At 34.2% G+C, this 72,089-nt stretch overlaps 1 pseudogene; it reads left to right on the top strand.

Annotated features, from left to right (window-relative positions):
• The first annotated feature begins 24,948 nt into the window (after positions 1–24,948).
• LOC149248517 (cytochrome P450 85A1 pseudogene) lies at positions 24,949–34,203 on the top strand (annotated as a pseudogene).
• Positions 34,204–72,089: the final 37,886 nt, after the last annotated feature.

Below are 72,089 nucleotides of genomic sequence, written 5' to 3'. Positions count from 1 at the left end.
GGTTCCCAACTAAGAAGGAAATCGATAAGTGGATAGATCAGAAGCTGCACGAATTTGAAACATAGGAAAACAAGAATATTCGCCTAACAAAGGAAGAGTGGTTGAATAGATACCTATATATAGATGAGCAGGAGAACTTCTTCTACTCTTTTTCGTGTGAATTATAATAGTGGTAATCAAAACTAGTAGATAGTTAAGGCACGTGGAAGCTGGACAACCTTATCTTATGGACTCCAGAGTTGGTAAGGCATCTAGAAGATTCAGAAAACAAGATCATGAGGGTTGTCGATTATGGGATCAATAACATTTTGGGTAGATTCATCACTAAGTTTGTGATTGATACATCTGTCATGTATAGAGAAGCTGAATGTCAATTCTTCAAAGGACCTGGAGGTAAGTATCTAAAATCTGTGAAGACTTGGATTAAAATTATATTGTGTGAGAAAAGGGTTATTTCATTGAATTAATGTTTAGAAGAGACCTGACAAGAGCTATGCGAAGTGGAAAAATATTCAGAAGAGATCTAGATTCAGGCATTGAATACAATCTTCTATTAGGAGTGTTTGATAGTGAAGAAGAAACTAGTGTTCTGAGGTGACCTCAAAGTGCACTACAGACGGTAAAGCAGGACATCATGGGGATACCAAATCCATCCACTCAGCCTCCACCATCACCTCCACCTCACACAGCTACACCTACACCTACACCTCCACCTCCACCTCCACTTTCCAATATGGCCAACGTAGCAAGTTATAGTGAAGAAAGCGCAGTTGGTTACTGCACTGCAAGATTGAGCACTAAGCTAGTACATTAAGTATTATTCGGCGCATCAAAATGTAACACGAGACGAGACGAAGAAGGCACTCAATGGTGATTTAAGAAGCCTAACTCACAAACTCAGCTAGTAAATGAGGTCAAAGAAATCCAGTAGAAGGCAAATGATTCTGCATGGGACTTTGATTAGAGCTTAAAGTGTCTGCTCCAGCAGGCTAATATGCATATCGTGATTTATCAACATAGGGATTGGTAAATTGCTTCATTGTTACTCCATCTAAGATTGTCACTATCACAGTAGAAAATTGGCATGCAGGTTGAAGCATTAGAAATTGCTACGAGATTGGAAGCTTCGTCCATTCTGGATATGAATATGGGAGTGCAGCAGATTCAGTCGCAGTTGGATAGCCTAGATATGGAGTTGCAGAGCCTAAAGAAAGGAACGGAAGTCCAAAATGAGGTTTGGGTAGAAGTTTTGTGCTTCAAATGAAAAGGGCATCATCACGATAAGGACCATTGTTCGATCTATCAGAATTATTCTATTAGGGGAGGCCCTATCATGCTAATACCATTGGGCCGAGCGCGGGAGTAGCACCCTGGTGTGTTGTTTGTCAGGTTACATGAAAATGTGCAACATATAATTGTCATCTTCTACAGAAGTTTGTAAAAACCCCCCAATAGTTGTTTTGCAATTTCTACAAATTTGTAGGTCATCATGAGTGCCATTGTCGAAGTTACGAATTAATGATGTATAGAACCCCTATGTATGGAATGCAGGCAGAGACTCCTCCTCAATAAGATCAGGGCGCAAATGCAGTGCATGGAGGATTACAAGGCCAATGAAGAGGGCAAGTAGGAGGATTTGGAAGGGGACATGGTTAGATCATCTGTTACAATTATGGAGAAGCAGGTCATTTTTCACGATATTGCCATAATCCAACACACCCTCCTATCAATATTTTCGATAGTTTGACCATGTTGTAGAAGGTTTCCCAACGATTATCAGGAAGATGCAATAAAAGAAGACTCAATCCCAGGAGCCTACGCAGAACGCCCAAATGATGCGTTTGTAGCCTCGCAAAGATGGGACCAATGTCAATATTGTTATGAAAAGTGGTATAGCTACTCGAAAATATAAGGGGAAACAACCAGAACTCGATGTGTTGGTTCGCAAGGCTACTCGTAGGGAGACATGATTCGATATAAATAAGGTAAAGGCAATGTTTATGGAAGCGAAAAGGATCTTCACAGATGAGGGAGCTTCTATGTCAAGGGCTCAAAGTACGGGAAAGCCTGAAGATACCAATGCTGCACAAGAGGCATACCCCTCCTTATTAGCATCATTCATGAAAACCTATATGAAACTCCTAAGGTATAAGAAGCTAGTAGAAGGACTACAAGAATTCATTTATAATTGCATTGGTAAGCATAAGCCTATACCCAAACAACGAACAATCCATAAGGTGGGAAATAGTAAGAAAAGGAGTGGTCGCAAAATGAGATTAACTACCTAGATCAGAGAATACGAAATCGACCAAGTAATTATGGATTTGGGGTCTAATGCAAATATTCTACTGAAAAAAAACTTGCGAATGAATGGGAAGACCAGCACTATATTGCTCCCTAATCTAGCTGAGAATGGACAGTTAGAAAAATCTTATTCCCATGGGGCACCTACCTAGAGTGACTATAGATATTGAGGGGGCCCGCGGCATAGCCGATTTTAAAGTAATTGAAATAGTGGACGATAGTAACCCATATGTAGCCCTGCCTACAATCGATTAGGAATTTGATATGAACACAGTCATCAACCTAAATATGCACATATCACATTAGAAAATAAAGAACTAAGGGTCATCGTACTATTAGACTGAGTTGAAGGTGCATGATATATTAAAACAGTTTGTGATTATGGGGAGGATGATGAAATTGAGTAGATCTATAAGCTGACTGTGTAGGATGAAGATTGGATCAATAGTACGGTGGATGGCCGAATAACATGGGAGAAGGAAAGCTCATGTAATTTAGATTCAGATGAGGAGATTGAATAGTGGAAAAACCAATTGCATGAAGTATCATCGTTGCACCACAATAGACTTACCAAATCGCTACGATGTATATCCACTGAGGTACGCAATTTACCGTATTATGATGGTTTAGAGGATGTCAATTTATTTCTGAATAAAATTGAAAGGGATGTACTAGAGGAACATCAGTTCCAAGAACTAGACATTTTTCTGTGAGCTACGCCTGCCCATTAGTGGGGCATGCATAAAAACAATTTTGTATATTGGAAGGAATATCGAAGAATGATGAAGTTTTGGGTACGCTAATACCCACATTACAGAGAAATACAGAGGGAATGACAATCCGCGCAAGCACATAGCTCATTGGACAAAGGCATGGGGATAAGAACCGAGGCAAGAGTGGGTTCATATATTCTGCCACATTTTGGATATGATCCCAATGAAGTCGTATCTAGAAATGGAGCTGCACCGTGGGACCGCAGAATGGGATGTGTTGAAAGAAATTTTTCTACTAACTTTTAGTTTTGAAGACGTGTTTTAAAATATAGATGAAGCACTGTAGGCGATCAAAGCTACTATATTCGAAATTCTTGAAGAAATGGTTGAATAGGTACAACTAGATTGGAGTATGCAGCAGTGCCATGCGCTTGAATGCTACAATGTCACTACAGAGGATGGTGAGGATCTTAGGAACATCCACATTCTTGAGTCTGAAGGATAGCATGAAGTCGAGGGACCTAAGGCAGAAATCCCTAATATATCATAGCCTTTAAAAACTAAGCAGGTGAATATTGGATCAGGAGCGTAACCAAATTTCGTGAATATAGGTGACTATTGGGATGAAGATACAGTAGATAAAGTCGCGTAGCTATTGCAAGAGTATTAGGACTTGCTTCCCACCAAGTTATTTCATCTAAAAGGGATAGTAGGGGATTTGGGAGTCATGAAGAACACTTTGAAGCTAGATGCAAAGATAGTGAAACAATGCCCCTACCGATTAAATCCTAAGTATAAGAAGAAAGTATGCAAGGAATTGGATAAAATTCTTGAGGCTACGATCATTGAACTTATCAAGGAATTGGACTAGGTTAGTCCCATTGGGGGTTCAAGATAAAAAAAACACGGGGTGAAAATCAGATATGCGTAGACTTAAGGATGTTGAATGACGCATGTTTCCATGATCCATTCCCTACACCTTTCACAGATGAGGTCCTGGAGAATGTTGGAGGGAAAGAAGCCTATTCATTCACGGATGGATTCTTAGGGTACCATCAGATCAAGATCACGCTGGAGGACTAGAGTAAGACCACCTTCCTGACTGAGTGGGGTTGTATTCAATATATAGTGATGCCTTTTAGGCATAAGAATCCCCCTCCAATTTTTTCTAGCGTGGTAATTGCAACCTTCAGGGAATTTATTCATAAAATTTTGGAGGCCTACTTCGATGATGGGACAATGTTTGGGTTAGTAAAGCAACATGTTGCTATTTTGCGCCTCATGTTGGATACTTGTCGAAAGAATCAGATAGCCCTTAAGTTGAAGAAATGCTTATTCTATGTACCTTACGAGATACTCTTGGGCCATGTTGTTTGCAAGAAGGGATTGATGGTAGACCCTACAAAAACTATAGTAATCATTAATTTGGAAGCCCCAAAGAATGTTAAATAGTTGTGCACAATGTTGGGCCATACGGGATATTATAAGATGTTCATAAAAGCGTATGCACAAATCACCGTGCCCATGGAAAAATTATTGAAGAGGGATTTGACGTTTTGCAGGGACAAGGATTTCCAGGAAAGTTTGGATGTCATAAAGGAGAAAATGGTCACCGTACCCACTTTAGTGTTCCCTAACTGGAAAAAGGAATTCCACGGTCATGTAGATGCTTCCGGCATCACGCTAGGAGTTGTACTAACCCAACTAGGCAAAGGAGATATTGACCATCCAATAGCATTTGCAAGTAGAAAGTTGTCAAAGGCGAAAAGAACTATTCAACCATAGAGCGCAAAGGTTGAGAAATGGTGTATGTGTTGGGGAAATTCAGGCACTATCTATTGGGTCCAAACTTCATGACGTATACAGATCATCATCTTTGAAATACTTTGTCAACAAGCATGTGTTGGGGAGGAAGATTTTGCAGATGGTTGTTGTTTTTCCAGGAATATAATTTCAAAGTAATTATGAAGCAAAGGTGCCTAAATGTTGGTCCAGATCACCTATTGTCAATTGAGAATGGATACAAGCCTACGAGTCTAGAAGAAGGGATTCTTGATGCACAACTCTTCACGATTCATGTCGTAGATGACCATTTCGTGGATATAATTTAATTTTTGTCTACAGGCACCTCTCCTGAAGGATATTTGATGCAATAAAAGAAAGAAATGGTGGGTCAGGCTATTGATTACTCTGTGATTGTCGGACACTTATAAAAAATGGGCTCTGGTGAAATATTTCATAGGTATGCTCTGGAGTATGAGAGGCAAAGTATCGTTGTAGAAGCGCATGGAGGAATATCGAGAGGACATTATGCAAGAAGAGAAACTATAGAGAAGATCCTACGCATAGGACTTTGGTGGCCTACTATGCATAAGGACTCCAAAATATATTGTAGGGCATGCGATGTATATTAGAGGACGGGGAGACCGTCGCGAAGAAATGAATTTCCACTGAATCTACAAGTGACATTGCAGGTGTTTGATAAGTGGGAAATAGAATTTATGGGACCACTTCAGCCACTGGGGAAGAAGGCAGGGGCTATATATATCATTACTACAACTGAATACTTAAGCAAGTGGGCAGAGGCATAACCTGTCAAAGATTCTAATGCTGCTACTACCGCGAAGTTTATTTTTGAATATATCTTATCTCTATTCAGCTGCACTAAGATTTTTATGAGTGATAGGGGCACACACTTCTTGGATAATACACCTTATCACCATCAAGCAAATGCCATAGTGGAAGCCTTGAACGAAATTATGGAAAGTGCTTTGACAAAGATTTGGATTGTGAAGTGAAATAACTGAGATGTATGCATACTAGCGGTCCTTTAGGAGTGCAGTACTACCTACAAGAAGTTGACAGGTCACACATTGTTTAGGTTGGTATATGGGCAAGAGGATGTAATTCCCATGGAGTACATAGTGCCAATCTTATAGATTGCAGCAGTTATGGATATGGATGATCTTGATACCATGGAGGAATGACTTGCGCAACTCGTTGAGTTGGAGGAAGACCACTTCTTGGTTGGATTTCATCAATAGGTGCAGAAGGACCATTAAAAGGCATGGTGTGATCGCCATATCAAACAATGCACATTTAAGATTGAATATTTAGTGTTGTTATATCACAGTAAGTTCATCAACTTCCGGGGAAAATTTTAGATGCACTCACTAGGGCCATATGTTGTGAAGGAAATTACAGATGGAGGCGCAATTCAGCCTCAAGAAGCTGAATGGGGAGTTATTTCTTGAAAAATTCAATGGAAATTGATTGAAGTTGTATAAGCGTGATCCCACCCCTACGCAATGACTTATGATTTCGGGGTAGTCATAGTACTCCGGGAAGCTGCAAGGAAGTACGGGACTTTAAACTACATTGTTTGAAAGTTAGAAAGGCAAAGTGATGGGACTGCGCGACAAGTCGAAGGATGGCATTGAGGGGAGCTACACTAGGTGGGTGGGCCCCATGCAACTTGACCAAAAATTGACCTCTGAAAGCACTGTAGCTGATTGGATGGAGAATTTTTCGTTGAAAGGAGTGGCGAGGGGGGAGAATTTATGGAGCATATCCTTGGAAATTTGTCACGAAATGTGCATTAATGACTAGGAATTGGAGAGAAGAGTTTGATTTGAATTCAAATTGGTTTATAAATATAGCATACTGCTCCACATTCAAACACTTTGATTCCTTAGAGTTTTCCTTAAGATTTTTCGCCTTTCTTTGCACCAAGTAAAGGATTATATGTCTGAGCTAGATTGGGAGGAACTTATTTCACAGCCAACATTCGCAAACTTGCCTTAGTGCTACGATAACAACTTCCTTGAGAGAATGACTGTAACTCGCCCTGAGACAAAGCTACTCCCACCTGAGACAGTGACACCACCATTTGTACCTACATGCTTACCTACTACCACTCCTACATTGCCCAAGCCTAAGCCATCTACTTCTATGAAGCAGAAGAAGTCTTATCAAGCATCAGTGGGGAAATCGTCATGGAAAAACCCAATACAAATCTGCCAAAAGGGAAAATGGATAAGTCTAAAGAGACTACAGAGCCACTAGATCTAAATTAGGAAGAACTATGTAGACGAGTAGAGGAGATTGATGTGGAAGAGGTTGAGCCCATAACCTAGCTACCCAAGTATATCCCATCTAGAAAACCCATGGTGAAGGTGCCCAAAGACCCGGATTCTGCAAAATTCATGTTCTTTACTCCTTTATTACTAGAGAATGTCTTATTTAAGGGGCGTTTCTAGCTCGGATACCAAAGCTAAAAATGAAGGATTGGGACCTTGGGGACCATGAAAAATTTCCACAATTGGCGTCGTATAAGTAACTCAAGAAGTTCTACTACAAAGAATCGGATGTCACGTGCCTTGGGCTGATGAGCTAGGTGGTTGGATTTTAGGGCATGGTGCTCCTAAACATGTTGTGGGTTTTGCAATTTGGTCGTGCACCATTATGAACAAAATTTGTGTGCACCAATTTCTAACACTAGTGCACGATGGGTGACTCTTGTTGGAAGAGCCCATCCTGATTACCGACATGGTGGTCCATCGGATAAGGTTGCTGCCATCCCAAGGAGAGGATCATGCGGAAGATTTCGTAGGAAAGTCGCAGGAAAAGTAGTTGGCGAACCAAATAAAGGCCAAATTTGGTCTAGTTAAGAAATCATGCAAATACTATATTTAGTCCATATCAGATGCCACAGTGCAGTTTGTTGTGCAGATCTTAGCTGGTAAAATCATGAGAAAGTTCTGCATGGATGAAGTACCAGCACCCATTGTCTCTTTAGTTGCGCAGTGCATGAAAGGGGTCTAGTATAATTGGGCTCAATACTTATGTAAAGAGTTTTTGGAGGACTGCAGGGAGGACGAGGATGAGTGCAAGGCATTTCACTACGCTTGGTTCTTATTTTTGATCACTTTATTGGCATGGAGGATGCCTGAAGAAAGCCAATTCCCTCAGCAGGACTCAGACTTGTCGGAGGTAGTGAAGTTCACTTTGTTGTAGGCTACTAAAGACCTTGTGTGCATAATGGTGACAAAAATATTTTGGGTCTTATTTGAGAGAAAATTAAGGATGGTGATCGACCACTAGCCAAGGTTATCGCTCACCTTGCACACGTAGTACAATAACATCACTGATTTCAAGGCAAATTTCCATAACCTACATATTCACATAAAGAAGGATGCCCGGGGCATATGGCACAAGTTGCCTTACTTGGTTGTTGAGGACGATATAGTAGGGGTTATCGACAAGTGGCCAAGGGACTGGCTCACCCCTTATGATGCTTACGTAGGTACTAGTATGACTATTATTGGAGCGGGCTAGTATTGGGTTAGTATTGGAATTAAGCAAGCTTGAATCAAGTGAGCGGGTTAGCATTGGATGCAAAAATGACCATGAATCTATACACAGTACACCTGCCAGAGGGATCCTTACACGACGACCCATCCAGAAAATAGGCACATCTACTCTAGATGAAGACCCTGAGTCTAAATTTGGTTGTGCTTGCCATTCAAACTTTTCATGAGCTACACAAAGGGGTGTCATATGAACTAAGTATCCGAGAGAAACATGCACTGCTGGTCATCAATGGGGTAAAGACTAATAACCAGTAGATCCTTGAGGAAAAGGAACAGACTATCAAGGAAAAGGATGAGATAATAGCACAAAGCCAGCAACTGGAAGCAATGATTCAACAAGTTTGCAGTGAGCTTCTAGAGCTAAAGATCCTAGAAGAAGCGACCTCTATAGAGAAAAATCAGAAGTTGGTCGCTGCAGTAAAAGAGTCTAAGGATGAAATCGACCGAGTCAAGCTTGAGATGCAACTGCAAAAATTAGAGCTACAACTAACGATGTAGCCCACTACCCCTTTAGAAGTCAGAGAGTAGAGAGGAGCTACTATCAAATAAGGAATGGCCACATTGGAAGATGTAGTCAAGGGATGCACTACGCTATTTGAGAAAGCCATGAAGTCATGGACCTTGCTACAGGAGGATTCAACTCTATAAATGATTTTTGCAGAAATTAGAGAAAAGTAGTGCCAGTTTGATGAAATATGATAACAATGTGGACCTTAGCACCAATGCAAAGGTTCACTAGATTACAAGAGGGAAATCTTAACCCGAATGAAATCAAGGATTTACATTGCAAGGAAATGATCCTCTCTTCAAGGACACAACTATGGGTTGATGAACCCAGTTAGTTGACTCTATCATTGTAGAGCAATCTCAAAGGGATGCAACAAACACAAAGGACCATGGGCCTTCCAGTTGAAGGCCAACCTACTAAAAAACTGGTCGAGGTAGTGCGCCATGCTACTACACATGGAACAACAGACCTGTAGGTATTAAAGGTTAAGTTCAGTGAGCTACAGGTGAAGATCGACGTTCCACCAACAAAGTGACTCGAGGACAAGTCATGAAATTGTGTTGGGGGCCTGTTGGGACAGGGTGCCTTGGGGTAAATTTTGTAACTAATTTTGTTATATGTATAAAATCTCTGGATTTTGAGGGAGCGGAGAGCGAAGGTCATAGGAGTCAAGAGGACCTTAGTCCCTTAGTTTTTTAGAAGATAGGATGTTTTACGACCTGCCCATGGTTCGCGAACCATGGTATTGTAAAAGAAGAAGCTATATAAAGGAGTCATAGAGATTCATAGGAACAAAAAAAAAATTGAAGATCATTGTATGGGAAAGGAGTCTGAGGCAAAAAGGTGTGTTTTCTGCACTTAGGCAAAGGGGAAGGCTCCTATAGCTATGTGCATGGAGACCTTGGTAAGTCCGCAAGCTGAGTGCGCAAGCCCCTATAGCTAGGTGCACAGGGAAGAAGAGTCTATAACAGAAATATCATATCCAATAAAGACTATTTTGGAGCACTAATTGCGTATGTGTGCCTTTGTATCTACTTATGCAATTTATGTGTATTCACTCTGTTTTCTGCATTTATCTTAAGAAACTGTTAATTGGTGTGCGAAAGTGATAGATCTACATGTTTAATTGATGTTATGAATGTCTAAAGTGTGCAACAAAGGGTTAGATTATGTTTCCTATAATTTATTGTTATTTCTATATTTTAAGGGTTAGGGTTTGCGAAGGTCAGTATAAAGCCCTATAAATAACATAAACCCATCACACAGATCTCTGGATGCAGAAACCTAGTTCTGTCATCCCCCAACATTTCTTTGGGTGATATTGGAGCTTGCGGTACATGGGTTCTTGCCAAAAGGGCCAAAAATTTAGGATTTTCTTGGTTAGTACAACTAACCCTGAACTTGGTTCAGGACCCCTTATACCTACACAGAGCCTGTTGACCTATAAGATCAACTTGATCCTTTCTTTCGAAGGACTATAGTTGGAAAACCCCTCCAACCAATCCTCATACTAGAGACTTGCCTACAATTTCGACTTTGTAGTGAGCCCTTCACTTACAATGTGACCAACTCCCTCTCATGTTGTACTTCGTTGTGAACAAATCTAGTTTACTTACTTCCTAAGTAGCTTAGAAACACCATGAAACCATGTAGAATTTCCACAACCTTCAGTTTAGGTTAGAGTCTTAAAATTAGTGATGCTACAAAATCAAGAATATCAACCATAAACTACTTTACCTAGTAGAAATATAAAGTAGTAAATCACATATGTAAAAATATACATGATTTTTAACAAAATCATGCAATAATGTACAATCACCAATCTTCGTTATATTAAACCAAATCTGAATATAAAATAGTCTATGATTTACAAGATATAATGAAAAAATTCATTGTGCAACTTCAATGTCATATCTTGTCTTGTCGGTCCTTCACTCTCGTACTTCTCGCTAGTAGTCCCTTATTCCCTCAAGGCCACTACACATCCAGAATCCAAGAAGGCTTCCATCTAACAATGTTGCAAGTCACTTCAGCTACAAGTACATAGACTCATCAAACTCCTCTCTAAGTTTTCCAATACCTAAGCTCCAATCTACCTTCTAGTAGCCTCCTTTCTCCATCAAAGAGCTACTCATAAGGAAACAAAACTTCACCCAATCACACACTAACAACGTCCTTCTTGTCTTCTTCTCTAGGGCTACTTTGGGTAGGCAAGACAATTCCCTCTAATTAGGTCAATGGTACCCAATCATGTCACTGTCAATTCTCCTCCTAGGAAGTCTCTTTAACACCATGGAAGATCCTCCACATGGCACCAAAAGGCTGCTATGTCATGATCCAATTCTGGTCAACACATTGACCCAACAATCCTCCACAAAACATTGTTTTCCTCCATTGTTTGCTTGCTTCTCCTGCAACTCTGGGTAGGTCACAAATTGCGACCCTTAACCCTTCACACATTCAATAATATGAAGGCCTCATGGGTTGTGGTCTTCCTTGGAGAGAGCCCTCCATTGCTACACTACCTCAAACATGCCTTTGTCATCTTGATGCTACCCTTGAAACAACCTTAGATTTTTGCTATGGCTTGTAACCTAGCTAAGCAGCTAGGTGTAGTTGTGGCTCCCTCAAACACTAACCCAAATAGTCCCTACACAACCCTTTTTTGTCACTCTATTCCTCATCCTTGATTGCCCAGAAACTCGGTCTAGAGCATCCCTCAAATAATTGTGCAACAACTTTGATGTTAGCTACAACACTCAGACCTAACCAGAGACCCTCCATGTTTCTCCTTGGCCTCTTTACACATTTTCTTTGGCCTCCTTCTATCTATGGCTAGATTTCTTCATCTCAGAGCTCCTTTAAAGGATGTGTTGTTCATTATGGATGCCTAAAACACAAGTTCTCACCCTCTTTTTATAGGCTAAAGTGGGTCTTCCATGAATTATTGAAGAGACCCTTCTATTGGAGTGTTTTACATCAAGCCTACATGACTTGACAACCAATAATTAATTAGTCAACTTCAAAAATTCATTTCTCTCAAACAACAACTCGAAATCACATGATTCTCATTGTGTCAGAATCGTCTCTCCAAGATCTATCATCTTCATCCATCATATTTCACAAATCCATCATGGTTTTGGCCCAAACATTGATGGGTAAAAAACACAGCACTTAGGTTCCAAAACCACAAGATTCCCTTCTGGTGCTCTTCCCTCCAAACCTTGAACCCTAGGGCTTGGAGTACCTCCCAAGCTACACAAATCAAAATGGAAAAATTTGTGGAAAGATTTCATTTGGAGAACAAAGTTGTTGGTAGATATTAGCAGGCCCCTCCTCAAGTAATAAATCAAAATTTTAGGAGGGCTCAAGTTCAAATAAAGCAAAGAGAATAGAGAAACCAAGGAGATCATCAAAAAATCAAACCTCCTTTCCATGAGAATTTTGCATAGGATGAAGATACAACAAAAGGTAAATATTAGATACATTATTTTGGTGAAGAACAAGACACTATATTTTTGACAAAAGAAGAACAAGACTTGTTTTTCCAGCCACAAGGATATATCATGTATATGGAATTAGAAGATTACAAGAAGGGGTAACAAAATGCAATCATGGAAGTACAAAGAGAGTATAACTTGAGAAACATAAAGGTTCTAGTAAATCCTACAAATAAAGGCCAAGTTGATGAGCCTACTTCCATCCAGAAGAAAGTTGATCCTACAAAAGAGATTCTTGAAAAGGAAAGATATGACCATCAAAGAGGTGGAGAAAGGTCAATATCCTTTCAGTTTAGAAAATGAAATATCTAAAATTAAAATATCTATTCCATTTAATGAGCTAATCAAGAATGAGACATACAAAATTCAAATTTTCAAGGCACTAAGGATACGAAATGTTTTGGACACTTTTAACTTGAATGATGATAATCCTGAACTTCTTTTGGGTCCAAAAGTTTTAGGAAATTCTCAAGATTGATATGACCCAACTTTATATGTCAGTGTGAATGTGCATGATTTGATTCTACATAATGCAATGTTAGAATCAGGGGCATCACATAACCTAATGTCGATGGTGGTGAAATTTTTGGGTTTAATCAAGGATTTAGTTGTCTCTCTCAGTGAAATTTGAGCAAAAATCATTATGATGGATATAGTTGTTGTTAATATTCCTCCAAAGTTCGGTATGCTTTTATCAAGGTCATGGTCTACAAAATTGAAAGGTACTTTACAGATGGACATGTCATATGCCACAATTCTTGTTTTTGTATAGTCGAGAAGCTTATACACAGAAACCTTAATGAAATATATCATAAGTGGAAAGGAAAGGCTGAATAACCATCCTATTTATTCAATCCATTTTGATATTGATTCTTTCATATTTTATAATGATTTGTGTTTTGAGGAAGATGGCCAAAATAGGACCACCCTATTAGAGGAGAATTAAGGTGAATTGAAGGGAACACAATTAGAATATAAAGAATATGATGATGGCATTTGGAACATGGATTTTGATTGAGAAGTTAGTAAGGAAGGGGTTGGAGATGGTGTGTGGATAATGAGCCAAAAGGTGGAAAAGTCAAGGTTATATTCTTGCAAGCTAGCCTTTGGTTATACAAACTATGTGACCAACTATAAAGCACTATTTTTGGGATTGCATACTTTGAAAGACTTGGGAGTAAAGAGGATTTTAGTCCATGGAGATTTAGAGCTGGTTATCAATTAGATTAAATTTTTGTATCAAAATAAACACTTTGAGATGCGGGCTTATAAGAATGTTTTCCTATAAATGTTGCGATTATTCTCATAATATGATTTACCTTTGATTCCTAGATAAAATAATATGATAGTTGATGCATTGGCCACCTCAGATAATGTGTTTAATATTCCTATCTATCCCAATATTACATGTTAAATAGAGGTCAAATACAAACCAACAGTCCCAGACAATGTCAAAAATTGGCAAGTGTTCAAAGATGACAAGTAGCTTCATATATTTTTTCAAATGACTAAGGAATTTTCCAATTTGCACATAGATGAGGAAAATTGTTTTGATGAGGATGAATAGAAGGTTTTGGGTTCAAATTTAGGTGATTTTGGAAATAAAATGACATATATGGAGCTTATACAATTGAAGAATAATACAATTCCTAAAGGGTTAGTTCCTCTTGAGAATTTATTTGATCATAATGATGTAGAAAAGAATCCCAAACTGAAGTAGAAGAGTGCAATATAGGGACATAAAAACAACCTAAGCTTATCAAGCTTTCAAGATCTTTAACTCATGAAGATAGAAAGAAATACCTTGATCTCATGAAGGAATACTCAGATATTTTTTCTTAGGGATATGAAGACCTCAAAGTGTATTATAAGAGGATTTTTAAACATATTTTCCTTAGGTTGAGGAAGTAATTGAAAAAATCCCAAAATGAGATCACTAGAGTTAAGAAACAAGACGAAGGTTCCAAACAAAAGATACATGATCATTTCAACATGCGTGAGCCAACATTATCAAATGATAAGCATATGTTGAATAGAACTCTGCTTTTGCATAAGAAGCTCAAGAAAATCACCTTCAGGAGAGAGCTAAGGATTTCTAAACAACAGTTGTAGGAAATACAAGACAAGGACAGAGGAAAGCTTGATTTGTTGGTTGAGGTAACTAAAGTTTGAGTATGGAACAAGTAATCAAAACAATTTTGGTTTTATTCCCTTTTTCCCAAGTATACAAAGTTGAATGAAGTTGGATAAGGAGAATGAGAGGTTTATACTTTTCATTAAGTCCCTTTCGCAACACAACCAATAATATTTCTAAATCTTATGAAGTTTTTGAAAAGGGAGTAGTTCACATAGTAATGTTGCACTTTTGACAAAGCATGAGGGTTTCATAGAAATGTGATGTTTTGACATGTTTTTTGTGAGTGGGAAGTTGAAAATGGCTTACAATATTGTTAGCATAATTAGCAGGTTCTTTATTTTATTCAGAGGCCTCAGCACTATGAAGGAAAATTTTCATTGCGCTTTCACACAGGCCCTATGCTTTTACTGTAGGTGGAGTTTTTAAAAGATGAAAATTTGAAAAATTAAATGAGGTTTATGAAAGGGAAGTTCATGATGTCAAGATTATTTTCTACATTCATGGCTCATTCAAAGGCTCAGAAAGTGGTCAGAATAAGTCAAAAAATCAACGCGATGCACTTTTGTGTTGCGTTTTTGTTGGAGTAAGAAACAATGTAGTGGGGACTTGCGCTTCCACACAATCATCCCTTTGACCATAAAATTTATGTCTAAATTATATGTAATCAATTTTTATGGTCATGGTAAATGTTATGAGGTGCCTAAGAGATTTGAGACTTGTCTTAGGCATTACATTTAATGTAATTTGTTTGAGAAATGTTTGGTTAAAACAGTATCCTAGTTTTTAGAGAACCAGTTCTATATTCGCTGTAGTAGGGAGAAACAAAAATATTTTTGACGAATTTGGTTCCCAAATGAAGGACCGACTTGTTTTTTAAGTATATATTATGCATTTTTAGTAAAAAGGGTTGGTTGGGGTTATAATAAGAAACACTTTGCATTGTACTTTTCTGATATTTTTTCGGTGAATGAAGAAGCTTGAGGTCTAATTTTACAGGGATTCATGTGTCAATTTCTAATGGTGATGTGCTATATCTTTTTGAAAATTTTCTCTGTTTTTATCATCCTACTTGAGTGCATGTCTTCATATTTGGTTAAGCAAGGATTTATTTCAAAACTCACTATGAAAGTGCTATGTTATAGCCTACTGAACAAATTTTTTTTCTTCTCTAATGACATTTAAAATTCATCCATCAGTTAGATGCTTATATGTCATTTTTCCACCATTCACATGCTCAACCTTTTACAACAAACTTAATTGAAAACAAAAAAAGGACTTACTAAATTTCCCCTGTTGAAAGATCCCTAATCTCTTCATCCTCTCACTGAAAAATCAATCAACTTAACATGTCTCCATGCCCAATGTATTTTTCCTCTTCCCTACTATCAAATTGTTAAAACCTATCCCCCTCTCATCTCAATGCCTAGCCTAAGACCTAGTGACTAAAGAATCATATAGAGAGAGCCCTCTCTGAAGATGGAAGGGCTAGTTTCTAGTTTTAAAGTGGTTTTTGTTTACCTTTGGGTTCCTCTGCTCAACCTAGAGTAATTATGAAGTGCTAATAGAATGTTGCCAATAATTTAGGTCTCTTAATGTAAGAAATGATGGAGTTAATATTTGCGCACTTTACCAAGTAATTCAACCTACCTGGTCATTTGTAGCGGTAGATTTTCATTTTGGTCAGTTAGTTTGGTTTTACTGGTAGTCGTGGTGGGAGACAAAGGGACCATTCTCCCTACGTGGGTGACCCTAGAAGGCATCCTTTTTATTTATGTTGAACTTTGGTCATGGGTGGCTGAAAAGCTTTATCTATTTGGTGATGCAATTTGTCTTCATGTTCTTTAGGGCTTTTATGAGGTAACGAGACATTATGTGTTACCTAGTGGAATCTGTCTAAGTTGAGCTTTGGTGCTCGTATGTTGCAGCCCCATTAAGAGGCATTCAACTTGTATGGTGTTTCTTTAGCAAAGGAATGGGTGTCAAATCTTTTTGAAGTGGGTAATTTTAAGTGTTGGTTATCATCTTTAATGCCACCCTGTGAAAAGGAGTTGGAGGTATCCTTTGTCATCTGGTTTTCATGCCATATTGGTGTGGGGAGGAGGACCTCTCTCCTGGATGTGGAGGGGGTGGTCACATGATTTGTGAAAGTCTCCCCAAATACTATGGGTTGGCTTCTTGTCTTGAGGTCGTGGTCATTTTTGGGTGGTCTTATTATGCATCGTTAACAAGGGAGGCTACGAAGATGTAGGGGCCAGACGGGTGAAGGTGACCGGCCTCAACTAGCGCCACCTATAGATGAAGGAGAATTGGAGTAGCCTCTCAGTGTCTCCCCTGGGCATGTCAATCTACCACCCATGTTCGACTCTATTGTAGGACAAATTAAACTTGATCAAGCAACAGTTAATCAATATGTTAAAATAAGCATAATGAATGAAATGAATTCATCAATTTCACCAATGATATCCAACACAATCAGTGGCACATCCTCGACCATAGTAACACTCTTGGTTGAGGAGAGAAGATGCTGCATGAAAATATAGATAGTTTCAAGGGATGTATGGAACACATGTAATCACATGTTCATGACACTTTCCATTACCATGGCGAGGGTGGCAATGTTGTTCATGATATTAATAATGTCAATGGCTAGTGAGACATGTATGTTATCTTTAATATTTTGCATAGTTTTGGGCTTGCTAAGCCATTTTATGAGGGCTCACAGTTTTGTGATTTTGTTATCATAGTTATTTTGCTTGTACTTAATGGCTAAAAAATATGGTAGGAGTGAGGCCTTAGACTTTCTATAGATGATATTGTCATGTTGTAATATGTTTAAGAATTAATAGAAACGTTTTGAATTTAAAAAAAAAATATTATTCTATTAATTTTAGACCTTTTCAGCATTGCAATGGGAACTTCAATGTTTATATGAGTTAGCATGTATCCTGCAAGTTGAAGGATATAGAAATGTATTTTTCTATTCTTTAGGCACGAGATGTATAGGTGTGCATACATGATCATACTTGATGAGGTGAGCTGTGACAACCATGTTCGACATGCATGACATGTAACCACAGGGTGGCATTGCATATCAGACACCATAATGTTTGTGTTTGTGAAAAAATGTTGGCAAAAAATCTCCTTAATATGAGATGCCAAATTTCTATAAATGTATGTATAGAAGTTGTATAATCGAGTTTTTATAGAAGATATATAATAAAGTTTGAAAAGGTGAAGATATCACTGTTGCACATGTTCTTAAAACATTATAAGAGTGGAATTGATGCTTCTGCACATAAAATAAATTTTCATAAACATATAAAAATAAATCACAGAATGCAAGTATTAAACATATTGATTTTTTTTTAAAGAAATGGGTAGTGTTGTATTAATTGACCTTGAATCAGGTTAACGACTTTACATTTAAATATTGCACCTCTTCAAAATTGTTCCAAAATTGTTCAAAATGTATCCTATAGCTACGTTGCTTATTCTGGACTATAATACTAACAACATTTATCTTATAACTTATCCAAAATACTCCACTGATTTATACAAAACAATAAAACATTTACATAGATGGGAACTAAATAAAATGCTACCCGTTGCTCACCATCTCCTCACGAAGGATTCCTTCCTTTACCACTTGTTCATTGGCGTCTTAGAGAGGAGATGCTACTTTTTCTCCTTGAATTTCATCCAATTTCATGACAGAGTATTCAGCAGATGGTGATGCATTAACGAGCCCAAATGCTTCTTTCGGAATTCCCATCATAGCAGTTTCCACTATAACTTCCATGCTATTGACTTTAAAGCTCATATTATTCGATTTGGTTTCCAAATTATCAACTAAAAACTAAAGTCGGTATACATCCTTATGAATTTATATAAGCTTAATAGACACCACTATGAAATGAGAATGAGCTTATTGAATAATTTGTTCCCCTATCTTAGATATGAAAATTGAGATCTCCTCCTTGATTGAAGGTATTTCCTCCTCAGAAAGAGTGCCATTATAATTTGTGTTGGATGATGCCATTTTGCAGACTACCTATCCTTGAATTAGAATCACTTGCATTCTCAAAATATGTATAAGCACCTTAATATACATGTCTTTTTTTTGTCACCTTTTGTATACATTCTTTTGCATTGAATGCAGACATCTCATTTTTTATCAGACTTAGCTCAAAGATCCATTCCAACTACTATCATTATGCCCTGAAAATTGCCTAAAATTAACTACTTCAGCTCGAAAAGATTATTGGACCTTCTTCCCTTAAGGTGAAGGTTAAATGTTGTAACGATCTGACTCCACTTGTCATCTGTCACGGAATTTTTCCTCGATTATTTCTAACTGGTAAGCTTTTCGTGACATTCCTCCATATTATATCACCACTCAAGGTAATCCTAGCATGTGTTACAATTAGTGAGAATAATTAGTGGCCTTGCAGTCGCTAATTATAGATATTTGAAAACCTTAAGAGGCATCATATTATGATTTATATTGTTCATGGAATATGACATAAGATTGGCTCACCTTGATCCATAATCATCATTCCTTGTGTTAAATTGGCACCTATATTTTCTTGTTCATCAACAAGATCATTGTTTTCCCTCTTAACATGAACTATGTCAATAATATCATTTTTTTCAAAAGCATCCCTCTACGGTAGAATATGGGAGGTAGGCCTACCTCTTTTTGATTTTTTATTTTGTGACATTTTTTAATGACAATCATTGAATCTCCAATCAAGCTTATGTGATGGAATCCCCTTGAGGAGGTTATTCTCAATCCTTTCAAAAAGGCTAAGACCTCGACTTGATTGTATGATGCAATTCCAAATCCCCATGCAAATTTCATTTCTATTTATCTATTGGGGCAATACAAAACCCCTCCTACTCGTGACTCGCCCAAGTAGTAAAGATATTATTATAACTGGTTAAGGTAGGTTATCTTTTTTTTTTTACTTTGGTTAAAATGCTTTGATTTTTAATTAGTTCTAAAAATTTTAAATAGATTTGTGAAATTTATTAAGGTAATTTTTAAAATTTTAAAATATAAATTGGTTATTTCTAATTGGTTGATGACTTTTATGTGATTTTAAATTGAATTCTTAGATATAAAAGTATATTTAAAAAAAAAAAAATCTAAGAAAATTTCTATTCGCCAAGCATCATAATAATTTAAGCTTTCTCACAACACCATGTCTTCTCAATACCACATGCCCAAAAACCATAACTCATTTAAAATATAAAATATCTAAAAAATTGATTTTATACTCCAAGTGTCATAATAATTTAAACTTTGTTAAAATACATTTGGGCAATACCATGGCTTATCAATACAACATACCCAAAAACCATAATTTTACATAAAAATATGATACTAAACAACAACATTACACATTGTAATTATTTTAAAATATTTATATATATTATCATAAAATATTTTTTATATACATAAAAATTGTATTGATAATTTTTAATAGAATTTGTGTTACAAGTTTTTGATAAACTATTAATTTTCAAATATATAAATCATTAACATTTTGAAAAAATCTTAATAGATGTAGATACATTCAATAACTCAATTTTATAATTACACCTAGAAAAAATCTATATTGTTAATGAAAAACATTAATAATTACAATTTCAATTCGGAAATATCTTTTTTTTCATATACCAAAGCGATATCAAAAAGAATCTAAAGAAATGATTTACTGTCATGTATTCTTTATGACATACATATCGTGTATATCTATAAGTGTTCTGAAATTACTGTTTAAAAACAATCGTTCATATTGTTATTAATATTTATTTACAAACGGCTGAGCTTACACTGTGACTCTTGGAAGTAGTGCTTCTGGGTCAGATCCCTCATATTATCGTGCCTTCTCAATTTTACTCCGATAAGGAAGGACATTCACTATCTGCTCCATAATATTTGTATTTGTGTTTACGTTTTATTCCCAACAAATAAATGATTATATTAATCAACATATTTTATTATGTATAAATATTTTTTAGTAAATAATCATATTAAAGATTTTGTTGGACATGTTTCGAACCAACAAGTATAGTTTATTTTGTACTGAAGATGAACAATACTTATTAGTTCGAAATACATCAACTAAAATTTTCAAAATAATTTCTTCCAAAAAAATATTTATACATTATAATATGGATCACAAAAACTTGAATTCACATATTTTTTTTTATATTAAATTTAATTAATAAATTAATGGAAATTTTAATTTTAATAAATAATTTGATTAATTAAATTTAATTAGAAATTTATATTAATTTTAATTAAAAAAAATTACACTTTTTTAATCTTATTTAAAAAAAAAAAAAAAAAAACAAAAACAAAACCATCACTCGACAACATTATTATGATAAATTTCTAGTTTTTGAAATAAAATTTTCATTCCTGAAATAATCAGTGAATATGTAACATGTAATTGTTCACAATTAACCCATTAAAAGTTACAACATTGTCATAAAAAAGTTGCTATTAAAAGATACAACAATGTCATCAACAAAATGTGTTCTAAAACAACGGAAAAATGATTTAATGGATATGGATTTTTATGTTAATCTATGACATAAAGATATTTTCTTAGAACATAATATATTTTTTAAAATTTTAAAATTAATTTTTCCAAGTGTGAATTATTTATTATATTTTTTTTAAATAGTACGAAAATTTATCATAATTTTTAAATTAATGGGATAATCATTACAAGTTATTATGGGAAAATATCAGTTGACTCATCATTGTTATTCAAAGAAAATTAGATTATTGACAATTTTTTCAAATGCCTATGAGCCGTCAAATTATTTCCCTACATATAAAGAAAATGAACTCTAAACAAAAAAAAGTAATTGTAAGTCATACTCTAGACCCATAATATCTATTATACTTATTTATTACAGATAATTTTTATTTTTTATTTTTTAAAATTAAATTAATATCAAAACATACCATATTAAAATATTTTTACATCAAATTACAAACCAAGTTAAAGAAAAAAATTGATATTTTTTATTCCGACTGTTCAATTTTATACATACAAAAAATGTATTGATCAAGACTTCAGTAGAAATACATTGTGATACATAATCGGTAAATTTTAAATAAAGTAGAAAAACCAAAAATTAATTGAAATCATGAAAAACATCATAAACATGCTGAAATATCAATAGTACCTCGAATACTCCCCGATATTATCTAATCACTATGTTCTTTCATCTCAACAAAATTATAAATATTTTTTTATTAATATATGAAACTATTTAGATAAATAATAATAAACTAAACCTTTTTTTTGAAATATCATATATTGATATTTATAAACAAAATTCGAATTAAAAATGGTTGTTGGAAACATAAATTGGGTTAACAATTTAAATTTAATAAGTATAAGCGTATTTAAATAGATATAAAAAATAGCAACCACCTAACATTTTATTGGACAGTGAAATTGTCATTACGGTCAGTTTTAGTTATATTTTATCACAAATTTATTTACACGATAGATTGCTGGTTGGAATACGGTAAAATAATATTAAAAAATAAAAGTATGGACTCTTTGAGTTATTTGTTGGATGGTGTAAAGATTAACATCATCGAGAATCTCCGAAACACTAAAATTTTTAAATTTAATTTCTATAACCGAAATTTTCAAAATTCTTTGCTACATTTTATCAAATCTTAACGAAATTTCTATTATTTTTTAAAATAATTTGTGGATTTTTTAGACTAAGCCTATTTGCATTGTTCTAGATATTATTACCAAAATTAAATACACATACAACCATAACGATGTCTGAGTGTCTAAAATCTTAAGAGATAAGTCCAACTAGATATCAAGATGCAAAGTAGTTTGGATAGGGGAACATTTTTCCACAGTGAAATAATTGTGAAGTTAGCATTATTATTGTATTGTCAATATGCGAATTTGTGCATATAGATTATACTCTATAGCATGACATTTTGTTAAATAAAAATAATATATAAAATAGTTACATCTACAATTATAAGAAAAAATTAATTTTTACACAATAAGAATATAATCAAAATTATGATAGGTGTTTATTTAAACGTAAATTTATTTTAAATTTGTCTGGAAGGAATTTTGTTAGGATTGGAAACAAAACATACTCTTAATAAATAGGGGAGAGATAATTGAGTTTTAATATAGACAAAATGAAATTCAATAAGGCTTAAATGCCATTATACTAAAGTAACTAAAAATAAAGATATAAATTTATGACCAATATCATAACATATCTAACTCAAATGATCTATATCTGTTATTGACAGGTGCATTTGGTTTTTCTGGATTATCACCCATTGCTAAAGGAATACCAAGGTATCGCTCAATCCTCTATGTTCTCTGGTCTAGATTCCAAGTGTTCAATAGACTATAGGATATCTATACAGTTCTTGTGTCAGTCCAAGATAGTCTGACCCAATACAAAATTCTTCTTCTAGTAAAGGTATATATTCTACATGTATTGATTGAAACTTCCCCTTGTGTGTCTTGTATATGGGATCGAATCATCCCATTCAGACAAAACCTCCATGTCCAAAAAAGTAGTCCTATGAGAGAAAGCTTCTCCCTTATATCAAGAGAGTTCGTCCTCAATGTTGTTTGGTGTAAGATCTCAATATTGAGATGCAAATAATTTTATCATGTGATGCATATGAATGTGACCTTTTTGGGCCTTATTTTTGTAATAGGAAGGCCCTCTTCTGACCTAATTCTATTGGCATGCATGGCATGGGGATCATCCCTATTAGCAAAAGGAATTTGGAAAAAGACCAACCTCATCCTAGTATGTGAGAGGTGTTGCTCCATAAAATCTCCTCCCTGAAACAAACCTCCAAACTACCGTAAAGAGAGAAATGAAACATATAATTCGATCACCTATAAAATTCTCGTTTAACATAAAACTGTAAGTAACCTAAATAATCACCCCTTAATAAAAGAAAAACTCACGAACCTATAAATATAGAACTTCATTTACAAACATGGTGAATAAAAAACAACTAAAACATACAACATCCTTCACAAAATTATAAAATTTAAAAAATATACTAATTTAGTATTTAATATTATATAAAATATTTTTCAATATATTTGTAATACATATTAAATATATTTTATAATAAAGTCTCATGTTTATTAGAATTATTATTAATCTATTATACTTTAATTAAAAAATAACTATTATGTTTTATTTTGTTAGATAAAATTAATTATTATATTTTAGTAACAATTTACTATGATCAAAATTTATTATAACTTTAGAAATTATTATAAGCACCCCCAATATTGATAAAAGGTATCATTTCAAATTCAAGCTCTTTATGATTTTCTAATATTTATTAAAATTTCATATTTTTGCTATAGATATTATTTTCTAATTTTTACCAATTACCAGAATTTTATTTTTGGAAGTGGAATATTAACTTTAAAAAAATATAATATACATTAATTTTAAATTGAAAATTATAAAGAATTTCAATTTATTTAAATATTTTTTTTAAATAATATATATATATAATTTTTTTCCGTGAAGAAACCGAATACGTCGATCTTTTTGTCTTAATTTTAGTTGTTATTGGATTGATGCATATAATAGGTATATAGCAAGTAAAATGTAAACTATAATGATGGTTTTGTATTTTATGGGGATTGGAATGTGATGCAAGAGTATCTGAGCACTTTTCATTAAAAGAGGAGCCGAAAGCTAAGAAGGAGGAGATGTGGATAAACGTACAAATCAAGAGGCAAATTCTATTAAAACATGGCTAAAATTATGGAATGGATAAAGTCTCTAGAAGACTTAATTAATGTAATTTAATCTTCCATGTATGCGTATAGAGAGATTAGGGGTTTATTGAGCGATTGTGGGAGAAATTCATGGATCGTAAACGATCCCTCCCTTTTGTAACTTCTTATATAAGAGAGTCTGTGTAAGGAGGTAAGATATAGAGCGGCAAATAGAGATTTGTGAAAACAAGGTGTGGATTCAATTTAGTCAAGAGAGGAAAGTGTGACTAACGCTGAAATTCCTTAGGTTGTAATAGAAGTCTGTATATGTATAATGAAAATATTTGTGAGTTGTGTGAAATTCGTGTATTTGGATAGTTGTGTTTTTCTAAGTTATTTTGTGTTGTTGGAGTGTTGATTAACCATCGATCACTAGAAGGATCAATGGCGATCAAATGTTAGTTGAATTATTGTTATACTGGTGTCGTGTGTGAAAATAGAGTATGGCAGAGGAACTGCGTTTTAACGCAGATTCCATCATTAGCAAATGAGATAATGTCAAAGAAGGAATAGATGGAGTAATGCACAAGAGCTGTCGGATCTTATAGATTGACGGTTAGTATTGATGATCAATGGCGGAAGGCGAGGTGAAGATGAGAACTGATCTGGATCGTCAGATCTACAGATGGGTGAAATCGACAGATATCGGGTCAGAAGATGCACACTGGTTAATTCAAAAACTAGACCCGATATCGATTAAATCATAGTTTAATATTCCCATTGGCTCCGTCCAAAGGAAATAGGCACGTGGAAAAAGCTGGACCCGAACATTTATAGATCGAGGACTGATAATTCTCATCGGGTCCGTGAAGGCATTAAACGTCACGTAAGTGATCCACCCGATATCATTGTGGACCATCAGATCAAATGGAGTTTGATCTATGACATAAGATCACCAAGCAAGTCAGTTGATTGAGGAAAGATATCAACCGTCGGATCAAGGACCAGATTGAATGACGAAGGTTAACTCTTGCATTTTGCAAGAATCAAGTGTTGGCGGATTATAGAAATTGTGATGTGCGATGAGCCGAGAATGCGATGGAGTGTCGATTGTTGGATCATGGCGCTGATCAACGGCGGAAATTGAAGAACAACAAAAAGGCTTGGGAAAGAGTGGACCTGGAAAGTTTATGAATGCGGGTTTATTCTATTTGAGATCTGGCCTTAAGCATTCATAGTCAGGTTTCCATGTAATTCTATGTATTTGCGCTGACTATAGTTGTCTCGGGTTCTAAGGCAAAAGTGCCAATTAACGCTTCTGATAGAAACGCGGGCTCCTAGCCCACAGGTCCACAATTGATATTTTAGAAATGAAAGGGATATTGCCTTAGGGAAATTTCTCCTTTCATCAAGTGGTATCAAAGGCAGGGAAAGGTTTTCCTATGTAAAAAAGATTTCGTGTAGAAAAAGGAGTGCAAGGAAAAAGAGAAGGAGGTACAGTTGTGTTAAAGCTTAGTGATTTTATGGTATTTACTGTCGTACAGATAGCGACAGCAAAAGATAAGAAGACTTTCCACAACCTAGAGCAAGGAGTGCTCAATTGGTTCCAAAGGAGAGAACAAGAAGGATGCCGAAAAACTAAGCTCAAAGGAGAATGCTTGGTGAGGTATCATGTAGCAAAGAAGACTGTTACTGCAGAGGTTTGGTTGCATCTCACAGAAGATCATGAAGGCAATTCCACTAAGGAAGTGGGTAGAATTGCTATGAGATTAAGGAGAAGCATATGACAAGGAGGTCATAAATTTTTGTGCCTCGGGAGTCTAATGCAGGAGCATCCGAGCACTCTTCATTAAAAGAGGAACCCAAAGCTAAGAAGGAGGAGACGTGGACAAATGTACAAACCAGGAGGCAAATTCTATTAAAACATGGCTCAAATTATGGAATGGATAAAGTCTCTAGAATACTTATTTAATGTAACTCAATCTGCCATGTATGTGTATAGAGAGATTAGGGGTTTTTTGAGTGATTGTGGGAGAAATTCAGGGATCGTAAATGATCCCTCCCTTCTCTAACTTCTTATATGAGAGAGTCTATGTAAGGAGGTAAGATATAGAGCAATAGATAGAGATTTGTGAAAACAAGGTGTGGATTCAATGTAGACGAGAGGGGAAAGTATGACTAAGGCTGAAATTCCTTAGGTTGTAATACAAGTCTATATATATATATATATATATATATATATATATATATATATATATATATATATATATATATATATATATATATATAGATATATATAATAGAAATATCTGTGAGTTGTATGAAATTCGTGTATTTGGATAGTTATGCCTTTCTGAGTTATTCTGTGTTGTTGGAGTGTTGATCAATCATCGATCACTAGAAGGAACAATGGCGATCAAATGTTAGTCAAATTATTGTTATATGGGTGTCGTGTGTGAAAACTGAGTATGGCAGAGGTACTATGTTTTAACGCAGATTCCATCATTAGCGAATGAGATCAAGTCAAAGGAGGAATAGATGAAGTAATGCATAGGAGCCATCGGATCTTATAGATCGACAGTTGGTATTGATGATCAATGGTGGAAGGCTAGGTGAAGACGAGAACTGATCTGGATCATCAGATCTATAGATGGGTGAAATCAACAGATATCAAGTCAAAAAATGCACGTTAGTTAATTCAAAAGCCAGACCCGATATCGGTTAAATCACAATTTAATATTCCCATCAACTCCATCCAAATGAAATAGGCACGTGGAAAACACTGTACCTGAACATTTATAAATCAAGGATTGATAATTCTCATCGAGTCTGTGAAGGTGTTAAATGTCGCGTAAGTGATCCACCCGATATCATTGTGGGCCGTCGGATCAAATGGAGTTTGATCTACGGTGTAGGATCACCGAGCAATTCAGTTGATCGGGGAAAGATATCAACCGTTGGATCAAGGACCAGATCGAATGGCAGAGACTAACTCTCACATTTTGCAAGAATCAAGTGCTAGCGGATTACGAAAACTACAATGTGCGATGAGCTGAGGATGTGAGGGAGCGTCGACCATTGGATTATGGAGCTAATCGATGATGGAAATTGAAGAATGATAGAAAGGCTTGGGAAAGAGCAGACCCTGAAAGTTTACGAATGTGGGTTTATTTTATTTGAGATCTAGCCTTAGGCATGCATAGTCGAGTTTCCATGCAATTCTGTGTATTTGCGCTGACTGTTATTGTCTCGAGTTTTAAGGCAGAAGTGCTAATTAACACTTCCGATAGAAAAATGGGCCCATAACCCACAGGTCCACGATCAATATTTTAGAAATGAAAGAGATATTGCCTTAGGGCAATTTCGCCTTTCATCAGAATGTAATTGGTTGAGAATAAACACTAAGAATTATAGCTATAGCATTTTTGAAACAATGTAAGCTTCTTTTTCGAACAAGAATATACATTTTATCTTTTTAAATATATATTTTTTTTAATAAAATAATTTCTAATTGAAATAAATGATTTTAAATATTAAATGAATTGATTATAATTATATAACAAAATACATTAATTATATAATTATGACCTAATAACATATACACATGGAAAAATTCTATTATAATTAAATACATATTTTATTATATTTAAACATTGGAAAAAATATAATAATTTATTATTCATGCATTATTCTTTAAATTTTAAAGGAGTTGTCTAACGAGGTGGAGGAATTGCCCAGATGGCCAAAAGTCATTGGAATCTGGGCAAACAAAATTCAAAAAATCTTGTAGAGACAACATTTGAATCATGTTTTTGATGGTGGAAATGGATTCAACACCATCAAAAACGTCTAGGACACCTAAAATTTTGAAGTTTAACAACTATAACTTGGATTTACAAAAATCCTTGCCGGATTTTCTCTAAATATGACCAGAATTCCAATCACTTTCCGGGCAATTCCTCCAGCTAGTTAGACTACGACTATTTTAAATATTGAAATAATATATAACTTTTTTGAAAAATATTTTTATAAAGTAAATGGTTTGAGTGTTGGTAGAATATTTTTTATTTCAAATATGCTTATTATTTATGGATTATGTCTAAAATATCTATATAATATATGATTTATTTAAATTAATTTTATATAAAATTAGTACCGGTATATTAATAAATGTTATTGATAACACCAATAAGCATATATTAAGTACATATATAAATTACCAATAATATTAAAAATAAATTTTATTAATGTCATTATCAGTAATATTAATATAAATATAAGACCCATAATAACAATAATTAATATTATATTATTACTATTATATTAAATAATAATAATATTTGCCTGTAAAGGTTTGGTCTCCTAGCCAGCAGACGATCTATTAAGTCGTCTGTGCTGTTGTGCAGGTCACGAGTTCGAGTCTCGTCTTACTCAAGGGTCATTCTTGCGGGCTGGGCGATTCCTCCTAGAGGTTATAGTGGCAGCCGATGGGATTCGATCCCGTGTAACGCGAGTATGACACCACTGTCGTTGCCGATTCTGCTAGTCAACAAAATAATAATAATAATAATAATATTTATATTATTACTATTATATTAATAATAATACTGTATTGTACTACTGTATTATTACTATAATAATAATAAATAAATAAAGATAATAACAACAAGTGTTGACCATGGATGACCATGATTGTGATAATGTGATGTTGGACCAAGAGGCAGTCTTTATCACAATGTGACCATGGTTAACCATGGTTGATTTTAATATTGAGAGAATCCTTGTGACAATGCGACATTGATTGATTTTCATATTGAGAAAATCTTTGTCACAATCTGACGTTGGACCAAGATTATAAACACAATGGATTTATATTAAATGCAAAGATTAATATTATAAATCCTATGAATAATATTATACCCTAGGAATATGAAACCTTAGATTAATAAACCCAAGAGATTGATATTACAAACCCAAGTGAATAATAAACTGAAATGATTAATACTAAAAACCCAAGAGTTTTTAAATCCAAAGGAATAATATCAAATCCAAGGGATAAATATTATAAAACCAAGGTATAAAAACCCTAACATAAATATTAAAAACCCTAAAGTAAACATCATTGATCATGGCTTACCATAATTGATTTTCATATTGACACGATCCTTGTCACAATACGACATTGGACCATGGTTGACCATGGTTGATTTTCATATTGACACAATATTTGGCACATTATGACATCAGACCATCGTTGACCATGGATGATCATGATTTTAGATCGAAGGGATTTATATTAAACTCTACGAGTAATATTATAAACCATATGAATAATATTATATCATAAGAATATGAACCCTTAAATTAATAAACCCAAGTGATTGATATTATAAACCCAAAGGATTAATTATAAAACCATTTAGTTTATTAATTTTGAGAGACAACATTGAATAAATTGCAATGCAATGTAACATTGTGACAATGAATATCAAATAAATTGTCATGTTACGATAATGTTTGTCATAATGCGACTATGGATTGATTTTTGCACAATATTATAAACCCAAGATATATAAATTCTTTGCACAATATTATAAATCCTAAAATAAACATGGTTGACCATGACTGATTTTCAAACCAAAAGGATTAGTATTAAACATAATCGATTTATATTACAAATATGGTTCAACATGATTGACGATGATTTATTTTCATATTGAGACAATATTTGTGACAATATGATAGTGGACAATGGTTGACCATGGTTGATCACAATTGATTTCTATATTTATACAACCTTTGTCACAATGTGATGTTGCACCATGGTTGACATTGATTGACCATGGTTGATGATGCTTGACAATAGTTGAACAAGGTTTATTCTCATATTGAGATAATCTTTATCACAATGTCACATTGGACCATAATTTACCATGGTTGACCATGATTATAAACCCAAGGGAATTATATATAACCCTAGGATTAATATTATAAACCCTATTAATAATATTATACCCTAGGTATATGAACCCTTGGATTAATAAACCCAAGGGTTTGATATTATAAACCCAAGGTACTAACAAACCAAACAGATCAATACTAAAAGGTGAAGGCCTTATACACCTAAGGGAATAATATTAAACCCAAGGGATCAATATTATAAACCCAAGGTATATAAACCCTAAGATAAATATTATAAACCCTAAAATAAGCATGGTTAACAATGGTAGACAATGGTTGAGCATGGTTAATTTTCATATTGAGACAAGCTTTGTCACAATGTGACATTGGACCATGGTTGACCATGATTGATAATCACTGATTTTCATATTCACCATGATTGACCATGGTTGATTTTCATATTGAGACAATCCTTGTCACATGTGACATTGGACCATGGTTGACCATGATTGAACATGGTTCACCATGGTTGATTTTCTTATTGAGACTATCTTTATCACAATGTGAAGTTGAACCATTCTTGACCATTTTTAACCATGATTTTCCATAATTGACCATGGTTGACCCTATTTAACTAATGTTGACCTTGAATGACCATGATTGATTTTGATATTGAGAAAATCCTATAATAAACCCTAAGATAAATATCATAAACTAAGGTATATAAATCCTTTGATAAATATTATAAATGCTAAAATAAACATGGATGATCATAGTTGATCATGGTTGATTTTCATATTGAGGTTGTCTTTAGCACAATGCAATGTTGGACCATGATTGGCCATAATTGAATTTCATATTGAGACAATCTTTGTCTCAATGCAACACAGAACCATGGTTGACCATGTTTGACCATGGTGGGCGACGGTTGAACATGGTTGACTATGGTCGATAATGGTTGACCATGATTATAAATCCAAGGGATTTATATTAAACCCAAGGAATAATATTATAAACCCTATGAATAATATTATACCCTATGAATATAAACACTTAGATTAATAAGCCCAAGGAATTCATATTATAAACCCAAGGGATTAATACTAAGATCCTAAATGATTATAAACCCAAAGTATATAAACCTTAAGATAAATATTATAGACCCTAAAATAAACATGGTTGAGCATGATTTACCATACGACGTTACACCATGGTTGACCATAGTTGACCATGGTTGACCATGATTATAAACCCAAGGGATTTATATTAAACTCAAGGATCAATATTATAAACATTATAAATAATATTATACCCAAGGAATATGAACCATTTGATTAATAAACCCAAGGGATTCATATTATAAACCCAAGGGATTAATACTAAAAACTCAGATGATTATAAACCCAAGGGAATAATAGTAAACCCAAGCTATGGATATTTTTTTTTCAAATGAAAGAATGATATTATTAGTTTTAATAATTGATAAATTTTGTCAAATTTTGTTATTTTAAACCCAAGGTATATAAACCCTAAGATAAATATTATAAACCCTAAAATAAACATGGTTGAACATGGTTTACTATGGTTGATTTTCATATTGAGTCAATATTTATCACAATGTGATGTTGGACAATGGTTGACCATGCCCTAAAAGAAACATGATTTAGCATCGTTTAGAGTGGTTTACAATGCGATGTTGGACCATAATTGACCATGGTTGACCAAAATTAACCATGTAGGGTTTTCTTTTTTTCAAATAAAAGAATGATATTATTAATTTTAATAACTGATAAATTTTGTGAAAATTTGCTTTTTTAAACCCAATGCATATAAACCCTAAGATAAATATTTAAAACACTGAAATAAACATGCTTGAGCATGGTTTACCATGGCTTATTTTCATATTGAGTCAATCTTTATCACAATCTAAAGTTGGACGATGATCGATCACGTCCTAACAGAAACATGGTTTAGCATCATTTACCATGGCTTACAATGCGACATTGGACATTGTTGACCACGATTGACAATAATTGACCACAGTTGACCCAAATTAACAATGTTTATTGTCTAATATTAAACACTTGTAAAATTTTGGCCAATCTGAAATCATGCAAGAATCCCTATATTTCTAACTCGTTATTTATCATTTAAAAAATAAAAAATCAACAAAAACTATCTTTAAATTTTCTTTGATTTAAAAAAAAATCCTTCGAAATAAAATATTATCAGTCATGGATATTTTAAAATAAGTAATAACACCATATAATAAATAATAATAAAAAAATAATTTATTATTTTATTATTTTCTATTTAATACTACTTCCAAATACTTTGGAAAAACAATAAACAATTATTTATTTATTTATGATACAATCATCAACTTACCATAAAATTACAAAGTACATTAAACGAAACTCCATAAATAGTCTTAAATATACATTGATCTCTTAATAATTAAATCTTTGTTTCTTCCCGTAAACGAGGTGACAAAACATAACTTCATAACTAAAAAAAACATTGTTAAAATGTTTAACTAAAAAACATTATTAAAATGTTTAACTAATTTTTCCGATGAGAAAAAGTGAAATAAAAACTGATGTCTAACGAGTGGAAGAATGGTCTGGATCGCTAAAAGTCGCTGGAATCCAGGCAAAAAAATTTCAAGAAATCTTGTAAAGGCAGTTTTTGAATCGTGATTTTAATAGTGGAAATAGATTCAGTACCATCAAAAACATCTAGCACACCTAAAATTTTGAAGTTTAGCAACTATAACTTGAATTCACAAAAATCCATAACAAATTTTTTCTAAATATGATATGAATTTCCGTAACTTTCCGGACAACTCCTCAGCCTTGTTAGACTACGCAAATAAAAACAACGCTAAATTACGGTTATCGAATTCCAATACCAATCTTATTGACGTAAGTTGAAACGTGTTAAGATAACCTCACTACATAACCTAATTTCCATTAACGTGTTTGCCACGTAAAATGGGTTTGCCACGGATTTTACGCCTTGCATACTGTTATCACTCAAGGAAAATATTTTAAATTCTGAACATCAATTTTTTTTGTTATAAAGGTTTGGTGTTAGTCCCTTTGCAGGTTCCTGCGGATGAAAGTCACGTTTTTCTCCTCTATCAGGATTAGGCTTTTAGGCTTATCTTTCTCAAGATATGGACAAAATTGATATTGCTGGGTCAAATGGCACTCCTTACATATGACAGCTGACGAATAAAGTTCGAGCAGGTCAAAGCAGATGGGTTTTCTTGCTTACGTGGATTATGGGTGCTTCGCCAAATTCTGTTATCAATATTCATGAAGCTTTTGACAGCACTCTGTGTGCCATATGTCATTGCCCATGATTATAACGCAAATTGAATAACAACAGTTATCCTGACAACACATAGCATGAATGTTCTCAGATATGGTCAACAATTTATCAAAAACAGAAAGGCCAGATATCGAGATTTGTTCAAGACTCACATTCTAGGATGCCCGACGGTGATATCGACGGATCCAGCTCTCAACAGATATATCTTATTGAATGAAGGCCGAGGACTAATTCCTGGATACCCGCAGTCTATGCTTGACTTATTGGGAAAATGGAACATTGCTGCTGTTCAAAGCGATCTTCATAAAACCATGAGAGGAGCCATGCTCGCATTGATCAATCCCTCCATGATCAAAGGCCACCTGCTTTCTGATATCAACGAGTTCATGGACATACATCTGCAACATTGGAATGACCGCGTAATCAATCTGCAGGACAAAACTAAAGAGATGGTTTTGCTTTTGTCTTTACAGCGGGTAATGAGTATCAAGTCTGGTCCGAAGGCAGAGGCATTTTTGTCAGAATTCTGTAAACTCATGGAAGGAACCATTTCCATGCCTATAAATCTTCCTGGTACCAGCTACAAACGTGGTTTCCAGGCAAGGGAAAATATCCTGAGGCTCTCCGAGAGTTTAGAGAAGAACACCTAGCAATTCAGAACGGAGGAAAAAATACTAGAAGCAGGGGAAGTCTGGTTCTCTAAGTTGCATTGTGTGTGGCAGGTATTCAAAGGATTTTGTTGATACTCACAGCCTTGTTATGCATGCGTATCATTCTCAAGAGGCTGTTACCAACATATCGGACATGTAATTGCAGAGATGAATGCATCTTATAGACCTTTAAAAGAACATTCAGGAAGCGGATCAGTTAGTCTGCCCAGAAGCTGTAGCCATTTAAGTAATAAAACTCAGTGTTATTTTTTGCCCAGTTTAGAGTCTGACTTGACATATGACCCAGTTTTCCACCCAGGATGTGAAGGAGAAGAACATGTCATGCAAAACTGTTCAAATTTAGAAAAGATTTCTATAGAAGCATTGCAGTCTTCGAGCTATGATGTTGCTAAACATGGAGGTCAATCCCAAAACACTGTAGGCCTTTCCGTTGGCAGCGCTGTGATAGATACAAAGCCCGAAAAAGAGTCTGCAAAGTGAAAGATGGCACACTGAAAGATTCTTTATCAAGTCAGCAGCTTCTATCACCATCTGATTGTCACACTCCAATGGGAAATGACAGATATTTAAAGCGGATTGATGGAGCATTTCAATACGTTTCTCCAAATGATTCAATGGAAAAGCTCAATGTTGCAAGAGAATTTTCAGATAAAATACTAGTTTATGACCAGATGTTTTCTTTGGAGTCCAATTTGCAGTCATTAAATGGAAAAGAAGATAGTGGACAAAAGGTAGACATGTTTCAACATGTTAAATGGAATGGATTGTCAAACTCAAAAGATAACCATATTTGCCAATATGGAATTGAGAAGGTTGATAATGTCTTAATATCAATATCCAAAAACCAAACACGGTGCCCGTGTAAAAATCAGTGCTGTTCCAAGTTCATCATTAACACCACTAATCCTGTGGCTTTTGAAAAAAGTGCCAATCATAAGAAGGAAAGCACACAGGTATATAATAGAAGAAAGGTTTCCAGTTTGAGAGTGAATGGTCTCATGCCAAGGATGATTGTCAGTTAAAAGCCTATAGTCATTGCATTCAGATGGATAGGAAAATGCCCCTTGCAGAATATATTGGCTTTGGTTTGAATTTGTCTAACTCTTCAAGAAACTGGACTGGCATGAATGGTTATGAATGAGTTTGCAGGGATGACAAAAAAAAAAGACCATACATCTCTGATTATTGGATCCCAGAAATGAAGATGAATAATGATCAAGGGAGTAAGGTGCTTAAGCCATGAACAGTGGCGATCATTTAGCTATGAAAGGAAGACTGTGCTTTTGAAATTACACAGCAGTTTCGTAGCGCGCTACGAAACTGCTGTAGCTGCATGTTACAATTCAGTTGATCAATTATGATTGACAAAGCGACAAATCTTTTTGAAAGGTTTTGTCATCACACAGGTACATGAAAACGGTGGACAGCACATCAAGGACGTGGCAGTCTGCTCTATTTTGGGTAATTAAAGGATAAAGGACATGCTTCTTTGGATTCGAACATTTGAGGTAAACCAAAGACTAGTAAAACAGGGATAATTTCCTATGTTTCAGGACAATGGAAAAACGTGTGACATTGAAGAGCAACATGAAGCATTAAAGGTCTATCATAGCCACCACCAAAGGGAACCAGATGTCAGAGAACGAAGATGATTGTAGACCAAGACTGTCACGGTGTTAGAGTCATAGTTGATTTAGATCTCTAAAAACTCGAGTCAACACTTTGTTGCATTTATTAAGTAGTTAGAGTTTAAGAGTGGTCAGTATTAGAAGTAGTTTTCGAATTCCCCTCATGTTGGAGGAGGAATCTCGATCAGTTAGAATAAGAGCTCTATATATAGCTGAAACAGCAATGTAATTGGGGTTGGAAAATTTTATGATACAGCTTGTATTTGGCTTATGTAAAGACTCATTTTCAGTAATATAATTTTGACTTTACTTCTCAGGATTCATGAAGGATTTCTTATGTTCAGAATATGTGATCTTGTCCTTTCCATAATTTTTACAGTGGTATAGATGTATAATCACTCAGAATTCACTGAATGTGCTCTGATTTCCTGTATGCATTTATAAACTGTGGTCCTATATGAGTTATGTTCTGAATGTCTAAATGCTGAGTGCCCTGACTTCTATGTAAGGTTGAGTTCACTATTATATTGAGGTGTTGTTGACTCCATAAGCCCAATGGATAGTTGTTTAATGTATTTCCAGCATTCATATTTCTCACAGTTGTTCTATAAGAGTTAGCCATCTTATCTTTAATCAAAATCATTAATTCATCAAGAGAGAGACCTCTCAGATTGAGGAGGCTAAGCCTCAGCCTAAAGATTGGTTTGAAATAGTTACTTGAAGTCTTCCTGGTTTGCAGCCTTCCAGGGCCTGATTTTGAGATAACACATACTATCAATCGGATGGCGGAGAGAACAGAAACAAAGTCAAGACAATCTGGACTGTCCGATGCGAGCATGACGGTGGTTTTAGGTTTGTCTAAATCTAGTTGTTTTTAGTGTGATTTTTGGGAAATATTTTTGTCTAATTTCTCTAAAATCTCTCTGGAGTTTATTGAATTCATAAGTTTGCCCTGCGTAATAAAACTGCACTGGGATTTTTCAGGGTGCTAAATCCATATATATAGTGAAAAAACCTAGTTTAAATAACACAAATCAAGATTTCACCTCAGATTTTTTCACCGCATTCTAGTAATAAAAACTCCAAAAAATCTCACAAAAAACAACTCCATTTAAATTTATGGAAATATTTAATTTTAAATATTATTATAAATAAAAAAATTCAATAATTTACTTAAATATTACAATAATTATGATGATGGTGGTGGTGGTGGTGGTGGTTAACATCCGGTGAGACCAAACATTGGTCTATCGAACCTAAAGAAACAAATTATTTATTTTGATTTAAGATTTTATTCCTATGCTCAAAAAGCTTAGATAGAAGCCTCCCGAGCTGACTATAATTTTGACATTGTAAAAGGCTAGGAAGGTCAGTGTTGTAACAAAGATTGTGAAACTGAGAAATGTGGTTGTATGTGGGGCACTATAAGAGGAAGTGCTTTCATACTCGATGTTCCTATTCTCATGGACATTAAATTTTACTTCCAAATATGATATTAATTTTTTAAATTCCTCTGTTGCTCAATATTATTATAATTTAAAAATATTTTTCCAATAATCTTTTAAATATAAAATTTTATAATAAATTACATTTTTTTTAATCTATCATAATATCATAATAGATAAAAGTGTTTTACCACTAAACTTTAAAATTATTATCGATTTAATTTATTTTAATATTTCTTTCATCCTCACTGCTATAAATATTATATTTAATTTATTTTAATATTTCCTTCATTCTCACTAATATAAATATTATATTATTTCATTTAGAGGTTGGAAACATTGTGTAAATTATAAATTATATATCATTTAGAGGTTGGAAATATTGTGTAAATTATAAATTATCTATCATTTAGAGGTTGGAAATATTGTGTAAATTATAAATTATCTATCTGGGAACGTGAAATTGGACGTATCTCATTGGGAAATAAATAAATTTCCTCTAACGTTTATAGTACGATTAGGATGAAAAATATATATAAAAAACGGTAGACGTTGACTATAAATTATTAAATTGTATGTGTGGTATCCCATTACATTCCTAACTGGCTTCTCAAAAATCATTGTCCTCAACCATTAAGTTTATAATATCTTGTAAGTATTTTATGCACTTTATAACTTTCAAACATTTGGTGTAGGGGTGAAAATATTCTATATATAAAATATGTTTAAAAAATAATTTTATATATATAGTGTTTTGATTGTATTTTTGTAATTGTGAAATTTAATATTTATAAAAGAGTTGTTAATAAATATTTGGTACGTTAAGTTTCACTTCATATCTATTCCATCCTTAAAATATGTTTTATTTAGTATCAACCTTATTTCTATTTATATTTTTACAAGGTTATGTTTCACCTAATATATTAATGTTTACTTTGTATATGATCCCACTTCTTATTTTTTAATTTGCTATTTTATTTAATAATGGTCCAAACTCCATCTTCATATTGATTGACACGTTTTATCTAATATCTAGATCCATTTTCACTCCATATTTTTTTACTGGCATATTTTATTTAATAATGGCCTAACCTCCATCTTCATATTGACATGTTTTAGCTAATATCTACCCTACCTTCACTCTCAAGGATCACTATTTCCGACCATTAATTTTATAATATGTTTAACCATTTTATTTTCACTTAACAATTTTAATTAATACATGTGTTTTTAGGGATGAAATTATTAGGAAAACATATATTTAATATGAATTTCTTATTCAAATGAATGCATAATTTGATTAATTTGGTGATAATGGAAAATAAAATGAATTTTTTTAAATTATACTTAAAAGCTTAATAATTTTTTTGGAAAGGGAAAAAATTATATATATAGTTGTATTTGGATGATTGTGAATTTTAATGTTTATAAGAAGGAGTGTTGGAATAGATATTTTGTAAAATATGTTATATTTTATCTAATATGTCATATTTTACCTTATATTGTTCCTACTCTAACACTTATATTGATATGTTTTACCTAATATCCACTCCCACTCACATCTTCATACTCACATTTTTTTCATAGTATTTATTTCCATATATGTCCTTTATAGGGAAGGTATTAATTAAAATATTTGTTATATATATATAAAATGGGGAGGTGGGAAATGTTAAGTAAAATATATAATTTTTTACTTAACATCATCCTTCACCCATAACCTCATATATAAGCAAAGTACTCTTAGAGAAGTATAAAGAAAATTTGAGTAATCCTAAAACCATTTTCTAGTTTATAATATTAAAATTAAGGGAAATGTACCCCATGAAATCCTCCTCTTAAGGTTTCACTTTGAGCCATAAAGAGCAAGACTACAATTAAGTAAATTACATGTAAGTATAACATTATATCCTACGAAATCTCTTCTGGTTGGTGCTCGACCTAGCTAGGAGATTAAACTTTTATGCACAGTGATCTAATAACTAATCAAGGATGCCCTTTTCTTAAGCTTTTTGAAACCCTGAGAAATATGTACTATATCCATGCCCCAGATACCTCACCATGCCATTTTTTTTTATAAGATTAGATCCTTTTAATCCTTTCCATAAATGAGCATCCCACCACTTCCATATAGTGAGGCAAAATCTACAAAAATAATTTGTTTATGTGATAGAGCGCATAATCTTAATAGGTGTTGAAGCATATCCTAGATCTAGGTATTGTTTTTAGGTTCTATTATGGAGATGAACTTAAATTTTATCATCAAACCTCATCTACACCTAGAAAAAAAAATTCATCTAGACTAGGTGGAGTTTTACTATTGTGTATCATACTATGAAATAATTCTAAGTTATGATCAAGTCTCCCTCAAGGAGAAAGTTATGCACTTCAGTGATTTTGAATAGCTATCTACCAAATTTAAGGAAAAAATCGAAACACAATCTACATATTTATTCTACCCAATAATGTCTTCATCATGAGAGTAAATAATTAAAGTATATCCCTCAATTGATTAATTATTCCATTTTCAAATATTCAAATCTTATCTTAACACCACAATTGTATGAAAAAATGGTCGTCATTGGGATGTAGTTTAGGGATACAATAGAAAATTGATCTACCTCCTTAGTTTTAACTCATTAATACCTATATATTGGTTCATGTTCAAAAGGTATTGATGATGTAATTTATCAATCCAATTGATTTCATATATTCATATTGATCAAAATGAGGTAAATTAACACCTAACTTATAACAAGGATCATGATGGTGCTTCTAATATTGATTATGCTGAGGAAAATAAAAAATGAAACGTATCGATTGGGTATCTATTCTATCTTAAGGGATAAAGTGTAAGAAATTAATATAATGTCTTGGAATTTTTTTATGAAGTTTACTATAGATGTAGCCCCCTTTAGGTAGAATGAAAATACATCATAAAATCAACACCTCTAATTCAAACAAGAAAGGGTGCATGGCAGCTAGTCCCTGCCTTGAGCTGGAGGGGGGCTTGAAAGGGGGCTTGAGCATTGAACTAGTCACAGCCCCGAAACAGTGATAACATAAGTGTGAAAACTAAATCTTGTTCCAACATAAGTGTGAAAACTAAATCTTGTTCCAGCATGTTACACCAGCATTTGCAAGTGTTCCAGCATGTTACACCAGCATTTGCAAGTGTTCCAACAAATGGTATTGTTCTAGGTGTTGTTCTGTCATCTGACGCATGTGTTCCAATCTGTAAAGGTTGTTTCAAATCTCGGTCAATTGGCGGATTTACTAGTGATGAAAATCGGTAATGAGAAAATTCACTAGGATTACTCCCATGCAAACTAATGGTTAACAGCTTCAGGTAATAACGGAGGTGCGCGGTATTAGGACGGTTCCTCACTTCATTTCTCACGTAGAATCAGAAGAAGAATGGTGCTCATGGTTCAGAACTTGGTGTGATGAGTTGTTGGGAAACTGTCTGAGGAAGCTGATCGACAGTGCACCATATAGTTTCAGGAACTTACAACTTGTTGCAACTGAAGACGGTAATCTAAAAAGCATATTGAGGAGGGTTGAGTCGCCAAACTTGAAATGGTTGCGCTGGAACAACTGTCCCTACTCTTGCCTGCCTTCTTGGATTCCGATGAAGAATCTAAGAGTTTTAGAAGTGTGGGGACGCAAATTGAAAACACTCTGGCGAGCAGAGTCTCAGGTCAAAGCTCGTTCTTTGTTTTTTCTCTGCTCTGATGTATGGTAGATTACTGTTGCTATTAGTATACGGAGCATTTTGTATATGAAAAGTGATCATATCTTAAATTCAATTGAAAACGTCGCGTTTCAGGCACCTCTGGAGTTGCGGGAATTAAAGATTTATGCTCCTCTATTCAAGTTTCCAAAGTCCATTGGGTGGTTGATGCACATCGAAAAGATTGTGGTTCAGAGTGATAAACTCGAATCGTTACCAGAAGAATTTTGTAATCTTCGGTCGTTAAAACACCTACTCTTGATCAACGCAGAAAGCATGATGTCGCTAATTAGTGTTTCAGGTATATAATAAAAATTATCGGTAGTACATTGTCGATATGCACTAGTTGACGATTATAGATTCTATCCAATATGCAACGAGATTACAATATAGAAGGGGAGATTCACTCTCTGTGACTGCCCATAAAATAAGATAAAGTGATTTATAATGTATTTTTTAATAGGTCAACCATATATCAAAATTATAAATTGATCCTTGATAACGATCTTCTGCAACTCCAGAAATCTTTGTTGTATGACTCTGAATGGTTGAAGATGGAAGAGAGCATCTAGATAAGATATGTGCAACATTTAAACCAAAAACGACAGCACAAGAAAACAGAATATGACCTCCGACGCTTTCAGCGACTTACATTTCTACTTCCGAGGGAAGACATTGAGATCACCACAACATACACCTATTTGGGGGTCTAGTATGGGGGGCCTCGTTTCAGTGCACATTAGGCCCTACAACGACAGCTTACACCTGTTTGGGGGTCTAGTTTGGGGGGCCTCGTTTCAACATGCATTAGCAATGCTAGACTTGTTGCAACACTGACCTCTTTCTTGTTGCAACTAACAAGAGCATATGGCATGTATACGATGCGAAGGCCATAGCAATATGTTTCAGAAACTCGTTATGCATCGTTTTCTATATAAAAGACAGCCCGATAATACAAGGGTGTGATAAAGGCCCCCCTTCTAGACGCTTTTTCAGAGACGATAACAATGAAAATCCGTCCACGCCAATCTATTTAATTATAATTGACAATATAATTCCTTTGAAATATCTTTTTTTACTCTTACTTCATAATTCATGTAGATAATCGACATTGCAATTTGAATAACCAGTTATTAAAATTGGGACGATTATGTGTTCACATAATTCGAAGCAGAACATCGATACGAATGCTCAATTTATATACAAAATGGTTGGATTTGCGAAGCAATTATGTTCACCTAATTCGACTAAGAAAATCGGTCTGTGTTTGGAAAGCAGAGGATATGGAGCAATTGAGATCAAGAGTCAACATATTAAAAAGTACAAGGTACATATAAAGTGCAAATGTTCAATCAACTCTGTGAAATCCATTCATATCAGAAAGTCAGTAACTTGTGCAACTAATTTAAAAAGTGGGAAAGGTTTCCACTGAATAATAATGAAATCCATTCATATCAGTAAGTCAGTAACTTGTGCAACTAATTTCGTTTTTTAATGGTGGTGCATTAGAGCCGTTACAGTGACCGTTGGACCACGACCCTAATAGTAAATATTTATATTCACCAAACAAGTGGCGAGTATCGGATTACACACGACGAGCCATGTTACATCTAACCAACAATATATCAACGGCATGAAACGGTCACTGATACACCTGTTTTATAAAAAAGCCTCAACACAGCCACGTATCTCTCATGCCATGAGAGACCTGCATGCATATCAAATGCCTTCTTTCGGATCTGGGGTGCATGCATACCAAATGTCCAGATTGGGAGGCTTCTTTGTCACGTTCGATGAAGGCCATGAGAGATAACCTGCTTGCATATAATATTGGAACATGCTCAGTTTCACAAATTATATTAAGACGAATGATCTTGAGGATGTCGCGTTTTCTAGCTTCAATGTCTAAGACTAAGGTCAGAATGGAGACTGAAGCTACTGGTCCTGGATAAACGTGTGCTTCAACAGGCACTGCTTAGGCTCTGCTTCAAGCTCTCGAGATAGATCTAGATATTGCTCACGAAGGTATGGGTCTTTATCTCTAACTTCAGAATCCCAATCAAAAGCATGAGGGAAAAATGTAAATATACAGGTTTAAAAAACTGAACCATGACGAGATAAATTCACCGAATTATATTGATTATCCACAGCTAATGTATGCCTACCTACCGCCACTTCTGTTTACATGTAACAGGTGCCAACGCTATGTCATACACTTGAGCCCTCTATCGCCACCTGCAAGATTTCACCTCCTTTAGAAAACTATCAAAGCAACACTATTATTTTTTTTCAAAGAGAAATGTTTTTCAAAATCCATTAATTCTTGATATTGATCTCTGTGACAGGGCTCTTTCTACAATAGTAGAAGAATTGCAGGGCTCTTTGCACAACAGTAGAAAAATTGCGGCAACAATTTGGTTTGGTAATTTGTTCTCTATGCTTAATAATTTCTGTTATCCAGCGATATGACAAAGTCTTGCTAAGAAAGGGCATTGAGGAAAAAGATTGGTTTTCACTTAGATATAAAATCTGTATGTTTGCTATATGGGTTAGGGTTGTTAGTCTTTTGGTAATTTTTCTGCTGAGAGTTCTTATCATTTCAAAAGCAAATCTCGTTAATATTTTGACCTCCCTACTAATTAAACGCAATATTGCTACAATGAACTGAATTTAGAACTCGATAAACTAATTTGACTGCAATAGTGCTAGAGTGAAGTGAATTTTCTGCATTATTTCATGTATTTTATGCATTTTAGAGATATTCAGAATGTTTTAAAATTAAGGAAGTCCTCCCTTACAGATTTTCAGTGGCCTGAAACTGATATAGTAGACATGTAATCACTCTAAAGTCTGTAGATCGTATAAAGAAATAATTTTATCCATTTTTGGGGATTTCTTTTTACAGAATACACTGTTTCCTTAAAATTAAATCAAAATAGCTTGCAGGGATTTACAGTCTCGCATGCAGATATACTAGTAACCATTTCAGTTTTATCTCACCTTGTTCATTGTAGGTTCATTGTATCTCACCGTAGAAACACAGCCGACTCTGTCCACAGCCCATATCAGAAGCACATTAGCCCATATCAGAAGCACATAATAAGAATGAAGAAGAGGAAAAGGCAGCAGTAAGGACAGCCCATAGCAGAAGCACATAATAAGAATGAAGAAGAGGTGATGGGCAGAAGCACATAATAAGAATGAAGAAGAGGTGACTGTAGTATGCTACAGAAGCCACAACAATTCGGTATCCACAACAATTCGGTATCCATAGCTGTTGCACAACAATTCAGTATCCATAGCTGTTGCAGAGAGTTGTTGTTGCAGAAAACGATTGATCGACTTTTGCATTATCGACGGTGAAAGAACTAGAGCTGGTGCTATTGCTTATCAAACTCTCCACCGCCCAGCTCGAACGTACCTGAGATTGTGGCCACGCACATCTTCATGCAGTCCTCCTCTCCTTCAACCATCTTGCCACGCTCATCTTCATGCAGCCCAACAGACCACCTGTCTGTCAAAAATAAGACAATTGAACACCATCCCAAGCATTAGGCAAGCATGAACATCCCAATCCCAAGCATTAAATGCCGAGCATTAATGCTAGCATTAAGCTTATCTATAGCTGATAAGAAAAACATAAATACATATAACCTAAGTTTTTGCCTCCCCGCCTCGGGAAGAGGCCAAATAAGATAGTAAATGATTATGTATTTAAAAACTTTCATTATAATCACGAACGGATAGTAACAAGCAGCTCACAGATAGCTCAATTAATACTAACATCGAGGTTTTCGATTACTATAGTCCCTGGCCATTGCCAGATGGCAGGGACTAATAAAGACATAACTCTTTCTAGGAATATCCATATATTGGCTCTTAAATTAAAGATAGTCATAGCTCCTAGGAATATCCATGTCTTGGCTCTTAAATTAGAGCTAGTTTTCATAACACTTCCTTCACCGTGGTGGAAAGAAGTTAACGAATAGAAGAAAAAAAGTGAATTATTGAGTGATTTTTTTTAAGGGAAAGAAATGATATCTAAATTATTATTATTTTTTTTGATCTTGTGGGTGTACTAGTTTCTAGTTCTAAGATGACAAGTGAAGAAATGTAAGTGTAATATGAAACTATACATTCTTTGCTTCTTATGACACTTTAAGAAACTTGAAATGTTATTTTCATTCTATAATGGAATAGAGGCTTAACTTTTTTATTTGAAAAGAAATATAAGATTTTAAGAATTGCATTGAAATTTAATAAAAATAATTCTATATTTAAGAGGCTAGGTGTCATAAATATGTTTGATTTCTATAGTGGCCTTGGCCCCTTCCTTAAAAAAAAGGATTTTAAATGGAAATGGCATCCAAAGAAGGATTTGTCTTATCCTATAGGGATGAACTTAAATAATGAGTGATGATGGTGACATCCCAAACTAAATTATTTTTGGGTAATGGTAAAAATAATAACCATGTGTATTGCATTAAATGTAAGGGTGGTTGGTATATAAGGATATAATGCACTTTGTACATGATTTATGGAAAACAAGATTCACATTTGTAGTGGATGGTTTAGGTCCCACATAGCATAAAAATTATATAACTCATGTGATTTCAATACTGATGGATAATTATTTGTTACATGGCTAGTGAGATTTCACAAAACATAAGGAATGATATCTATAGATTCAATGGTTGGGGTTGCCATAGCTTGTTTAGACACAATGGTGCTCCTATCCTATTTTGCTTCGCTCACCACAATATATATTTTCCTATATATGGTGAAAACTCTTGGTATTTTTTGGATTTCATATAAGACACAAAGGGTGACATTAATGAGCTAAATGAGTTCTAAATTAAATGAGGAGCAGGGGGTAAAAGCATAGGATGTTTAGGGGTTATACAGAACACTTGGGAATACCCTATGTGGTTTTAGAAAGACTTGATATTTCCCTCATGTGAGTACCTACTACTCTACGGTGCTATTAAAAATTATGGAAATTGATCAAAGTGGGACCTATAGTTGGGAGTCCCTCTCCATAACAATGTTCATGAAATAGATATAATGAGTTCATTAGGTGATTGTAGGGATGTTGCATTAAATGAGGAAGGTATAAATGAAACATGTTGGTAAAATATCTTTACTATACAAATAAAGATGGACTAACACATTTCATTATTTTAGGGGTACCATAACAAGTGCTAGGGAGTGTGTGATCATTCAATTTTTCAAGGATACATTAGTGAATGAGGAGATGACTTGGTTCCTATCCAAGGAAATTCACTATATAAGTTGACCTAAGGTCTTGGATCATAGTAAATAGGTAGATGGTAATAATATTCCCTTTACAGGGAAATCTCATGGTATGGAAGAATGATGAGAAAATTTCATTCATTGCATTTGTTTAACTACCCCCTAAAAGGACATTGTAGGATAATAGAGAGTCTAAAATCTTAACCTCAATTATAAATTTGTTTCCAGCAAACTAGATGGAAACATTGTAATTAATGATGTAATTATGAAATACAATGTTCTTAATAGTGAAATGGAGTTGGAATGAAATAGAAAGGGGAAGATCATGCTTGGATTTAGAAATAATAAAATTAATCAACCTATCATCTAAAATATCAGCCACACCAAATGAAAATAGTAAATAAGATGCTACAGAAACCATGTAGTAAAGAGTATTAATGTTTCCATATGTATTACCATACATATTAGGTATCATCAGATAATGGTATTGATTACTCTGTAAAATACGCCCCACCAAACTATTAGTGGAATCGTATACCATTAAGGAAAATATATTATTTAAGCATGGGAAAGGATAACCAAAAATAATGTTGTAAGATAAACCTTATCAAGTATTAATCAATTAATAAGGTTGGGAGTTGAGGGATTGAGCAAGAGGGAACTAATAGTTTTGAACATATCCCCATAATGGTGCTGAACCAAAAATAGTAGTGAGCTCATTGAATTATTGTAGGTATGATTTTTTAGATAAGAAAGATTTAAAGAAAACAAGTTGTTGGGATATTGTTACTATACAAACATGGAAATACCAAGAGGTGTTGCTATTGTTGGGTGACCATAATAAGTGTTGGGGAATGTGGAATCCTCGAATATTTCAAAGAAACATTGGTGAATGTGGAGGAAAATTGTTTCCTATCCATGGAAGGGTATAAAATATGACATTTAAGCTAAGGTCTTAGATCATAGTAAATTTGTATATGGTAACAATCTTCCCTTTGTGAGGGAATCTCATCATGTGGAAGAATGAGGACAAAAAATTGTTCATTTCATATTTTTAACTACCTCTTAAAAAGGACGTTATAGTATAATAGGGTGTCTACTACCTCTACCTCAAATATACATTTCTCTCCAATAAAATATTCTAATATATCCCTTTAGGTTGGGTGGGTTGGACATCATATACCTAAAGATTAATTTTGGGTAATGCATGCTTGAGAGAGAACAACTTATTCAAGACAATGGTAGACATAATGCACTTGGATATGTCATTATTAATGATGTAGTTATGAATAACAGTGTTATTAATAGTGAATTAATGTTGGAAGGAAATATAAGGGAGAATATGAATCCTGGATTTAATGATATGACATGTAATAATCCTAAAATATGAACTATCAACCACGCCAAATGGAAATAGTAAATATTTCCATTGTGTAGTACAAGTAGCCATGCACATATTTATTCACAAAGGACCTAAATAACATGAAGTAATTCCTACATAAGAAGAATGAGATGTACCGAGTGGTGGATTAGGATAACTCTAAGGAATTTAGGGACATGTTACAAGAATCATGGAGTAAGGATTACTATTGTAACAATATGTATTACCCTAAATATTAGGTCTAAGGTGGTAAACGTATGGATTAATTTGTTAAATAATCCTAATGACACTCTTAATTACATGGAATTCAATTAATGAAAATAGGTTATGTAAGCATGAGCAAGGAGCAGCAATAAAAATGGCATACAAATACCTTGATCAAGCATTAATCAAGTCATATTTTTTTTTTAATTTTTAGATGTCTTCCTCATTAATTTTAGCCATGTGGATCATGAACCCTTTAGCCATATGAGGAAGAAATAACTTCAAGAACTAACCAATAATTAATCTATCATTAATTTTGGCCTTATGGAAATGAAATTTCCCATATCTTTCATGAATAATGAATATGATTAGTGATATTGACAAAATTTGTTTGATGAAATCTTGTAAGGAATTCAATTCCTATGTCATGGTGACCTTGTAGAACAAAATACATCAATATTACTTTTGTGATGGGCTAAAATATTCTATGTATATTGTCGGATTGATGTATATAGCATTTGGAATCCATATAGATTATGCTGCACTAAAGTAACATAAGCCTAATTGACTCATCGATGATATAATTTGATGAGCACCAAATTTGGAAGAAAATGATATGAGTAGGGGGTCCCTTTTAGCATGATCTTGAAATTGATCAATATTACAGGGTATCATGGTTAACACAGAATGTCATATAGCATCATGTCAAATAGGATTAGCTACAATTTTAGTTAATTTGGAAAATTCAAACGAAACATGCAAGGTAAAGAGGAGTGATTTTGAATTTGAGGTTGTCTTTTATTTTGATTAGTTCTATCAATTGTGCGAACTAGATCTATAGACTAGGTAAACATGGATAAACTGGTAAAAGGGATCTAATGGCTTTGAGCACACCCAAATCAAATGTCCTCTAAGTAAGTCAACATTATAAATATAATGAAGATAAAATTTATAGCTTTCAGGGTGATAAATTTGAAAAGCGATTAGGATGGTCAACAAGTTCATTGGTAATGCATCAAATCAGAGATAAAATATAACCTAGAATTCCAATTAGAGGTAGCTGTTGGACTCTACAATATTATATATGAGGGATGGAAATGGTTCCTTGGTACCAACACCTATTTTAATGATGAAATTAATCTACAAAATAAGTAACATATCAAGAAAATTCAATTAAGAAAGAAGTGATCTTGCAGGGTACTACATGCTCATGTAGTGCAACCAGCAATGTCAAGGGTCTTTAAATCACAATATTACTAGATGAATTGAATATTATTTTGTATAAAAGAAGAAGGTCAATAGCATAGGGATAATTTGAAAAAACTCAAGTGGACCTAGAATACAATTTTTCCAAATGCTTTCCCCTAAATGGTTATGGAACACTCTCTAGAAAAACAAATTAAATAAAATGATGAGGTCCTTCCAAATACCTAACACAAGAGGTGATGAAATTGACCATGTAAATGAATGAAGATATCGATAAAATGGTAATGACTAGGAGAAAATGGGTGGAAAATTTCCAATGGCTTGTAGAAATATATTTAATGTACCCTTTGTTCTATGGGAATCACTTGGGTAATTTCATAAATGTTTCACCACTAAGTTAAATCTTCATAGGTAGATGTAGGAATTTACCCTGCCTTGAAATTAAAACAAATTACTAAAGAGCTATTTAGTTTTGAGAGAGCTAGGAGTCTCAATCAGACATCTAGTACCAATATTGGAATTATCCATTCCAAATATCTCACCCATTTCCAAAATAGTGTTCACCATACCAATAGGAAGGGTTTGTAATTTCTCCCATAAATTAATATATATATTTCAAATGTGAATGGATTCAGTGAATTGTTTTCATTATACCCAGACAACATTAACATAAATACCAAACCATTTTGGCCCCAACTAGGAATTTAACAATTTCACTTAAATTTTATATTTTAGACTAAGCTTAAGGTCATAAAATAAATGTTTAGTTAAATAATGATGTTTTTGTACTTAATATATAATTAATTTTAAAATAAAATGTAATTTAAATAGACATTAAGAAGATCTGAAATTAAAATACTAATTCAATATAAGACAAATACTTAAGAAAAAATAAATTGACTTTTATTAAAGAAAAACCTCTTAATCATAAATGATTATTATTCAGTTCAAATGAGCAACCAAAACCTTATTTTAACCTAGGTATGGATTAGGATTTTTTAGTCATAAAGATAGTAAAATGAAGGAAAATAATTAAAAAAGTTCTTCCCTTCTCTAATAATTAAACATTATTTCCCAATGATAGGATTCTTACAACAATAAGGAAATTTAGATTGAATGTGATTATTAAGTGAACAACAAGTTTGGAAATAAAAAAATAATAGAAGAAAAAGTAAAATTTCCATAGAAGTTATGGATCCATGGATAAAAATTAATACAAAATGGAAGTTATTGTTAATCCATTTATTTTTCTATTTGAAGTGAAATAAAACAATTTCTAAAATAAGAAAATGTGTTAAAATTAGTATGTTGATTATGAAAGCTAAATACAACAAATACTAATCTTAAATGCCAAAATTTCTAGTAAATTTAGGGGATCTTTTTTCTACATATAATGCTTATAAAAAAAATCTTACAATATGCTATGAATTAAATACCAAACCTAGTATGGTGATTTTCTAAATGAATACAAAATTCAAAAAACTATTTTCTTTTAAAGCTAAGGATGGTACAAGAAAATCACTAAAATGTGAGGCATTCCAAAGAGATGGACAAAAACTACATTGTAACAATGCCAAAGAGTGAGCCAAAGGTTGAATTGCAATAGTCTAGAGGAGAAGGTTGAAAGCTATGTTGGCCCACTATAGAAAAAGGACTAGAAAGTTCATTCTAGTTAACAGTAGGAAGTGAAGTTACTACGCTACATCTTAGGAAAGAAAAAAGAGATTCTCTTAAACAATGTGCCTAATTAATATAGAAAAAGGTAGAAATAGAAAACAACTATAACTTCAGACATAATGGATGCAAGGTAGAGAGCTTAACAAGCACATCTAAATCAAGGACAAAAATCTATATAAACTTCCCAATGTATTCATTAACCTATTGGTGGATATTTGACACATACATTAAGTGATTTTCAATGCAATATGAAAATCTAGAGTCACACATAACATAAACAAGGAAATAAAAAAGGCAAATATATAAAATAACCAAAAACCAAGAGAATAAACAAGTAAAAACCACCCCATGAAAAAAACCACCCCATGAAAATTATTGATGATGGAAAATGGGCTCAAGAGCCCCTCATTGATATGGGTTATTTTTTTCCTTTCCATACTCCGAATTCGACCATGCCTAAGAAAGAACAACAAGAATATAATATGAAATAAAGAGAAAGATGTTTTCATGTATCTAGTGGAATTCTAGTAACATAAACTTATATGAGTGTACTTACGTGTATGAGTGAGTTCAAAGGATTTATAGTTGCATGGTATACACTCTCTCTACAGCGTTCACATGGTCTTTATTATAGTGGTTAAATATGACCGATAAAATTTTAAAAATAATAATTAGCATTTTATAATGTATTAATATTTTATCTATAATATATTAAAAATAACAATATGATAAATATCTCACCATGACAGTTCAACGCCATTGATAAGACCAAAACACAATTAAAAATAAAAATAACAATATTATAGATATCTTATTATGACAATTCAATTCTATTAATGGAAGAAAAAAATAGTTACATCTAATAATATTTAATTGAAATACAACTTTTAATATTTATCTCAACTAAGAATGCAAACTCAATAGGCTTATCCATGTTGTACAACTTTACTCAAACTCTAGGGTTTATTAGGTTAACTCCCATAACTTTGAGGTTATATAATGGTGGAATGGAGCTAATAATGAGGATTATGTGTGCTAAGTTGGTGTATTCAAGTATGAATACTAGAAACAGCACAATTGAGAAGGTTTGAGGTGATAACATTCCCACCTATGTTAGCAGTTCATAAAGTTTTAAATATGTATATCCTCTAATACCTCATTCCTTATCCATTCTTCCACCTTTGTAAATCCCTCAGTCCTATACCAAGTTGTTTATAAGGAGGGATGATAGAATATTTATACACTTTAATGTTAATTAAAATCAACTTGGACTAATGTGTCTTTACATAAAATGTGTTTCTTAGAGTGTTTTTGTAACTAACTACATTGATGCTCATGATGATGCACCAAACATTATGTGATCTAGCTATTTACCCTGTCCTTGATCTTAATTAAAATTGACTCATGATGTCATTAGATTAATCCATGATCTCCACTTAAAGAGAATGCAGCGTTATTTGTTGATAATTTGTTATGAAATATGTTCGTCATTTTTCTTTGTTGATATGTTCCTTGAAGTTTCCATGTTTGTTAGGGTCATGGAATATATCTATCTTCAAAGATTTTTCCCATCTAAATAATGGTATTCTAATATTTGATTTGTAGTGTGTATGATTATTTTCTTCAAGGTGTTCAACCTTTATGGATATACTTCTATTTTCAAGCAATAGACAAACTCTTGAGCACATACTCATATTTCATAAATTGTACAAGTGTTAACCCATTAGCATTCATTGTAGGGGCTACCCCATTAGCAACATCAGATGAGGTACATAATAAATGAAGCAAAATCCAAGGGATAAAATTAGCTACATAATAAATGAAGCAAAATCCATGGTAGCAACATCAAATAAGACACATAACAAATGAAGTAAAATCTGAGGGGTCAATCTTAAAACATTGTACATAAAACTCAAAGAATTCAACTACTCAAGCTAACCTATTAAGCTAGTGTATGTGAAAATCTATAAAATCTATCACTAAAATTTCTAGAAATTCACGTCTCACACTATGTATAAGTTTAAAAATCCAAATATTATAATACTATATTTAATTTATTCACCTTCTTACAATTACATTGAAAGCAAACTTATTTTCACTTAAAACCATAATATATTTTCACTTCACATTGATATTCATATTATAGATATTGATTTAAAAATAAAATTATATATCAGAAAATTCAATATTTTTTTTTATATATTTTATTTCTTTTCTAATTTTAGAAAACTACTTTGCCCCTATGAAATCTGTTGGTAATCTCTTCTAGATTTTGAGTTTATAAGAATAAAATTTTGACAAATATGCTTCTTTCCTATATCTAAAATAGGAGTACCAATGCATTTATAGTTATAAATTTAATTAAATCACATAAATATAAAATAAATAAATATCTCAAATTGCAAAAAAAAATAAAAGATATACGAATTGGAAATATAAATTTATATTTGAAATAGATTAAAAAAAAATTAAATTTAAATTATTAATTGCATTTTTCCCTATATCCAAGATGGCACTACGAACGCGTTTCTAGTTATAAACATAATTGAGTAAAATACTAATAAGATAAATAAATATCTAAAATGATCAAAAATGAAAAATAGGTGGATTTGAAATATTCTTTCGAAATTGAAATTCACCTAGCATTGTTTCCACTCCATGACATATATTTTGTATAACTTTCTAACAGAGTTCTCGGATAGGGTCCGTCTCCCACTACGATACGACCATGATTTACATAACCTCCTATGAGAATGTCTCACAGGGAAGACTCAGTTAAGTCTTTTGGTACGAATCTGAACCAATTTGAAATTTTCCAATCAGGACTCACGCAGCTCGCTCACGTGATTACGTATTTTAGTCAAGATCCCTTCTTAAAATGCTCCGAATCAATGAATCTTTACATAGAGACTTCCTAATCAATGAATCTCTCGAGGGAAGAGTCTTGGTTATGGATTATAACATTTATTTCATGGAATGTTTATTGACTTTTAATTATTTTGTTGAGTTTTCTTAATTTCAATCTAAGTTTTTGGGAAAATGTTTAATGATATTATTTTTCTATAAATTCAAAAATAATATTTTAATTTTTAGAAATTTTATTTTTTATTTTCTTTTAAATGAATGAGTTTTGATGTGACATAATTTCTCTAGAAAATTATTTTTGGTATTTATTACTACCTAACAATTTATTTTAAAATTAAAAAGACTTAATTTTATAAGTGGTCATTGTGTTGATGAGTGCTCTAACACTAACACTAACACTACTATACCTAACAATGCTACGACTCTTCCCAATGATGCCAAATTTGGCAGAGTTCTAGGTCCCTTATATAAGCGAGGCGGTGGGGGCGCGTTCAATAAATATGCAGAGGAAGCTTTTATTATACAGAGTGTGGAGGTGTTAGAATTCCACAATCCACTACCCACGACACATTTTTTTTTATATACAAAGCAACAATGTACCTATCGTTATATATGTTATACCTATGAGGAGGTTATGGATTGGGTCATACTTATGAATGCCCTTCTGGGTACTTGTTGAAAATTATACGTTATAGGCCTATTCTATGAATGGATGAAGATGTATACCTTTAGAAGATGCATTTAACATTCAACAGTCGTGCTTTTCTTTAATATATATATCAATGCATAATCACTAATGTTAACATAAACCCCTACCCCCCCTTTGGTCAAAACTGATATATTTATCTCTAGTCATACTAGTACCTAGGATCTTAATAACATGTGTCACTATTATATTCATCCTATGCTCATCCTAGCACCTAAGATATTGTTACCACATTTCCTCTAGTCATGCATATGTGATGGTATTCAAAGATAGTCCCTCTGACGGGGTTCATAATGTTCATAGTTAATTTATATCTACAACACACACAAGGCTGGAATATATCCAATATCTCAGGTGTGAATTTAATTCCATTGGTCACTTATTGGCATGGAACCCCATCATTATGAATGGCACCTCACTATCTCTGCACTGGAAACCAATTGGGCAATATTTGTTTGCCATGTCTCCCTACTTCCCATGGGTGCCTATGGTCTGACTAACAATGCATGAATGACCAGGATAAGGGAATGGAAATCAAGGTTCTGGGTTTCACTAAGCAAACTCTCATCTTGTTATCCCTTATAATTTTGTTTAGTATGCCCTTTTCCTTTACAACTTTCTTCGCTTGGGGGCACTGCAACATTGTTCAACAACCACTCCTTGGTATATGGACTCTCGTTGGCATTTAGTGGTCATGGAGATAGGGTGTCTTTGCACCCCCTACCATTTGTCCCTTCCTCAGCTCAACATGTAAAAGCTTTTGTTTTTTTGTTTCCTAGTTAAGCTCGATTCCCTGTTATGCCTTTATGTGAAAGAATTTTCCTTAATTATACTAGTCGTTTTCAAATTCTTTTCCTCATTCACAGACATTTCTGGTTTTCTCACTTTGCTTCCAGGTTTATCGACTGCAGTGAGGACCCTTCCCTTCAGCTTCTCTACTCAATCCACCTCAGGTTTCTTTTTGGTATTCCAACTTGTTGATTTTCATTCTTGTATTAGTTTTCCACTGTTTCAAAATTTCCATGCTTAGCTTTACTGTGATAGACCTAATTATTGTTCCTGTTATGGTACAAGGGTGATGGAAAAACCCTTGCTGACCTCATTCAACAATAATAAAGTCGAGGAAGTGTTAAGTAATCATTTTGGTACGTTCTTGTATTTTTGTCATGAAAACCTCTCTAGTTTGCTTCTGAATAGAGGTTTGTAACAAAACCATCATATTTTTTTTCTTTTTTCCGTTTCTCCCACAACACAGCCGTTTTGGATTTCCTGGATAAGTCTTGTGGTTAATCATTTCCTAGGTCAACTCTTTACTTGTTTTTATTTACTTATTTACCCTTTTCATTTTGTATATGTTTCAGATATGCTCACAATCGACTAAACTATTTCTTCCTTTTGTGTAGGTATGGGTGGAAGTGTGCCTCGACTCCTTAAGACATTTAAATACTTGTCTTCTTCTATAATAATTCTACCTTGTTAGTCCACTCTTCAACCTACAGTGTCTGTACTTTGTCTCCAATGTCTTGCAAGTACTAAATACTCTTACACTAGCTCATTGAAATGAAGACAAAAAGACACAGTTAGCACTGACCCTCAATCACTCTGGTTTCCAAGTTGGTTACATTTTCCTTTTTGGGGTTCAATTTGGTTCACTGTTCTGCTAAGAATCATTGACTGTCGGTGTTAGCGGGACGTTCTCGCATCATATGCCTCTTAAGAAATTTTAGATGTTAATTCCCTAAATCCAAAGGGTACCGTTTCTTATTTCTTCTTTTCCTCTATGGTTTCTAGTCCTAGTTCGGTATGTTAAATTCATTTTTTTGGGGACCCTAGTTACTATGGCGCAGACCCATGTTTAAGAAAATGTAAGGAATATAGACATGGCACAATGTAAAGACTACTGCATATTTTTGGGGTTGAAACAGTTTACATCAATATATGTTTTATATCATGGGTGCTTATTAATTATGACCTGCTCCAGAGAGATCTGGTTTCTCCTTTTATTTTTTATAGCAACAATGTCTATCACATGGATTTGTATATATATTTATCTAAGTTCCATTTCCTCTACTATATTTTTTGGATCATTGCTTCCCTCTCCATGTCATAAATGTTTTCAATGTATACCATTGGTTTCTGAATTTTTTTCTGTCTATTAATAAATGTTTGGATGAGTATAAAAGATAAAGCCATACGTTTGATTGGTTCTCTTGTATACAGTTCAATTACTGTGTTTTTTTTCTAATGTTTGTGCTAGTGATCCTATTATGAAGGGGTAGGTACTACAACTGTATGCCGAGTTTCTTTTTTAACTATTAATACAACCTGTAAGTCACATAAGCAATTGGATTAATTATTTTTGTTTGTACAATTTGTCTCCTGTATCATGTATTTTCTATAATTTATCCCTATAGCCGAGTTTGAGCAGTTATATCTCTTGCGATTGGAAATTTTCCTGTGGTCTGGAAACGTTTACTCAAGGAATTTACAACTTGATTTATGTAATGATTTCCCAACCATTCATCTCAGGTTCATTGACTATTACTATTGTTTATCATTTTGTTTCTTTGTCCTCTAACTCTCTTCTAGCTGTCGCACATATTTAGTTACCTTATAAAATTCCATTTCTTTTTTTGGTACAATGAATGGAATTACTAATGACAGATCCATCAATCATAGCGATAGAACTAGGTTCCACACTCACTAGTTTTTAATAACATAATATGTACATCTTAGCAGTAGATTCAGTTCTGAAGAAAAACTAAATTTAAAATTAAAATCATATAGTACATGCATCCTAACAGTAGAAATCAAATCTGTGACAAACTTAAATATATAAGAACAATATTTTAGAGGCACATTAGTCATATAACTGATCATCTTAAGAAGATAAACTAAGGTAACAGATAATCTAACCAAAACCACTGATTGGGGAACAATTGGGAATTTTTCACCTTTTTCCTCCCAACCTTGAACTGAATCTTCCAGTTCACCCTCAAGCTGTGATGTACTTGCCAAGGTATCAAAAACTTCTATTGATCCCTTCAGTAGGTATTTTTATACCCTTTCTTCCATAATCGATTTTTCCTTTAGTGGCATCCATCTTTTGTGGTTCAAAACTCCACTTGCCTAGGATTTTCCTTTGAAGTCCACTTTTCTCTTCTGCAATGCTTTATTCTAATCTATGCTTAGTTTATTTCCCCAACTAAGTGATTTAATGGATTTTTTTTTATCTCATCCACTAAATCTTATCCTTATCGTGGAATATTCACCTCAATCTCATCCACTAATGAGATTTTTTTCTTTCTATGGCAATAATCGCTTACTCAAGTGCCTCATTCAAGTAGTTTCACCCATTTTTTATTAATTAATAAAATTATTTATTTACATAAACATTTAAATGTATTTCATGTGTTTTCCGTCATTAACACTAATATAACTCCGTCTAAACAAAGAGAAACAACATTAGAACAAGAAGGGGTATTACATTCTTCCCCTCTTTTAATTTACACTGTCACTAATGTTTATTTCCCAGTTACTTCCCTCTGGAACAGTGCTAGATAATTCTTCTGCATCTCATCTTCCTACTCCACTGTGGCCTCTCCAGGTGTAAAATGCTTCCATTGCACTTTAGCCCAAATGACGGCTCGATTCCAGAGCCATATCTCTTCACAGTCTAGGATAGAGAGAGGTTCCTCCAAAAAGTGTCCTTTTGGTTCCACCTATAGCATTTTCCAATCAATTATGTGAGAGCTATCATGTACATATTTCTTAATTAAAGATACATGAAAAACATTATGAACTCTAATATGATTGGGTAATGCTAAATGATAAGTTACAGGTCCAATTTTCTCTAGAATTTCGAATGGCCTACAAATCGTGGTGCTAATTTCGGATAGGTTCCCATTCTTAAGGTGCTTTTCCTTGGTTTCAGCCTCAAATAAACATGATCCCTAATTTTGAACTCCCTATGTGTTCTTTTTTTGTTTGCATAACTTTTCTGTCTATCCTGTGTCGTTTTAATGTTCTGCTAAATCCTTTGTACTATTTGCTTCATTTCTTGCAAGGCATTTGACATTAGTATCAGTCTATCCTCCAGCTAACTCCAACTAATATGTGTATGTCATTTTCTGCCATACATGGCTTGAAAACGGCTCATTTTTATCGATGCTCGATAATTATTATTGTAAGGAAACTCTGCCAAATGCGCAAAAACCTCCCATTTCATGTGTTTTCTTCCAAAATCTAGTTGGTTCTCTTAGTTTGTCTATCTGTTAGAGGATGATATTCCATCATGAAATTTAGTTGAGTTCCCATGCCCCCAAATAATTCCTTGCAAAATTTGGAGGTCACTTTGGCATCCCTATTCGACACTATCATCTTGGGTACTCGATGTAATCGAAAAAATTTCCTTCCCAAAGATATTGGTAATCTGTGTTGTACCATAAGTGGATTATACCAAATAAAATGAGTTTCCTTACTTAAGGTGGCCACCACTACCATGATGGCGTCGTGCTGCTTCTTGGTCCTTGGCAGTCATGTGTTAAAATCTAAAGAAATTATTTCCCAGTTCCATTAATGGATAGGTAGTGGATTGAGCAACCCGATAGGGTGTTGATGTTCAACCTTTACCTGTTGGCACTCTAAACATTTTTATAAATATTTAGCAGTCTTGTTCTTCATACCTGGCCAAAAGAAATTCTTTCTTAATTTTGTAATCATCTTTTGGTACCCAGGATGTCTTGCATATGGTTGGTATCATATTGATCTAGTACCATTTGTTTCGGGGAATTCACATTGGGAACATACAATCGTTTTCTATAAATCAGCAAATTTTCATAATTTTTTGCATAACCAGGAATGCTAATCTACTGTAATTTATGTTGAATTTCCAAGTATTTAGGGTAATTGGTTATGGAATTTTTAATTTTCTCTATAAAATTTGGATTAAAACTACTAACATAATCTTCCATTAGAGTGTAGGAATCTCTTCTCAAAGAATCTTCTATCTTGTTTTCTTTTCCTTTTATATGTCTAATGTCAAATTCAAACTCACTAAGAAATGCCATCCACCTAGCTTGCCTAGAATTGAGATCTGGTTGGCTGAAAAGATATTTTAGGCTGATATGATCAGTTACCAATGTGAATTTCTTCCCTAACAAATAATGCCTCCAAATATTTAAGGCATGTATGAGAACATCTAGCTCTAAACCATATACAACATAACTCATTTCATGTGTTTTCATCTTTATAGACTCGTAAGCTATCATTGAATTGACTTGCAAGAAAACTCTCCTTAACTCCTCCATGCAAGAAGCAGTGCAAACTGTGAATTCTTTATTTGGATATGCAAGTTTTAATATGGGAGCCACTATGAGTAGGTGTTTCAACTTATCAAAACTCTCATGACATTTTGTAATCCATTCAAATTTTACTCAATTTTTCTGTAAAGATGTGATAGGATATGGTAGTTTCAAGAATCCTTCTATAAATCTTTGGTAATATATTGTGATTCCCATAAATGATCAGAAAACAGACACATCCTATGGTATGGGTCAGTTTACCATGTCTCTAACATTCTCAGGGTCAACCGCTAGTCCTTCCTTAGAAATGATGTGGCCCAAGTATTGTATTATGTTTTTGTAGAAATCACATTTACTAAATTTGGCATACAACTAATGTTCCCTTAGAGTTTGCACCACCAATTTTAGGTTTTACTTATTCCCTTCTTCATATTGGAATATATCAGAATTTCATCTATAAATACCATCACAAATTTATCCAAATATTTACTAAATATATTGTTCACCAGGCATATAAAGGTTGTTGGGGAATTATTAAGGCCGAATGGTAACACTAAAAAATTATAGTGACCATATATGGTTATGAAAGTTGTCTTATAAATATTTTCATTTCTTTTTCTGAGTTGATGATATCTCGTCCTTAAGTCAATTTTTTTAAAAAAGATTTCCCCCCTCTGTTGATCAAACATATCATCAATACAGGGAAATGTATATTTTTTTTTATAATAGCTAACTTTTTTATTTTTTAGTAATCGATGCACATTCTAAACCTTTCATCCTTCTTCTTGACAAATAACACAGGAGCCCCCCATGGTGACACATTAGGCCTAGTATATCCTTTGTCCAATAGTCCTTGTAGTTGCATTTTCAACTCCAACAATTCAGGTGGACTCATTCAATAAGGGGTTCTAGACACTAGGGTTGCACATAGTACCAAATCAATGGAAAAGTATATATATATATGTAAGCAAGAAAACCTATAATTTCCTCCGGAAAGACATCATGAAACTCCTTAATAACAGTCAGGGTGTCTAATTTTGATTCTTCTCCTTGTTGTCAACTCGCTTCTACATGAACCATAAATAATTAACACCCCTTCCATGCATTCTTATTCATTTGTAAGGCTAAGCTTTATTTGACTGATATGGGTTTTGGTATGCCTTGGATTATTTGAGTTTATCCCTACTCATTCACACAACTCACTGTTTTTTCTAAATAGTTTATAATGGTCCCCTACTTTTCCAACTAGTCCATGCCTATTAGTACGTCATATGATCCCAGGAGAAGTACATTTATATTCACTGCTATAAAATAGCCATTTAAATAAAGATGAGATTGCTTTACTTGTCTTCTTACTCTTTTCATGGTGTTAGTTGCTAACTATACCAACCAAGAAATTTTATATTTTTTACTTTTAAGTTTACACTTTTTTACCACATGTGGTCCAATGTAACTTAAACTAGCCCTAGGATCAATTAAAACATAAACAAGTTGGTTGGAAATAATACCTTCAATCTCAATAATTATTGATTTATGTTCTGCTTGTCTATCCTCCAAGGCTACACTTATTGTGGGCATAGTTTTAGCAATATCATTCACGGTGGTGGTTTCATGGACAACTTGTATAGTTTGGATAGATTTGGGATTATGTAGATAATCCCTCAATAGATGAGGATCACCACACCCCCATCACTTCAGTGGTTCTTTTTACTTAACAACACTAATATTTTTACTATTCAAATCCATATGTTTTGATCCAACTTGAGAGTGTGTTAGCTGATTTACGTTCTCCTTGTTGAACTTTTTCTGTTGATGGTCCTCTCCAATTTTTTTTAAGATAGCCAAGATTATGTTGTTTTCCCCCAATTACAGATTTGGATCTGTCCTTATTCTTCCAAAACTTGGGGCCTTCCCTCTTATTCTGAAATTTTTGATAACAGAACCTCACCTTTATTATTGGTTCATCCATTGTCTTAGGATTGTCGAACTCAATCATTTCCTTGTAGATAGTGGAAAAGCAGTTCAAAAACCACTTCACCTTTGATTTTTCTTCTTTAATATAGGGAACATATTGCAGTAAATTGGTAAACCTTGCCACAGATTCATTGATAGTTAATTGTCCCAACCTTAACTCATGAAACGCCTTTGTGTGGCCATCATAATAACGTTTACTTAAGTAGCGATTTTTAAACTGCTTCTAGAATTCCTCCTAAGATATTGTCTTTTCCTCCAATAGATGCACACTTTTAGCTTCTTCCCACCAAAGATAATATTTTCCTTGCAGCTTATAAATGGCCAATATGGCCTTTATGTTTCTCTCGTATTCATAGTCTTGAAAATATTTAGCCATATTAAGTAGCCATGATTTTGCATCCTCCTCTTTCTCCCCATCAAAAGTAGGGGGCTTGATTTTCCTAAATTCCCCTTGTATCTCTATTTGTTTCTTTCTCTTATGTGTTCGTCGATATGATCTATCACACCTCCCCCACACCAACTTTCATATTTCTCTAATTTTGTGCCCCTTTTATTTTCATTCAAGATTTCAGGTTCCACCGTTTTATGGCTAGACTTTTCAATGAGGTCCTTGATCATCCTTTTCTGCTCCTCACTTTCCTTTAATAGGAACTCATTACTACTCTTTATATATGCCAATTCTTGCTAAAGGTTTCTAATAACATCCATGAATTTATAAGTTATTGGGTTGGCCTCAATTCCCAATTCGACATACAAGTCTTCACCTTCAGTGATGGTTGTAGCCTCCTCAACCATTTTTTGTTGTTGTTGTAGCCATGTCAGTTACTTACCTTGCAATTCAAACAAAATCAATTATTAGTTTTTCCTTCTTTACTTCAACTTTTCAAGTCTACACAATTTTGTTTATTATTTCTGTGGTGGTTCCTTAAGGCCCAGTTGTGAACTTCGGCTCTAATACCATCTGTCACAAATCCACAATCCACTACTGACCACAAAAAAGAAATTTGTTTTATCATATACAAATAAACAACATATCTATCGTTATATATGTTATGCATAAGAGGAGGTTATGAATAGGGTCATACTTATGAACGCCCTTCAGGGTTCTTATTGAAAAGTATGCATTATAGGCCTATTCTATGAATTGATGAACATGTATACCTTTGTAAGTTGTATTTAACATTCAATACTCACACTTATTCTTAATATATATATCAATGCATAATCACTAATTTTAACATACCCCCTCTTTTTTAAAAATTGATATATTTATCTCCGATCATAGCAATAGTTAGGATCTTAATAACCTATTTCATTATTATATTTAGCCTACGCTCATCCTAGGACCTAAGATATTTTTACCACATTTCCTCTAGTAATGCATATATTATGGTATTCAAATATGGTCTCTATCAGGGGGTTCATAATTTTCATAGTTAATTTATTGCTACAACACACACATGCCTAGTATATATCCAATATATCAGGTGCACATTTAATTCCCTCAGTCACTTATTTGTGTGAAACCCCATTGTTGTGAATGGAACTTGACTGTCTCTGCATTGGAAACCAATCGGGGAATAATTTTTTTGCCATGTATCCCTACTTCACATGTTTGGATATGGTCCAACTGACGATGCATGAATAGCCAACATAAGGGAATGTAAATAAAGGGTCAGGGTTTCACTATAGAAACCCTAGTCTTTCTATCCCTTAGACTTCTGGTTATTATGTGCTTTTCCTCTACATATTTCTATGTTTGGTGGCACTGCAACATTTCTCAATAGACACTGATTGTAATATGGACTCTCATTGGCATCCAGTAGGTCATGGAGACAGGGCAACTTTTCTCCCCTTACCATTTGTCCCTTCTGCAACTCAACAGGTAATTTTTTATTTTTTATTTTTTTTTGGTTAAGTTCAATTCCCTATTATACCTTTATGTGGATAAATTCACCTTACTTCTACTAGTCATTTTCAATTTACTTTCCTCATTCATGGGCCTTTCTAGTTTTGTTACTTCGATTCTAATTTTATCAACTACAGTGAGGACCCTTCCCTTTAACTTCACTACTCAATCGGCCTCAAGTTTGTTTTTGGTATTCCCACTCGTTTATTTTCATTCTTGTATTAGTTTTCCATTGTTTCAAAATTTTCATGCTCACCATTACTATGATAGACCTCATTATTATTCCCGATCTGGTACATGGGCAATGGAAAAACCCAGGCCAACCTCACTCAGCAATCCTAAAGTTGAGGAGGTGTCAGTTAATCATTTATGTGCATTCTTGTTTATTCTTTCACGAAGTCTTCTCTAGTTTCCTTTTGAATAAGGGTTTTTTTAACAAAAACCTCATATTTTTTTTCTTTTTGGGGCTTCTCCCACAGCACATAACCATTCTGTATTTCTTCGATAAGTCTTGTGGTTAATCCCTTCTTGGGTGAACTCTTTATTTTTTTATTTTGCCTTTGCCAATTTGTAGATGTTTCAGATATTATCACCAACAACTAAAATATTTTTTGCTTTTGCATAGATATGGGTGGAAGCGTGCCTCAACTCCTCAAGAAATCTAAAAAATTGTCTTCTTTTATAACACTTTTACCTTGTTAGTCCAGTCTTCAACCTTTTCCCAATCATTCATCTTATATTCCTTTACTGTAACTACTATTTATAGTTTTTTTCTTTGTCATCTAATTCTCTTCTAGATATCACATGTAGGCAGTTACTTTCTAAAATACCTTTTTATTTGGACAATAAATGGAATTACTAATGAAAGATATATGCATCGTAGCGATACAACCAGGCTCCACACTCACTAATTTATAATAATAGAATATGTACATCTTAGTAGTAGATTTAGTTCTGAAGAAAAACTAAATTTAAAATTAAAACCATAGGGTACATGCATCTTAATAGTAGAAATCCAATCTGCGAGAAAATTAAATTTATAAGAACAATATTTTGGAGGTATCATCTACATATAACTGATCATCTAAAGAAAATAAACCAAGGTAATTGATAATTTAACCAGAACCACCGATTCACCTTGAACTAAATCCTCTTGTTCACCCCTGAGTTGGGATGTACTTGTCAGGGTATCAATAACCTCTATTGATTCCTTTCGTAGGTATTTGTATACCTTTTCTTCCATAATCGATTTTTCTTTCAGCGACGTCCTGCTTTTTTGGTTCTAAAATTCCACTTGCCCAGGCTTTTCCTTTAAAGCCCTCTTTTCTCTCTCACAGGGATTTATTCTTATCTTTGTTGAGCTCCTTTCCCCAGCTAAGCGATTTATTGGATTTTTTTTTCCCATCCACTAAATATTATCTTTATCATGGAATATTTACCTCAATCTCATCCACCAATGATATTTTTGTTTTTATTTTTATTTTCTTTATTTGGCAAGAATCCCTTAGTCAAGTGCCTCATTCCCAAGTAATTTCACCTTTTTTTATTAATTAATAAAATTATTTATTTACATGAACATTTCAATGCATTTCACGAATTTTCCACCATTCACACTAACATAACTCAATCTGAACAACGAAAAACAACATTACAACAATGGAGGGGTATTACAGGAGGTGCAAATGATGGTAAAGTCTAGTGGAAAAACTTAACTCAATAGTATTTCAAACAAACTAAGAATAATACAAATAGATTATGATCCCTCCAATTAGACCATCTATGGGATTGTGAAGTGCCTCAATGTGTGGAGCTTTCCCTCAACAAGGTTACAATGAAATCTTTTATTTTATGGAGGAAGATTCATTAACAACTACAAACTCTACATTGGATTAACCTAGAGTCATCTTAAAACCACCAATTACCAATTCCTTATGACTATTCCTATTACATTTAATTAGATTCATCTAACCTCTTACAATTGTTATTTCATACGCAACATAACTTAAGCCAGTTAACTTGAATGAAATAACAGAACGATTGTGAGGAGCTTATAATCAAAGCTTTAATTGTGCAGAGGAAGGTTCCTCGACACCTCCAAACTCCATATTGGTTTATCTCATATTCATCGTGAAACCTCCATGCACCAATCCCTTATGACTGCCATTATTACATTCAACTGGCCTTCTCTCGCCTCTTAAATTTATTTTATATCATATGCAACACAACTTAAGCAAGTTAACACAAAAGAAATAAGAGAATGAGGATGGAAAATTGAAAAATAGGAGACATAGGTAGAACTAATACATAATGTTTCTATGTTTCAATTACGCTCTCATATTATTTTTACATTCTTGGAAAGGGATGAAAGAAGTTCGATCTTTCTCTATTCCCTACCTTGTTCATAATAATATTCGACAAGATCGATGTTATCATGTGTTGGATGCTAAATCTACTAAGGGTGATGGTGTGGAATATGAAGATTGATTGGAGTTCAAACATAGGGGATTCACCAGGGGAGAAATAACATACCACATGGGTTCATATTGGGGGATATATATTGAGTAAAAAATGACACAATATATTGGGCTATATGTTACATAGCATTTTGTCACTATCCCTGTACTCCCCATTCCATGATTCTGGAGGACCTCTACATTGAACCCTACATGCTTCCCCTTCATGAAGAAACTCCCATTGTGTCCCTCTTCATGAGCAGAACAATTCCTTTTTGCATCATTTCCCAAAAATATTATGTTTTTCCAAGTTTACAAGACTGACAATAATGACCCTTGTCCTCCTCACACTAATATGTAGGGATTAACACTATCCTTAGCACTGACCAGAGTGACTGAGCTTTGTTTCAGTCATGCCGATCCTCTTTTGGAAATTTTTTGAAATAAGGAGCAGAAGGTTCCAGCTCTAGAAGCTTCGTAATGGAATTCTGGTAAATGGTTGAGGCAGATGGATTCTAGGATGTCAGTTTGGGCTTCTTTCCCCTATAAGGATGGAACTACCTCAAGAGATAAGACCTTCTCCCATGAGAAGAGGAACCATATCCCATCCATTCATGCTATATAAACCTCCATTTTTCCCAATCACAATCTAGTGTTGAAGTGTTAATATTGGTGTGCTAGTGCTAATTAAGTTTGGAGTAAACGACAAGCTATTCATAGTTGTAGCTCTCTAGTTGTGTGTGAGGGAGACGTGTGAATTTGGTTTAGTGTGAAGCCTAAGGTGAAGAGCCTTAAAACTATCATTATTGAAGCCATCATGGAATGCTAACAGAAGTGTGTGGGAACCTAGTTTTGTCAGAGGAGAACAACAACGTCAAGACAATGGTTGTAATCTCTTCTTGATTTAATATAGATGAAACTATCAATTGATGTCCTATATAATGTGTCATCTCACATGTTTATGGCTTAATTCTTCTTAACTTGCTAAGTAGGTTGAATTACAATTTGTCTATTATCACAGTTGTTGTTTGCTATTGTTTACTTGTTTCAGGTGTTCGAAGAAGGAAACGGGAGATAGTTGGAGTGAACAAGCAAGGTCATCACCAAACGGGATAAGCATACTAAGAGGTAGGCCCTCTTAATTGGTTCTAACCTATGGAAATATTCAATAGAATGTCTTGTTAGTGGCTAGACCTGCTATCAGGCTAGAGGAATTATTTGTATCCACACTTATACTTTTACTTCACCACAAATTGGCGACTCCATTGGAGAAACCAATCCTTCTGTTTGTTTGCTTGGAATTTCATGGTTTTGTGTGAACTTTTCTAGTTTCGACATTTCCCTTTAGTTTTGTCTACTTTGCTTTGTTTACTACCCTGGGTCTGAAATTCATAGTAGCAAGTCTGGTCTCAACTTTTGATTTTTTTTTCATCCTCACTCAGCATGCTTACTTCACTGACAGTCACGCCGATTAGCGTGATATGTTCAAAAATAGTCACGTTGACCCCCTTCTGGTGCTTGTTGTTAGTTAGGCAATCATGTCGATGCTTGTGGGTGAAGATTACGGTCCCCCCCAGATCTTGACCAGTGTGTCTTACTCTTTTGTTTTCTACCTCTGAGCTTGTTTTGACTGTGTTCTCCCTGACTAGAGAGCTTCATTTAGCTTGGTTTGTGTGCTTGCTTGGTTTAGCCCACCCACCGATGTGCTAAGTATGGCCCTGTGTGAAGTTCTTTTTATTTTTTTCTTTGAATCGCTCGATCAGTGCTAGTTGTTAGTTAGGTAGTCATCAACGGTAGTTGTAGTATTGGTCAGTCATGTCGGTTGTGCCAATCAATGCTAGTTGTCAGTTAGGAAGTCACTTCGGTCTCTGAATTATTAAATAATCAGCATTTATCCCATTCCAGTGCTAGTGTCTTGACCCTCGGACTCTCTTCTTGCTCCCAGAAGTGACTAGGATGCTTTGTTTGCTTCATTTTCAATTGAATGAGTGAAAGAGTCTCATTTGTTCTCTTATTTCGAGTGTCTCTTTTCTCATTCCGAGCATAGATTACATTGCTTGGTTTGTCGATTGAAGCTTTTATGTGTTTGGTTTGTTCGATTAAGGGAAGAAGTTGCTTTTAGTTTCATTTATCATGCTTTGGATTTGATTGATTCTTGTTTGTTAGGAACTGTAAAATTTTCATTAAAGTGTTTTATGTGAAAGATTCATTTTGCATTTTATGAAAAGAGGAACATCATTCTAGTTTACTTAAACAAAAATATTGCATTAGTAGTGTCATTAAGAAGCTATAATTGCATCATCATAGGCATGGAAATAGAATGGAACTTATTTTGTTGTTAAGGGAAGATTAAGTGCATTTAGGACATATATTAGTGAAAGATTTCATTCTTTGATTGTTGCATTAATTTTGTGTTCTCTATCTCTCAATTAGTGATATCTTCCATCGAAGACAAAGATCTATTTTCTCATATAGATGCATGTAGGAGTTTTGTCAGATGACAACGGTAGGGCCTTGTGATTGAAACCTAATTCAAGATCAATCGCTAAAATATATTGAGTTAACCTAATGAAGCATTGAAACTTAACGCTTACATTTAGTGGTCTAGGATAGAGACATGTTTCGACATCTTTAAACCTAGCAGTTGTCATTTGCTTCGGTACTAGATAGCACTAGTATGGACTTGTGTTCCCTGTACCGTCATGTCTATAAAGGGAGACCCTGCTAGGTTTGAAATCATTTATCCGTAGGAAACCGAGTTTGATACCTTGTAAACATGATACACCGAACACAACATTCGGGGATATTTCCTACCCATACTTCTCAGTTTGCCGAGAGGTATTTTGTAGTTCACAGTTACTTGGTAATCTGTTTACCTAGATCATCTCCAGAATTTGTTTTGATCTTTTTGACTCTTTAAATTTAAAACATAATCGAGCACTTGTCCTTTCCAACTCGTTAACTCCAAAAGAGACTAGAGTCACCTTTTTCCCTTTTCTCTACTCTTAAAACATGAAAAGGCAAATTTTTGTTTCAGCATCTTAAAATTAACTGCCCATGAAATATTCTTGGTTAAAGTTATCTTCCTTAGTGTTTCTTTAAAAGTCGATTCCAATGGTAACATTCCTAGATTCTACCAGTCAAGTGTTCCCCTTGGATGGGAATCATGGTCCTTTTCCTTCTCTCGGAAATGTTGGTGTTCCTTATATGGCAACGTTGTCCCTCCATGGGTTAACCATTGATTTCCCTGTCTGGTTATTTTCGACCTCGGTGGTCCTGAGTGTCCTGACTCCTGTGAAAAATTCTCCTTCATTTGAATCAAATCACATTGATTCTAAATTTGACCTCTCACCTTCTTCCCCTATTCCTTCACCTTCCCCTTCTACTTCACCTGGTGAAAGTTTCAAATCTAGTAACCAGAAGGCTAAGAAGAAGAAGAAGACAAAGAAGAAGAAGTCAGATAATCGAGAGGACAACCATGTAGCTATTTCTCTAAACACACCTCCTGTAGAAAAACCTTCTAATCCTCCACAAAGGGTTAGATTCCCTTGAAATTTGTGAAAGGGTGACCATCTCCTTCGAGACTATCCTGGCATTCCCAGAGTCTTAGAGGTATGGTCTCAAAACCTTAACCGACCATCCCCATCGACATCTGGAGATCATGTCAATGTTATGCCTTCAGCTAATGATGGTAAGAAGAAGGGAAAGATTATATTCCCCTGTAGGTTATGTGAAGAAGAGAGTCTTCATCACCTTTGTCCTATTATGGATAAAGCTTCCAAACTTTTGGAAAACCTTGCAGCTCCTCCACCCCAACTTCCTATTGGTTATTAGAGGCTTTCTTCTGACTCTCTCCTAGTTGGTAAAGAGATTGACTTGGATTCATCTCTTGCCCATCCTAATCTTCCTGAGCATGACTCTCTTGTCTCTATTCCCGACCAACCACTAGTCCAAAAGAGTGTTGACTTGGTTTCACCACCAGTTGCTCACTCTATTCCGGAAGAGAGTGGTGATCATACTGCTCATGTTCTTCATGTCTCCTCAGATTTTCATGAATTGAAGAGTGACCCTCTCATCCTGGATGCTCAGAAGAGTCCTCCTTCTATTTCTGCAAAGCATAGGGGCAATCATATGATACCCACACCAAGTAGTTTTGTTGCTTCTATTGATTGGAGTCAATTGATTGCATTCCGCCTCCAATCTTATGTGCCTTTCTATATCACAGTACAAGCCTATAATATTCTAGTACATGGCACTCTATTAGATGAGGGCACATCTATTAGCATCATGTCTTCTACTACCTGGCAAGCTTTGGGTTCCCCACAGCTTGTGCCTGTCACTCAGACTTTGTTTGCCTTTAACGGAGGAACTAGTGAGCCGTTAGGGATCGTTCTGAAGTTCCCTATTATTTTGGGAGGAAAGACCGTCTATATAGAAGTGATGGTAGTCCAAGGTCCATTAGATTTGAATATTCTCCTTGGATGCAAATATGTTTATGTCATGGGAGCTCTTATTTCTTCACTTTTCCATGTGGTTTGTTTTCCACATGAAGGGAGAATAATGACCATTAATCAATTGTCGTTCATTAGTCACTAGGTGCCCCCTTTGTAACCATCATCCCCTATCGGCCCTTGTCTGCAAGCAGTACCTTCCCTACCTCAGGTCAATTATGTGGCTACCTGTTCCACCTCTGCATATGCTAATGATCATGCAGATGGTATAGTACACTATGTACTGGGAGCATTGGAACCTGATCTATCATTTGTATTGGTTAACATGTATTCCTCCCAAAGTTTGGTTCTCCCATCTAGTGAGGACCCCTTGGGAGCCATGTTCTCATATGGTAAATATTCACATCATGAGGAAAGTTCCTGGTCTTTTGTCAACCTCATTAAAAAATGAAACAAAGGGCATGGGGATAGTTCCTGGTCTTATGTCAACCTCACTAAAAAATGAAACAAAGGGCATGTAGATAGATCCTGGTCTTGTGTCAACCTCGTTAAAAAATGAAACAAAGGGTTTGAGCATAGTTCCTTATATGGTGTCAAGCTCATTAAAAAATGAATCAAGGAGTTCGAGGATAGTTTCTTTCTGTATCTAGCTCGTTAAAAAATGAAACATATTTCTGAGGATAGTTCTTTTACTGTCTCAACCTCATTACAAAATGAAGCAACTCCCTTTTCCAAATCGATTCTTTGATTAAGATCTCGTAAAATCCTAGTCAAGTCTTTCCAAGATCTAGAAAGTGAACCTTTATTCCATCCACCTAGTTGACTGAAATGAAGCTTGGGGGGCATGTACCAATTGAGTCATTATGATGGGAGCATGCAAACTTAACTCAAGCATAGTTTTCCATTTCAAGCTTGTGTAAACATGAAACCAAATTCAAGCAAACTTTCCCATGGGTCAAGCTTGTGTAAAAATGAACCCATGCCCAATTTACATGTCGTGATTGCCGTTTTAAACTATTTATTTATGCTATATGAGCCTTGGTTGTTTCATTCCATCACCACCATCTCTTTGGCTGATCATATGCTTTCACTTGGTTGTTTTTCCTTTCTTGAGGGACCACAACGATGAATGGTTTTATTAGCTAGCCTCTTCACCATTACATGTTTTGAGCAGTTCCTCCATTACCGAAACTAGTTGCTACCCTTTATACCGGTCGTTCATCCAGGACGAGTCACCTTTAAGATCCTTTCTCGACCCGTCAAACTCAAATGAAAAGATTGCTAAGTATTTTTCCCTTTTGACTCGTAAAAGAGAATAACATGGTGGGTCCACTTTCAAGCTCTTTTCCGACCCTTTAAACATGAAAATATTGCCGAGCTCTTGTTGTTTTGAACTTGTTAATGAATGCCAAACATCGTGCACCCAGTATACGTTTACCCATTTTTTAGGCTAGGATGCACTATTTATGAAAAAGGTACTCCTCGATTGAAATGGTCAAGCAGTTCTCTCAAGTATCATTTTCTACCTTTTCGGGCTCGAGAGACACAAATGTATGAAAAGGGACCATGTGAAGTTTTATTTTCCGTTTCCTTTTCAAACTCTCTAAACATGAGAAATATATCGAGTTACACCTTTGTCGAACTCGTTAAAATACTAAATAGCATCAGATTCATCAC

The sequence above is a fragment of the Pinus tabuliformis genome, chromosome 7 (assembly GCF_031772625.1).
Source record: "Pinus tabuliformis cultivar Carrire ecotype Pingquan chromosome 7, CPIR1, whole genome shotgun sequence".
NCBI classification, from domain to species: Eukaryota; Viridiplantae; Streptophyta; class Pinopsida; order Pinales; family Pinaceae; genus Pinus; species Pinus tabuliformis.
Note: the sequence above shows the minus strand (reverse complement) of the source record. Positions and strands in the feature narration are given on the sequence as shown.